Consider the following 72,089-nt stretch of genomic DNA (forward strand, 5'->3'; position numbering starts at 1 on the left):
CCTGTGGGTCAGGTGGCCTGCCTTAGTATAGAGGCTAAGGAGGCGGAGGAAGTGGAGGTATCACCTTGGGTTTGGGAACCAGTCAGGGGACGAAGGAGCAATCGGGTCTCCAAGCCCCCTCTAAGATGGTCCCCATCACACCTCCCAATAACCCGGTCCCGCAGTAAGGGGGCCCGAGGGGAAGGGAGCGATGAGGGATCACCGAACCCTGTTGGGAAAGGAGAGGCAAGGGGCAGCCCGAACCCCCGGGAGGGGACGGTCTGGCCCGAGCCGTTGGACCAAACAGGTGAACTGCCCCAGTTTAGCGGGGCACAGTTTTAATTTGGCCACCCGGAGACGGGTGGCATTGTATATAGCATTCCCCCCCTGTTAGTTCTAATTAGTGTGTAGTTGTGTGTGAAGTATTTAGGATCGTGGGAACACAGAAGCGCCTGGTGCAAGGGTAAAATGATGAAGCACCAGGCACTAGGACCCTGGTGCAGCCGGGCTGTAAACACAGAATCACAGACAGGCTGCGGCAACTTCAAAGCGGGAGCTGCTGCTGCCGCCGGATAGCGGCAGGCACTAGGACCCTGGGGAGCCGGGCTGTGGACACAGAATCACAGACAGGCTGCGGCAACTTCAAAGCGGGAGCTGCTGCTGCCACTGGATAGAACCCATGCACTTTAAGGTAGGTAGGGCTGTAGAGGCAAGAATGTGTTTTGTTTTTTACAGATGGGGCACCCGACGATGTGGAGTTTGAGGATCTTGGCGATGGTGGGACCGGGAGAACTCCGCAGAGGCGAGACAGAAGAGTCCTTCGACTGACCGGGTTAGGGTGACTGAGGGCAGGCGGGTGTGTTTAACCTGTGAGGGGGACGTTCCTTTGGGGAGATGGTGGTGGCCCAGGAAGCTGAGGCTGGACATGAGGGACATACAGCTGTGTTATTCTCCCTAACCAGTAGCGCAACTCCGCCACCCCTTTTACATCCCCCTCTATCCCGCCTGAAACATCTAAATCCTGGAACGTTTAGCTGCCAATCCTGCCCTTCCCTCAACCAGGTCTCTGTAATGGCAACAACATCATAGTTCCAAGAACTAATCCAAGCTCTAAGTTCATCTGCCTTACCCGTAATACTTCTTGCATTAAAACATATGCACTTCAGGCCACCAGACCCGCTGTGTTCAGCAACTTCTCCCTGTCTGCTCTGCCTCAGAGCCCCACTGTCCCCACATTTCCTAGTTCTCCCTCAATGCTCTCACCTTCTGACCTATTGCTCCAGTCCCCACCCCCCTGCCATACTAGTTTAAACCCTCCCGTGTGACACTAGCAAACCTCGCGGCCAGGATATTTATGCCTCTCCAGTTTAGATGCAACCCGTCCTTAAATAGGTCACACCTGCCCCGGAAGAGCTCCCAGTGGTCCAGATAATGGAAACCCTCCCTCCTACACCAGCTGTTTAGCCACGTGTTTAGCTGCTCTATCTTCCTATTTCTAGCCTCACTGGCACGTGGCACGGGGAGTAATCCCGAGATTACAACCCTAGAGGTCCTGTCTTTTAAATTTCTGCCTAGCTCCCTGAGCTCCTGCTGCAGGACCTCATGCCCCTTCCTGCCTATGTCGTTAGCACCAATATGTACAACGACCTCTGCCTGTTTGCCCTCCCCCTTCAGGATGCCCTCTACCCGTTCGGAGACATCCTGGACCCTGGCACCAGGGAGGCAACATACCATCCTGGAGTCTCTTTCACGTCCACAGAAGCGCCTATCTGTGGCCCTGACTATAGAGTCCCCTATTACTATTGCTCTTCTGCGCTTTGATCCTCCCTTCTGAACATCAGAGCCAGCCGTGGTGCCACTGCTCTGGCTGCTGCTGTTTTTCGCTGATAGGCTATCCCCCCCCGAGAGTATCCAAAGGGGTATACCTGTTCGAGAGGGGGACAACCACAGGGGATTCCTGCACTGACTGCCTGCCCTTTCTGGTGGTCACCCATTTCTCTGCCTGCACCTTGGGTGTGACCACATTTATATAACTGCGATCTATGATGCTTTCCGCCACCTGCATGCTCTTAAGTGCATCCGATTGCTGCTCCAACCGAACCATGCGGTCTGTGAGGAGCTCCAGTTGGGTGCACCTTCTGCAGATGAAGCATTCCGGGACGCTGGAAGCCTCCCAGACCTGCCACATCTCACAGTCAGAGCACTGCACCCCTCTAATGACATTGCGTCAATTAATTAGTAAATTAAAATTAAAAGTAAATACATTTTTTTAATAAAAAGTTACTGTTAACTATCTGTTTCCTAGCACTAGATTTCTACTATAAATGTGAAATCTAAATATAGTACTCTCTGATCTCTGGCTTAGATACCCCACTCAATTATAATGAAGTAACTATGTTTAATTAGTTACCAATGCTTAATTTTTTTAATTTAGTGTAGATTCCCAACCAGTCACTCAGGTCACAGCTTTTCTGTGATGTCACTTCAGTTTCCCCACCAACACACACACAATTTGAAAAGGTAATAAAAGTAAAAATGAGTAAAAATCACTTACTTACCTTCTGAGTGTCTTAGATGTTCTCAGGTTCTCTCCCTGACAGAGACTGCTCCTCCTCCTCCGAACGGCTCCCGAAACTAGGCCGCGATCTTTTTAAATCTCCGCTCCGAGTTGCAGCTCCCGCGCTTTTTAAATCTCCGCTCCGACTCGCTGCTCCCGCTCTTTTTAAATCTCCGCTCTGACTCTCAACTCCCGCGCTTTTTAAATCTCCGCTCCGACTCGTAGCTCCCGCGCTTTTTAAATCTCCGCTCCGACTCGCAGCTCCCGCGCTTTTTAAATCTCCGCTCCGACTCACAGCTCCCGCGCTTTTTAAATCTCCGCTCCGACTCGCAGCTCCCGCGCTTTTTAAATCTCCGCTCCGACTCGCAGCTCCCGCGCTTTTTAAATCTCCGCTCCGACTCGCAGCTCCCGCTCTTTTTAAATCTCCCGGCTGTCTCTCCTCCCGCGCTGTTTTCACTGTCCTGGTTGTCTCTCCTCTCGCGCTGCTCCGACTGATTCAGAACCCTGACACCTCAACAGAAACCTGGCCTGTACGTTTGTGTTGCACAAATGCTCTAAATTTTCTTTCATAAAATTTAATGTAAATGGAATACGAAATGTGTTCCTGTGCTAGATTCTCAAATAATAATATCTGGACTGCGAGTAGACCATTCAATCTCTCAGGCCTGTTCCATTGTTCAATTAGATCATGGCGGATCTGTACTTCAAAGCTACTTACATCCTTTGTTCTTTCTCCCTCGATTACCTTATCAAACAAAAATGTTACTCCGAAATGACCAAACCCTAATTTTTGCATCATGCCCTCTTTATTGTTCGGAACTCCTCCGCCATCGGAAATACTTTTTCTGTATGCATCCTACCAAATTCTATGATCATTGTATAGCCAAGTAAGAACGTTTTAAAAATGATCAGGTACTGAGGTTAGGCTCACTGCCGTCACACAACGGTGTAAGAATAAACAGAGAAACCGAGAGCCGAAACAGAGAGAACTACCTCGGGGCAGTAGTCGTTAGCAAACTCAATAAGCCACAGTTTAATCCTGAGGGATTGTTGCTGAGGGACAAGTTACCATGTGGTGAGGATACATCACTTTGGAGGTTTGCTGATAGACCAGGGTAGGTCTTGTCTATGCGCACAGTGGTGTAAAGTCATAAAGAAAAATCAGAAGAGATGGAAAATGAGTTCCAATTCACAATTTCCCATTTTACACGATTGCACAAAGTCAAGATCTACCCAGAAGGCTTATCTACTTTCAGTAGGGGTGTCAATCAAAAATCTTGCTGATGGACTTATCCAGTGAGAGTGATACTTAGGGCATTAATTGCTTGATTTCCCCAGTGAATATGCCACTGAATATGCTCAGTAATGAACTACATTATCCAGTCTGTGTGACCCCTGAGGGCCGACAATGGCTCAGTCCTAATATCTATGGTTAAGTAATTCCCGGGCGAATACTTTTCAGAATATGAGTTTAAACCCCAGCTTGGCAGCTGGTAGAATTTAAATTCAGTTAATAGATCAGAAATATAAATCTAATCTTGTTAATTGTGTCCATTGATTGTCATTTTAAAAAAGCATCAGGTTCACTAATGTCCTTTAGGAAAGGAAATCTGCCATCCTTAGAGGATATCCTCAATGTGAAGATGGGATGTTGTCTCCAGAAGGACTGTGAGGTGGTCACTTCTACTGATACTGTCATGGACAGAGATGCATCTGCAACATGGAGGTTGGTCAGTATGAGGTCAAGTATGTTTTCCCCTCTTGTTGGTTCCCTCGCCACTGCTGCAGTCCAAGACTAGTAACTATGTCCTTTAGGACCTGGCCACCTCGGTCTGTGCTGGTGTCACCAAGCCACTCTTGGTGATGAACATTCAAGTCCCCACCCAGAGTATATTCTGCTCCCTTGCTTCCTCCAAGTGGTGTTCAACATGGAGGAGTACTGATTCATCAGCTGATGGTCGATGGTACGTGGTAATCAGGAGGAGGTTTCTTTGCTCATGTTTAACCTGAAGCCATGAGACTCAATGTGGTCCCGAGTTGATGTTGCGGACTCCCAGGGTGACTTCCCCCCCCTACTGTATACCACTGTGCCGCCACCTCTGCTGGATCTGTCTTGTCGTCGAGATGGGACATACCCAGGAATGGTGACAGTGGTGTCTGGGTCATCGTCTAGCAGGTCCTCTCAGCATTCATCTTCAGGATCATCAATGTCAGTAAGATTATCTTTCATTCTTCTGAACTCCAATGAGTGGAGGCCCAACCCTTTCAACCTTTCCACAAAAGACAACTCTTCCATCTAAGGCATTAGCCTGGTGAACCTTCTCTGAAATGCTTCCAAAGCAAATATAGCCATCCTGAAATAAGGAGACCAAAACTGTGCACATTACTCAAAGTGCAGTCTCACTAATGTCCTGAACAACTATAGCAAGGCTTTTTTGTCTGCACTGGAGTGCTACTTTGGGCTGCAGTAAAATGCATAAGTTGGAGTTTGGTGAAAGAGGGAATTTAAGGGTTAATTTCTATCTAAAGACTAGTCTTTCTTTAATTTAGTAATTAACAAAAAGTTGCACATTGGGTTGGAAAAAGAAAGGATGATGATGCCTTTACAACGGGGACCAACAGGGCCACCAACAGTGACTTTGGCTTTTGGAGGTGACGTCGCAGTTCATAAAGTGAAACAGTCTAAACAAAACCAGCTAATTGGTAAGTAAGACCTGCAGAGTATTTTCTTATTGTTTTTAAAGTATAATATATTAGCTTAAATAAAGGTAGGGACTTTTGATTAAAATAGAAGTATTTTGAAATGATGGAAGGTCCCTTGTTTAACCTCGAGAGAAGTCAAGGCAGGAGACCACAGACCCGTGGTGGGCTCCTCTTGCTCAATGTGGGAAATAAAGGACGCGTCCAGTGTCACTGATGATGACGTATGCAGGAAGTGTGTCCTGCTGCGGCTACTGGCTAACCACATTTCGGAGCTGGAGTTGTGGGTGGATGCTGAGAATGCACATTTAGTGAGGTCATAGAATTTACAGTGCAGAAGGAGGCCATTTGGCCCATCTAGTCTACACCGGCCCTTGGAAAGAGCACCTACGTAAGCCCACACCTCCACCCTACCCCCATAACCCAGTAACCTCACCCAAATCTTTGGGCACTAAGGGGCAATTTAGCATGGCCAATCCACCTAACCTGCACATTTTTGGACTGTGGGAGGAAAGATCACCCAGAGGAAACCCAAGTAGACAGGGGGAGAAACTGCTAACTCCACACAGACAGTCGCCCGGGACCCTGGAACTGTGAGACAGCAGTGCTAACCACTGTGCCACTGTGCTGCCCCCATGAGATGGCCACACCACAGGTGAGGGATGCACAAGCAGAAATGGAATGGGTGGCCATCAGACAAAAGTAAAAGACTCAGGAGTCCCTTGTGTCATCCCCCCTCTCATACCGCTTTGGACGCTGTTGTGGGGGATGGCCTCTCAGGGGAAAGCAGCAATAGCTAAATTCATGGTGCCACAGGTGGCTCTGCTGCACAGAAGGAGATGAAAGTGAGCGGCAGGACTACAGTGATGGGGGACTCAATACTAAGGGGTACAGACAGGGGCTTCTGAGGCTGCAGATGTGAATCCAGGATGGTATGTTGCCTCCCTAGTGCCAGGGTCTGGGATGTCAGGGAGCGGCTGCAGGGCATTCTGGAGAAAGAAGGTGAACTATCAGTGGTTGTGGTACACATAGGGACCAACGATATAGGTAAACATGGGATGAGGATCCGCAAGCTGGACATAGGAAGTTAGGGGATAAATTAAAATGCAGGACCTCAAAAGTAGTAAGCTCAGGATTACGCCCAGTGCCACACGCTAGCGAGAGCAGGAGTAGGAGGATAGATCAAATGAATGCATGGCTGGAGAAATGGTGTACCAGGGAGGGATTTAGATTCTTGATTCATTGGGATCGGTTCTGGGGATGGTGGGACGTGGACAAGCCGGACGGGTTGCACCCGGGCACAACGAGGACCAATATCCTCGCAGGAGCTTTTGCTAATTCTGTTGGGGAAACTTCAAACTAGTACGGCAGAGGGATTGAAGCCCAAGTGGAAGCTCAGATGGGGCAAATTCAGTTCATGAAACAGGAGGTAGAACATTAGTTAGTGATTTAGGGGTAGCATGGTAGCAGAGTGGTTAGCACAGTTGCTTCACGGCTCCAGGGTCTGTGGCTTGGGTAACTGCCTGTGTGGAGTCTGCACGTTCTCCCTTTGTCTGCGTGGGTTTCCTCCGGTGCTCCGGTTTCCCCCCACAGGCCAAAGGTGTGCTGGTTAGGTGGATTGGCCATGCTAAATTGCCCTTAGTGTCCAAAAAAGGTTTGGTGGGGTTACTGTCTTACGGGGATAAGGTGAAGGTGTGAGCTTGGGTAGGGTGCTCTTTCCAAGGGTTGGTGCAGACTCGATGGTCCAAATGTCCTCCTTCTGCACTGTAGATTCTATGATGTAGTCAGTGACTCGGAAAGACAAAAGGAACAAGAATTAAAAAATGGGCAAAGGAAATTGATGGAGTTAAACTGTTTATACTTCAATGCAAGGCGTATTACAAACAAGGCAGATGAACTAAGGGCACAGATAGTCACAGCAGAAGAATGACGTTGCTATTACAGAAACCTTGCTAAAGGAGGTGCAGAATTGGCAGCTCAATATTCCTGGATATAGAGTTTTCAGGCAGGATAGAGTGGGTGATACAAAGGAGGGGTGATGCAGGATCAATTGCACAAAGACTTGAGTTGGGTACAACTGAGGCTTTATTGCTCTAAGATGTGGGCCTCCCACAGCAGCTGGCGAAATGGCTGCAGCCTGGAGGACACACTTATTTATACTCCGCCTACTGTGTGGAGCCAACAGGCGGGGACTACCAATGTACCTGCAGTATAGGTCCTACCATGAATCACCTAATAGAGGTGCAACAGTGGGTTTACCACATTCACCCTCTGTTAAAATTGAGTCCAGCGGGGGTGGTGGAGAACTATATACAACAAATGGTGTTCTTTTTACATTTATTTTGTAGTCCAGTGGACCAGTTAGAGGTTTAACCGGTCCGGGGCCTTGATGTGCTGCTGGGAGCAACATAGTGGTGGCGGCGATGTCGATGTTGGTCTGATGTTCGGAGCCTCCGGGAGTGTGCCGAAATCCTCTTCTTCCTCGAGCGTGGGCAGGGGGAGGACGGATGGTCCTTGTGGTGTTGCTGCTGGGAGCGCCGTGGGAGGGGAGGGTGGTGCCGGGCCGGGGGTATGTGTGTGTGTGTGACCTGCTGGTGCCAGGTCGCTGAGGGAGACAGTATCCTGGCGGCCGTCGGGGTACGCCACGTAGGCGTACTGGGGGTTTGCATGGAGCAATTGCACCCTTTCCACCACCAGGTCCGCCATGTGTAGTTGGATATGCCTACGGAGCAGGACGGGTCCTGGAGCTGCGAGCCAAGTCGACACCCCGGATGTGGACTTCCTGGGGAAGGCCAAGAGACGTTCATGGGGTGTGTTGTTAGTGGCGGTGCACAGTAGTGACCAAATGGAGTCTAGTGCATCAGGGAGGACCTCCTGCTAGTGGGAGGCCGGGAGGTTCCTGGACCGTAGGGCCAGTTGAACGGTCCTCCATACCGTCCCATTCTCCCTTTCTACCTGCCCGTTTCCCCGGGGGTTGTAGCTTCTCGTTCTGTTGGAGGCGATACCCCTGATGAGCAGGAACTGATGCAGCTCATCACTCATGAAGGAGGATCCCCAAACACTGTGGATGTAGGCGGGGAAACCAAACAGAGCAAAGATTGTGTTGAGGGCTTTGATGACGGTGGCAGACGTCATATCCGGGCATGGGATGGCGAAAGGGAACCTGGAGTACTCATCAACCACACTGAGAAAATACATGTTACGGTCGGTGGAGGAGAGGGGCCCTTTGAAATCCACACTGAGGCGCTCAAAGGGGCGGGAGGCCTTCACCAGGCGCGCACGGTCCGGCCGGTAGAAGTGCAGCTTGCACTCCGCACAGACCTGGCAGTCCCTGGTGATTGTCCGTACTTCCTCGACGGAGTAGGGCAGATTGCGGACCTTTATGAAATGGTACAACCGTGTGACCCCTGGGTGACAAAGACTGTCGTGCAGGGTCCGGAGTCAGTCTTCCTGTGTGCTGGCACATGTACCTTGGGGTAGGGCGTGTGGGGGCTCGTTGAGCTTACCGTGGCGATACAAAATCTCATCATTGTTGGTGGAGAGCTCGATCCTCCACCTCAAGATCTTATCATTCTTGATCTTGCCCCGCGTTGTGTTATTGAACATGAAGGCTACCGACCGTTGGTCAGTGAGGAGAGTGAATCTCCTGCCGGCCAGGTAATGCCTCCAATGCCGCACAGCTTCAACGATAGCTTGGGCCTCTTTTTCGACAGATGAGTGCCGAATTTCTGAGGAATGAAGGGTGCGGGAAAAGAATGCCACGGGTCTTCCTGCCTGATTGAGGGTGGCGGCTACGGCGGAGTCCGATGCGTCGCTCTCTACTTGAAAGGGCAGCGTCTCATCTACTGCGTGCATCACGGCCTTGGCGATATCGGCTCTGATACGGCCTCGGCCGACAGGGGAAAATGGGTTGACTGCATGAGTGGGCGGGCCATGTCTGCATAGTTTGGGACCCACTGAGCGTAGTACGAAAAGAACCCCAGGCAGCGTTTGAGGGCTTTTTGGCAGTGAGGGAGGGGGAGCTCCATGAGGGGATGCATGCGGTCGGGATCGGGCCACAGGATGGCTAAGCGGGTTGTGCTAAACACGCACCTCTCTTGTTGTTGACAAGGTTTAGGAGAGTAGCGGTGCGGAGAAATTTGGCAAGGTTGGCGTCGTGGTCCTGCTGATCATGGCCGCAGATGGTGACGTTGTTTAGGTACGGAAAGGTGGCCTGAAAACCGTACCGGTTGACCATTTGGTCCATCTCCCTTTGGAAGACCGAGACCCTGTTGGTGACGCCGAAGGGAACCCTGAGGAAGTGATAGAGGCGGCCGTCTGCCTCGAAGGCAGTGTATGGACGGTCCGATTTACGAATGGGGAGCTGGTGGTAGGTGGATTTGAGGTCTACCATTGAGAAGACCCGGTACTGTGCAATCTGATTGACCATTATCAGATATGCGTGGGAGGGGGTACGTGTCGAGCTGCGTGTACCGATTGATGGTCTGGCTGTAGTCCACGACCATTCTGTTTTTCTCCCCAGTTTTAACTACTACCACTTGGGCTCTCTAGAGGCTGTTGCTGGCCTTGATGATGCCTTCCCGAAGCAGCCGCTGGACCTCGGACCTGACGAAGGTCTTGTCCTGGGTGCTGTACCGTCTGCTCCTGGTGGCGATGGGTTTGCAAACCGAGGATCGACCTTTAGGGTCGCGAGGCCGCACACAGTGAGGGGTGGTAAAGGCCTGCCGAATTTCAGGGTGAGGCCCTGGAGGTTGCACTGGAAGTCCAGGCCGAGTAGTAGGACAGCGCAGAGGTTAGGGAGGATGTAGAGGTGGAAGCCGCTGAATTCTACGCCCTGGACCGTGAGTGTGACCATACAGGACCCCGGATCACCACGGAATGGGATCCTGAGGCCAGGGAGATTCTTTGGTGGTGGGGTGTACCGCGAGGGAGCAGCGCCTTACAGTATCCGGGTGGATGAAGCTTTCAGTGCTCCCGGAGTCCAGCAGGCAAGACGTCACGTGTCCGTTGATTTTAACGCAAGTCGATGTGGTGGCCAGGTTGTGCGGACGAGACTGGTCGATGGTCACTGAGGCGAGTCGCGATCGGTCGTCGCTGGTGTAGGATGACGGTGAGCCCGGGGTGCCCTGGTCCTGGAACGCTGGCGGTGCCCATGTGCAGTGGGGGAGACAAGATGGCGGCGCCTGAAGATCTCGAGGAGGACAAAATGGCGCATGAAATCTGGAGGAGTACAATATGGCGGCGCCCATGGGCCGCACGTGGCGGGGGTTGAAAAAGATGGCGGCAACCATGGGCCGCACGTGTTGCTCGTGGGGGGGAAGATGACGGCGCCCACTGGCCGTGCGTGGTCCGGGGAGGTGAAGATGGCGGTGCCCATTGTCCGTAAACGAGGGGGGTGGGGGCGATAGCGGCGGCTGCATGGGCCTAGCACACCGCTGCGAAGTGCCCCTTCTTGCCGCAAGCCTTACAAAGGGCTGCGCGGGTCAGGCAGCATTGGCGGGGGTGTTTCTGCTGGCCGCAGAAATAACATCGGGGACCCCCGGGGTTTGCTGGCTGGAGCGTGGTGCAGGCATATTGGCTAGGTAAGGCCGCCGCTGGGGCGGCCATCTGTGGGATCCATGATGCGTAGGAGGGGTGGGCAGCACGGCTGGGAGTGTAGACCTGAACGTTGCGCGAGGCGACCGTCATGGAGAGCGCTAGTTTCTTTGCCTCCGCTAGGTCGAGCGTGGCCATACAGGACCCCGGATCACCACGGAATGGGATCCGGAGGCCAGGGAGATTCTTTGGTTGGTGGGGTGTACCGCGAGGGAGCAGCGCCTTACAGCATCCGGGTGGATGAAGCTTTCAGTGCTCCCGGAGTCCAGCAGGCAAGACGTCACGTGTCCGTTGATTTTAACGCAAGTCGATGCGGTAGCCAGGTTGTGCGGACGAGACTGGTCGATGGTCACTGAGGCGAGTCGCGATCGGTCGTCGCTGGTGTAGGATGACGGTGAGCCCGGGGGGGCCCTGGTCCTGGAACACTGGCGGTGCCCATGTGCCGTGGGGGAGACAAGATGGCGGCGCCTGAAGATCTCGAGGAGGACAAAATGGCGCATGAAATCTGGAGGAGTACAAAATGGCGGCGCCCATGGGCCGCACGTGGTGGGGGTTGAAAAAGATGGCGGCACCCATGGGGGGGGGAAGATGGTGGCGCCCACTGGCCGCGCTTGGTCTGAGGGAGAGACCTTGGCCCCCTCTAACAGTCGCTGGCGTATGAGGTCTGACCCAATCCCTGTAACAAACGCATCCCGCATAAGGAGGTTTGAATGTTCAGTGGCCGTAACGGCCTGACAGTCACAGTCCCGGATGAGTGGGATTAGGGCCCGCCAGAAGTCTTCTATGGACTCACCAGGGAGTTGAGAGCGAGTGTCGAGTACGTGCCTGGCGAAGAGTGTGTTCGTCTTCTGAGCGTAATTCTCTTTGAGAAGCCTCATGGCTTCGGCATAGTTTGGCGCATCCTGGATTAGTGGAAAGATGCTGGAGCTCAACCTTGAGTACAGGATCTGTATCTTCTGAGCCTCCGAGACAGGGGTGGACGCCATGTTGATGTATGCCTCGAAGAAAACTAGCCAGTGTTGAAAGTACTTTTTGGCGTCGCTTAAATGCGGATCCAGCTGCAGGCAATCTGGTTTGATACGGAGGTCCACCTTTTGAAAATCTTAGAGCTATAAATTGATGCACGATCAATTGCACAAAATCTTGAGTTGGGTACAACTGAGGCTTTATTGCTCTAAGTTGTGTGGCCTCCCACAGCAGCTGGTGAAATGGCTGCAACCTGGAGGACACACATATTTATACTTCACCTACTGGGCAGAGCCAGCAAGCAGGGACTACCAACGTACCTGTAGTATAGGTCCTACCATTCATCACCTAATAGAGGTGCAACAGTGGTTTACCACAAGGGGTACCATTAATTTCAGTTGTGAGAGGAGATGATATACTAAACTGGTTAACAAATGAGGCTTTATGGGTTGAGTTTAGGAATGAAAAAAAGGGCAGTCCCACTACTAGCAGACCCCCAAATAATGAGAGGAAGGTAGAAGAAGGTATATGTAGACAGGTTTCTGCATGTAGGAATAAGAGGGCAATGGCAATGGTGGAGATGGTTAGCAGTTTCAAATTCCTAGGGGTGCACATCTCCAAAAATCTGTCCTGGTCCACCCACGTCGACGCTACCACCAAGAAAGCACAACAGCACCTATACTTCCTCAGGAAACTAAGGAAATTCGGCATGTCCACATTGACTCTTACCAACTTTTACAGATGCACCATAGAAAGCATCCTATCGGGCTGCATCACAGCCTGGTATGGCAACTGCTCAACCCAGGACCGCAAGAAACTTCAGAGAGTCGTGAACACCGCCCAGTCCATCACATGAACCTGCCTCCCATCCATTGACTCCATCTACACCTCCCGCTGCCTGGGGAAAGCGGGCAGTATAATCAAAGATCCCTCCCACCCGGCTTACTCACTCTTCTAACTTCTTCCATCGGGCAGGAGATACAGAAGTCTGAGAACACGCACGAACAGACTCAAAAACAGCTTCTTCCCCACTGTCACCAGACTCCTAAATGACCCTCTTATGGACTGACTTCATTAACACTACACCCTGTATGCTTCATCCAATGCCAGTGCTTATGTTGTTACATTGTTTCTGTTGTGTTGCCCTATTATGTATATTCTTTTATTCCCTTTTCTTCTCATGTACTTAATGATCTGTTGAGCTGCTCGCAGAAAAATACTTTCCCTCGGTACACATGACAATAAACAAATCCAATCCAATCCAATAATAGCGGGAGGCTTTAACTATTTTTTCTGAAGGCCATGAAGAATCCAGCACGAGTTTTATAGAGTCAAACAGAATGTAACTTTATTTACAACAATATGTACACTGCAGCAGTGGTTCACCACCGCTTCCTTATCTCGCCGGTACCACATTGGCCAGCTCTATTTATACAGCTGCAACTACGAGTGATTGTCGAACCCCAAACACCCCCCCCCTTACCTTCAATGGGGGAGCCCATATTCCCCAAGCGTCATGGGATAACCAATTGTCCCCAGCAATAGGATTCGGGCAGGTTACAACACTATCCCAATATCAACTGGGTTTCAATCAGTATATGGCACATTGCGGGTGAAAAGTTCATGTACTGTATCCAGGATTTAAAAGAAAAAAAGATATGTGACAAGCCCAATGGGAGGAGACGCAGTACTGCATTTAATCTTGGGAAATGAAGATGGGCAAGTGGGTGAAGTGACAGTAGGCGACCATATCGGGGTTAGTAACCACAATTCAGTTAAATGTAGTATTTTCTTTGGGAAAAGGACAGAAATAAATCAGGAGTCAAAGTTTTAAACTGGAGGAAGGCAAATTTACCCAAACTGAGAAGTGATTTGGCTGAGGAGGATTGGACAAGACTGCTAAAGGATAAATCAGTGGTAAACAAGCGGGAAGCATGAATAAGTGAGATTCTTAGGGTGCAAAGCAGACATAGCCCCTCCAGGGATCAAGTAAAAAAATAAATAAAGAAATCAAAGAAAAGATATTAGCAAGCAAGATTAAGGAAAACCCAAAGATATTTTACCAGAATAAAGAACAAATGGATAGTTAAGGAAAAAGTGCAACATATCAGAAATGAAGAAGGGATATGGGAAAAGTTTTAAACAAATATTTTGTTTCCCTCTGCGGATATAGTAATCCAAGAGAAGCACTTTGAATTATTGGTTAAACTAATCATAACGAGAGAGGAAGTGTTAGAGGAATTGGAATCCTTGAAAGTGGCTAGATTGCCAAGACTGGATGGATTGTTTCCAGGATGCTGAAGGAGGTCAGGGAGAAAATAGCAGATGCTCTGAAGATTATTTTGCAATCTTCACTCGACACAGGGGAGGTGCCGGAGGACTGCAGGAATGTAAATGTGGTTCCGCTGTTTAAAAAGGAAATGCCAAACAATTATGGGCCAGTTAGTCTTACTTCGGTGGTGGGCAAATTGTTCGAATCAACCCTGAGAAATGAGATAAACTGTCGCTTAGAAAGGCATGGGATAGTCAGTGTGTCTTTGTTAAGTGAAGGTCATGCCTTACAAATTTGATTAAATTATTGGAGGAAGTGACAAGGAGGATCGATGAGGGTAGTGCTGTAGATGATGTCGACATGAATTTTAGTAAGTCATTTGACAAGGTGCCACATGGCAGGCTGGTCAAAAAAGTAAAAGTCCCTAGGATACAGGGTAATATGATGAATTTGATCCAAAGTTGGCTTAGTAACAGGAAACAAAGGGTAATGGAAAGCCGTTTTTAGTGGCATCCCACAAGCTCGGTGTTGGGACTCCTGCTGTTTGTTTTATGTATTAATGATTTGAACTTGAACATGGGCGGCATGATTGGGAAATTTGTAGATGGCACAAAAATTGGCCATGTAATGGATAGTGTAGAGGATAGCTGTGAGCTCCAAAATGATATAGCTGGGTTGGTGGAGTGGGCAGGAAAGTAGCAGATGGAGTTCAACTCTGATAAGCAATGCATTTAAGGAGGTCAAACAGTAAAAGGAAATACACAATCACCGGGAATATTGAAAGAGGTAGATTGATTTAGAGATCTTGGCGTGCAGGTGCACAGGTCCCTAAAGGCAACAGTTCAAGTAGACAAGATTGTTAAGAAAGCATATGGAAAGGGTGGCATGTGGCGCAGTGGATAGCACTGGGACTGCGGCACGGAGGACCCGGGTTCGAATCCCGGTCCTGGGTCACTGTCCGTGTGGAGTTTGCACATTCTACCCATGTCTGCATGGGTTTCACCCCCACAATCCAAAGATGTGCAGGTTAGGTGGATTGGCCACGCTAAATTGCCCCTTAATTGGGAAAAAAATAATTGGGTACTTTAAATTTATATTAAAAAATAGAAAGCATATGGAATGGTCTTCTTCATTGGCAGAGGTATAGAATACAAAAATAAGGATATAATAATAATCTTTGTTGTCACAAGTAGGCTTACATTAACAATGCAATGAAGTTACTGTGAAAAGCCCCAAGTCACCACATTCCAACGCCTGTTCTCAGAGGGAGAGTTCAGAATGTCCAAATTACATAACAGCAGGACTTGTGGGAGGAAACCGGAGCACCCGGAGGAACCCCACGCAGACAGGGGGAGAACGTGCTGACTCCGCACAGACAGTGACCCAAGCCGGGAATCGACCCTGGCGCTGTGAAGCAACAGTGCTAACCACTGTGCTACCGTGCCACCCATATAATGATGGAACTGTGTAAGGCACTGGTGAGGCCACAACTGGAGTATTGTGTGCAGTTCTGGTCACCACATTACATGAACGATGTAATTGCTCTGGAGAGAGTGCAGAGAAGATTTACTAGAATATTGCCAGGGCTAGAGAATTGTAGCTACGAGGACAGATTGGAGAGATTGGGGTTGTTTTCCTTGGAACAGAGAAGGTTGAGCGGTGACATGATTGAGGTGTACAAAATCGTGGGGGGTAGAGATAGACAGGAGGAACCTGTGTCCCTTGGCAGGCAGATCAAAACCAGGGTTCATAGATTCAAGCTCAATGGCAGAGGATTAGAATGGACATGAGGAAAATAATTTTTACGCAGAGGGTAGTGAGTGTTTGTAATTCGCTGCCGGAGTTGGTGGTGGGGCAAAGATGCTAAACACTTCTAAAAATTACCTGGATCTGCACCTTGAGTGCTGTAAGATGCAGGACTATGGGCTGTGTGCAGGAAAATGGGATTAAAAAGGGTCAGCATGGACAAGATGGACTGAAATGCCCCTTCTGTGCTGTATCGTTTCTATGGTTCAATGGTTCAAATGTTCAGACTCCAATCCCCTTGTAATACAGGCCAACATCCTATTTGCCTTCCTAATTACTTACCGTAACTGTAATTATTTACTGTAACTGTATGCTGACGGTTTGTGGCTCATATACAAGGACACCCAAATCCCTCTGTACCTCAGCATTCTAATGTCACCCTCCATTTAAATAATATTCTGCTTCTCCATGGAAAAGTTTCCGTTTTGGGATGTTACCCATCTGTTACCCTGACTCATTTTCAGGAGTTTGGATTAATTTCACATTCAGAGCAGACCCCCTATCGGATTCCCACCACCGAGAGGGAGCCCCGTGTGAGAGGTCAGGGATTTGTTTTACTGTCCCCCCTGCATTTGGAGCTGCCTTTGGCTTTTGCCCTACGCCTCATTGTTTTTGACACAAGTGTGGCTCTTTTCGCAACTTTGGGTGTAACATTCTGTAGATATGAATCTATGCTCATCTTGGTAGAGGAACAGGAAGATGAGAACAGCAATTGGAAGGACCACAGATTCAGCAGTCTGCCCTTACACAACCAGCTAGATCCATCCACCAGCATTTAATTTAGATATATCTGAGAATATAAGACAGTAATAAATTTTTGTCATCTCCTCAGTCAATTCTCAGACAAAAATCAACAAGAAGGATGACTCTACCTTGAATACAATGACCTTGACGGTGACCACAGCATTCAACTTTCATGTAATCAATCATTCCAGAACACTTTTGGGAATATGCACCAATTCAATTCATCTGCACTGACGCACTGATGCAAATAGCTGGTGAAACATGCTTTATCTGCCAAAGTACATTCATCCCTTTCTCCATGGAAAGCCATGGCCAGAGGGAACTTTCTCCTTTGTGGCTAATTTTCCTAAAGCACAGGGGTCATTTCTGGTAAGTCCCATGACCATTTGAAAGGAATTTGATCCACTCATGTGCCACAATGTGAATGCTCTGCGTGCGATCTCAATGAGGCTGCGTCAGGTCAGCAATAATGTGCATCATATGGTCATATTTTGGGTCCTCTGGCCTTGGCCATGTGACTCAGGACACTGGAGACACTCATTCAACCGCCTTCAACCAGCCATTTCATACACGCTCCCTCGTGATATGGTATCTCTGAGTTCCATAAAATGTAATTATCCCTTACACGTCGAAATGGATAATCCTGTTCCTTTGCCTTTTATTGTCTGGTTTTCTGATAATTCCAATTCTCAGTCTTCTGACCCAAACTTTTGACTATGTCTTTACTTCACCCTGCAGCTTTTGAAGTGTTCAAGATGTTTAAAACAGTAAGTAATGTAGTTAGAAAGAAGCAATTTTCTCGACTTGGGGTGAATTTTCTCGACTTGCCCCAAATAAGGAAATCAAACCTTAAAATTAGAGATAGTCCATTCAAGAATGATGCCAGGAGGAAATTCACACTGAAGTTAGTGGAAGTCCGCCCCCAAAAGGTGGTTTGAATCTGGGAGTCAACTGAAAATGTAAAAACAAAAATTGTCAGGTTTGTTTCAGCTTGGTTATTAATTACTATGGAGAAATAAGATGGTTATCTAAGCTTTTCGGCTTGCACGCATTAGGTTAACTTGCAAGAAATTTCCAACAGTAACGGGGTAGCAATAATGCATACTGCATGAGAAGAGGGAGCTGATTGTTTGGCAAGTGAACTCTGGTTGGCGGAGGCATTATCAGGGAGAATGTAGCATGGAACAGTTAACTGCCCAGCTTTGTTCAAATAGAAACCGGGCAGGTCGATTCTGGATGGTCAAGGCATTGTCCTGGAGAATGAACCAGAGAATGATGTTCAATGAGATTTTGTTTAATTGAAAAAGGTGCAATGTGTGGACATGTTCTTTCTGTCTGCAAAGAACAGGGGCCCGGTGTCTGAATATATATGACTTCTAACATGCGTAAGTGAGGCACACTGCAAACTCAACTGACTATCTTAAATTGGTTTTCGGTGCAACTCTTAGCACAATTTAAATAAAGCTGAGCAGTTAACTGGTCCATGCTGCATTCTCCATGGTAGTGCCTCCCCCTCCCCCAATCAGTCCACTTGCCAACCAATCCACACTCTCTTCCCATGCAGTGTGAATTGTTGTTCCCCTGTTACTGTTGACAATTTCTAGTGAGCTAGCCTCATGAGAGCTTGTGAAGAAATCGGCATGGGCTCAAAATCTGGACGGAAATGAAAGACTCAATTCTCTCCAGTATGATTGTGATTTTAAACCCCAAGTATACAACCCCCATGCCCCTGCCTCCGGAGGAAAATTGTGAATCGTGCCACGGGAGCCAATGTAACCTCATTTTCAGACATTAGCATACCATCAGAGAGCATGTCATCAGCGAGCACTGTTTCCAGGCCTTCCCTCCTCTCGGAATATTCACCAGGCGAAGGAGTGGCATCACATCGGCATCAGTTGCAAGGTTTACAAAAGCGTAAACCTACCAGCCTCAATCCGAGGGGGGGTCTCCAGAGTTTTTACTGTTGAGGGTGCAGTAAAAATTACATGGGGAGACAGGTAATTTCCAATCAGGGTTGGGTCTGGGGTTCAATCTCGAGGGGAGGGGTTGCTAGCAGGCTTTACCTTCCATTCACTTCAGGGTGCCTCTTGCTTTTAAGGAGGCAGAGAGGTTGGCATGCAGGCAATCACTGCTGACGTAGTGCCCATCCTTACTGGAAGTTGGAAAGTGGGTGGGCGGAGGTGAATACAGAGGTTCAGCCCTGGGGGCGACTGTGATGTTCCTGGATGTGGTTCCATGAGAGGCCTGACTGCAAGGGTGGAATAGGGTTCTCAGGAATAGGTTGCTTTCCTGTCCCATGAGGAATGCAACCTTTTCCTGAGAATAGGCTAGCACTATGGCTTCACAGCACCAGGGTCCCAGGTTCGATTCCCCGCTGGGTCACTGTCTGTGCGGAGTCTGCACGTCCTCCCCGTGTCTGCGTGGGTTTCCTCCGGGTGCTCCCATTTCCTCCCAGTCCAAAGACGTGCAGGTTAGGTGGATTGGCCATGCTAAATTGCCCTTAGTGTCTAAAAAAGGTTAGATGAGGTTATTGGGTTATGGGGTAGGGTGGAAGTGAGGGCTTAAGTGGGTCGGTGGAGACTCGATGGGCCAAATGGCCTGCTTCTGCACTGTATGCTCTATGAATGAAGACCGTCTCACTGGGGAAGCAGAACTGAACTGAGTAGAATCCTACACTCAGGCAGCGCTCTGAGGGCCAAGGGGTCGAGTAAGCTCTATTGAATTTCTATTCCATAATTCATGCGATGTTTGTCTGTTAGGAATTAGTCTGTAGGGCTGTGAAATGGGAGAATGAGTGTACCCTCTAGGTTTGTACTTGTTGTGCTAATTGCAGGGTACACTCTAATAAACTGAACCTTGTTTTCTACAAGAGGCAAGTAATCTGCCTGATATGCTCTTCATTGACAAGTCAATTGTGCCAATGAAATCTTCATAGCTAAAGCTCACTGCTACTGATTGAAGTCCCAATCGATTCCCGGCTTGGGTCACTGTCTGTGCGGAGTCTGCACGTTCTCCCCATGTCTGCGTGGGTTTCCATCGGGCTCTCCGGTTTCCTCTCACAAGTCGCGAAAAATGTGCTGTTAGATGAATTGGGCATTCTAAATTCTCCCTCGCTGACTCCGAGCTGGCGCCATAGTGTGGCGAGTAGGGGATTTTCACAGTAACGCCATTGCAGTGTTAATGTAAGTCTACTTGTTACGCTAATAAAGATGAATATTATTACTATAAAAAAGTGGCGGACCCCAGCTCGGGCAGAATTTCACATTGAATTTCCCCCACCCCCACCGGCCTCGGGAAGCGGACACGTACAACCCTAGCCATCTGGCGGAATTGATGCCCATGCCTTTTCGCACCGCACAGAGGCGTTATCTGTATGGGCTGCTGCTGCACCCTTCACCTCCTTGCCATCGCCCGTCACCATGACACGCCTTCACGTGCCTTCTTGCCATTTGGTGGTGGAGGTGCTGTCTCCACCGGATGTCCCTCAACGGACGAACCCTCCCCCATAATATCGGGGAACTGGGGTGCAGGGTGTTACCTGCAGCAGTCCGATACAACCATCGGCAACATCCATTCACAAACTCCCAAGGTGCCTGCCTTTTTTGTGGCCTTGTTGAGTCCGTGGACTAGGTGTATGTGAGTTGTTTCAGGCTGCACTCCCTTTCCAGTTTTTTGAAAAGCTTTTTCAGTACAGTTTGGTTTGCACTTCATCCCGACGCTCCTGATCTACGGGCACCTGGTGCAGAGAGGGGTAGGGAAGGAGGACCTCCTCGTGAACCTGTTCTTGGACCTGGCAAAACCTGCCATGAACAACTCCAACAGTGGGCGACCGAGGGAGTCGTCTAACCCGACTGTGTGACTCTCTTCTGCGGCTTCATTCGCAGCCGGGTGACCCTGGGGAGGGAGCATGTGTGTTCGCGGGCACCATTGAGGCCTTCCGTGTTTGGTGGGCGTTGCAGGGTCTGTGTGCTTTATTGACCTTTTTAATCATATTTCAGTTCAATGTTTTAAGTCTCATTTGTGCTTTTGTTTTGGTTTTCGGCAGTATCCCTTTAAGGGGCTGCCCCTTTTAATTTAGAACATAGAACTGTACAGCACAGTACAGGCTGTTGCTAATTTGTGTTTCTCTTTATTTGGCTCTGAAGATGGCGCCCAATATGGTCGCCTTCCTTAATTCTTAATTACGTTTCGCTCTAGAGTCGCCAGGTATCTCTCGATACTGCCACAAGGTTCAAACCCGAATACTGATCAAAGACTCAATACACCAGTTAGTAAGTTCAAACTCAATTCTCATTTATTTACACACACAGTTAAATATACTCATGCATAAAACTCCACAAACTAAACTATCACTACTGCTAAAAGCCTATACTTAGCTTCGGGTGCCCACTCAGTCAGAGGAACAATGGGCGTCGGTTCTGAGGCTGCTGGGGTTGAACTGGTACGGAATAACAGCTAAGAGCGTCTGTCTGGTAGCGTGCATTGACCTTGGACTTACTTGTTCTGATGCAGCTTTGGCAGGTCTCTCCTTGGTGAGACCCGGAGCCAAGAGAGCGATTCTCTCTTGGGGGATCCTTCTTATACCCAAAGGGGCTTCGCGTGCTTTTGGGCGGGCCTTGAACTTGGCCCCAATTAATTGGGCCGTTTCCCAATCGTTCCTATCGATTTCCTCCAATAGAGGGGTGGGTGCCCTGATGGCTGGGCGTGTCCTAGGTGGCCGTTGGCCTGCTTTGTTCTGGTCTCCTCTGGCGCTGGGGTGTCTGCCTTGGTATTGTTTACTTAAATGTTACTCTTTTGTCCCCGGGGATGGCTCATTAGTATGCTAATGGTTTTGCAGTTTCGGTCTTGTCTGTGAGCTGCGGCCCCAATCAACAGACAAACCCTGCACCTGCTTGCTTTCTCAGTATTGTCCATTTTCCCTGCAATCTTTGCAAAGTGTCCATTTTGTAATCGGGAAGTGGCCATCCCAGATGGCTACAAGGCCCTTCGGCCCACGATGTTGTGCCGAACTAGTCTGAAACTAAGATCAAATCAACCTACTCCCAATCATTCTAGTGTACTCCGTATACATATCCAATAACTGCTTGAAAGTTCTTAAAGTGTCCGACTCCACAACCATATCTGGAAGTGCGTTCCACGCCCCAACCACTCTCTGAGTAAAGAACCTACCTCTGACATCCCTCCTAAATCTTCCACCATGAACTTTATAGTTATGCCCCCTTGTAACAGCTACATCCACCCGAGGAAAAAGTCGCTGAATGTCCACTCTGTCTATTCCTCTCATCATCTTACACACCTCAATTAAGTTGCCTCTCATCCTCCTTCGCTCCAGTGAGAAAAGCCCTAGCCCCCTCAACCTTTCCTCATAAGACCTACCCTCCAATCCAGGCAGCATCCTGGTAAATCTCCTTTGCACCCTTTCCAATGCTTCCACATCTTTCCTATAATGAGGTGACCAGAACTGCACACACTATTCCAAATGTGGTTTAACCAAGGTCTTGTACAGTTGCAGCATAACCTCACGACTCTTAAACTCAATCCCCCAGTTAACAAATGCTAACACACTATAGGCTTTCTTCACGGCTCTATCCACTTGGGTGGCAACTTTCAGAGATCTATGGACATGAACTCCAAGGTCTCTCTGCTCCTCCACATTCTTCAGAACCCTGCCGTTAACCCTGTAATCCGCATTCAAATTTGACCTACCAAAATGAATCACCTCACACTTATCAGGGTTAAACTCCATCTGCCACGTTTCAGCCCAGCTCTGCATCCTATCAATGTCTCTTTGCAGCCTACAACAGCCCTCCACATTATCCACTACTCCACCAATCTTGGTGTCATCAGCAAATTTACTGACCCACCCTTCAGCCCCCTCCTCCAAGTCATTGATAATAATCACAAATAACAGAGGACCCAGCACTGATACCTGTGGTACACTGCTGGTGACTGGGCTCCAGGATGAAAATTTACCATCTACCACCACCCTCTGTCTTCTATGTGATGGCCAGTTACTGATCCAATCGGCCAAATTACCCTCTATGCCATGCCTCCTTACTTTCTGCATGAGCCGACATTTGTCCCTCAGTTTGTTTAATTTAGTTAAGTTGCTTCAAATAAAATAGTTGAAGTCCCAAGCGGTGAATGCCAATGCTCATACAAGAGTTAACATCACACAGGGCACACCAATGTGAACCCCAATGCAAGGCTTCATGGTGAAGTCTATCATCACTCACCCCGTTATAGGTTGGGAGGTCCATTGAAGATGCAGAGAGTGGCTCCGAGCATTCACTCACAAGCCCCATCACCTAACACAAGGGGGGGGGCTTGATGGTCAGCATGGACGTGATGGGCTGAAGGGTCTCTTTCCCTGCTGTAAAACTCTCTGACTCCTTTACTCTAAGGTCATTCACGTTTTTATGGCACACTGCCCCGTCCTCTTCTGTAGGGAGCTGGCACTAACTAATGCCGGAATACCCTGCCAGGCAGGGGTGGTCGTCTTGATGGTGCGAGTACAGGACGTCCCGCCCCTGCTGGACTCTCATCAGAAGTCTGGTCAGTGCTCCCTCAGAAAATCTTGGAGCAGGCTTCCTGGCTGCTACCTCAACTGCTATGAGTCTGGAACAAATGGTGGTGAGTGCTGGGGAGGTGTTTATATGGAGCTCCCCAGTGATCCGTGATTAGGTTTCCCTGGGGCAAGCAATATAGCGGGAGGGCACCAAGAGCTCGGCGTGATTCACGTGATGAAAAAAATCTTTCTTTAAGAGGCTCAAAGTTGTGTGAGAAATAAATTCACTCCATTTTTCTCACCGGAACCAACACATTGCCATTTCCTGGTAAGATTCCACCATTGTGTTTAGGTGACATGTCTCTCTTTCCAGCAATGCTCAAGTTCCCCATGATCAACTGACTATCTAATTATAGTGGAACGGGCTGAATGGTCCACTTCTGTTCCAAATTCCTTGGTTTCTGCTGCTGGCTGAGCGGTGGGGGAACATTTTGCCCCATTACAGCTCTTGTTTAAATAAACACTCTTGCAACTAAGTGGCATTAATATGCTGACACTCTTTTTCGGCCTCCTTTCCTTAACTTTGCCAGACCCGCCCAGAACTGGAGCAATCTATCAGCCGTCCATTTGGGTAAACTGTTGGCAGCTGTAATTTCCCACAGAGCTGTTAAAACTTGAATTGGTAGCATAGAGGACTCCCTTGATGCATGTTAACTATATGTGAGTTGAATATTTACATTTTCAGGAAATAAACCTGCTCAAACCATTCAGCACAAACACTTAATTAGTTTGGCCTTTCACAGATTTTAATCTTGTACAGCTGTTTCAACATTGACTGCCTGTGTTCGTGGTTGCTAAGGAACAAAAGGCACTTTCACACGAGAGTAGAAGTTCAGCTTCGAAGGAAGGACTTGCATTTCTATACTGCCTGTCACAACTTCAGGATGTCCCAGAGCAGTTTATAGATGCTGAAGTATATTTTTGAGGTGTTGCCATTGTCCCTGTAGGAGACGCAGCAGGAGATTTGTACACATTTGGGTAGATGGAACTGAGGTACTGATCCACTATGATTTAATTGACTGGTGAACAGGCTTAAGGAGTGAGTGAATGCCTCCTGTTCCTATGATGTGGGAGACATTATTCACAAGCCTATCTTTTATTCCTTATAACCAGTGGTTGGGGTTTATTCCTTGCGTGGCACAGTGGTTCGCACTGATGTCTCCCTGCGTCAGGGGCCTAGGTTCAATTTCGGCCTTGGTGACTGTGTGGAGTTAGCACGTTCTCCACGTGTTTGCTTGAGTTTCCTCGCACAGTCGGAATATGTGCAGGTTAGGAAGATTGGCCATGCCAAATTGCCCCTTCGTGTCCAGGGATATTCAGGTTAGGTTATGGGTGTAGGGTGGAGTGGGCAGGTGAGTGCCTTGGCCAAGTGTTTTGAGGATCACTGCAAACTTGATGGGCTGAATGGCCTTCTCCTGCACTGTAGGGCAGAGCACACATAGAAAAGAATAATTGTTTCACATGTTTCCAGAATCAAACGTTCAATGGTATAATTCCCTTTTCAAGTAGAGATGACTTCCACAATGTGATAGGCACTCAGATCTGAACCAGTCTTGTCGGTGGTGGTACAAAAGCTCAGAAGTTCCAGTGGAAACCGTGGAGATGGGGGTCAGGCGTTCAAACCTGGGCAGAGTTCCCTTTCTGTTCTGTTGCTTGGTAGATGGAGAGACGGCAGATTGAGTTGTGCATCTTCACTAAGCAGTATTACATGTTTACCAGCTCGGGGGTTCACATCACATAGTTCCCACCACTCCACTTTGGCTTTGACAAAGGGTGTATATCACTTCCTCTGGGTTCCTGGAATGCTTCAGCCATTAAGAATTTGAAAGGAAAGTTGCAAGACTCCTTGTACTCGCAGTCTTGCAGACTGGCCTGGCCTGGGTTTTGAAATGCAGATGGCTTTAATATGGTTCCCCTTGAATTTGGTCGCTTTCGACCACAAAAGCAGTCAGTGTCTTCAGCAATAACGGCGTGTGTGTTTCTTTGATGTTGCCAGATTAGCTCCAACTGTTCGAAGGTCAAGACAGACATAGCCATTTTGAAAGGTCATTGTCCAGTTCAAAAAATGTATAAGTTAGCCATGATGATACATATAAAAAATAGTGTAAAGTCTTAGCCCTGTTTCAATGGCAAAAGTAAAATTGCTTCCAGTGAGAATCTCTTGTGCATTTGCTGCTCCCATGTATTTTAGCAGTAATGGTTACTAAACGGTGTGTGCTGTTATCACTTGGCCTCCACAAGCTGAGAGTGCAGTCATTCAATGTATCAACAGAATACCTGTTCATGAAGTGAAGCCAAATCATTACTTTGTACAACATCCATTTGCATGGATTTCGAGCAATGATCAGTTAATTTCTAACGGGAGCTCTGCCCAATTTTGTCCTTCCCAACGCAGGATGGGAAATTCATTTCACCCGCTACTGCCCAAACTAAGATCATTAACTTAGCATGGACCAGGAAATCAAACTTGACACCTTCTTGGTCTGCACGAGCTGTGTCATGTTATCTGAGCTCTGTTGGTCGTGCCGTTCCCTCTCAGTCAGAAAGGCTTTGGGTTCAAGTTCTCCTCCAGGATTTGAGCTTCCAATCTGTGTTGGTGGTTCATTGCAAGTGCTGTGTTTTCAGAGGTGCTGCTCCTCTGATGAGGTAGATGCCAAGGATCCCACCGTGCTATTTGAAGAAGAGTTAACCAAGTGCATTGGTAAACATTAAACCTTCAAGCAACATCTCTGGAAGAGATTAACTGGTCACCCTGCTCTTTGCAATGCTTTGCTGTGTGTAAAGTGACTGCTCTGTTTGCATTACACAGCTGACTGTTTTGTGGATGATTGCTATGCGTGGACTTTTACTCACGTAGCCACACGTACTTCAGAGAAAATAAATAAAATGTTCTTGCACATAAGTCAAGACATTGGTCAATAAAATCTTTGCAATGGAGAACATGAGGAATCTTTAAGGGAGTAACGCCGGGCGGCATTCTCCGTTTCTGAGACTAAGGGCTGGATTCTCCAATTGCCGACGCCAAAATTGTATTTGGTGGCGGTGCAGACCGGTAGAACGGCCTCAGGACGTCACCTGACGGCCCATCCCGATGCTCCGCCCCCGATGGGCCGACTTCCCGGTGTCATGTGACGCGAGTGCTCTCAGTCCGCAGCCGCCATGCCAATCCCCCGAAAGCTGTGTCCAACGCCGCCACAGTCGGGGAGAGGGCGGTTCCGTTGGCCAGGGGGGCTTCGGCAGGGCTGGGAGGACTAGTGTGGAGTGGTCCGGGGGGTGGGGAGGGGGGTTGCAGGCAGGCCGGGTCCGCACGCGGCCGACGCCATGTTGTACGACGCGACTGCCGCAGGTAGCTGCCGTGCACATGTGCGGCCACGGACCCGGCAATTCTCCGTCCGTATCTGCAGGTAAAGCCGCTTTACGTGGCGCGGCTGCTAGCCCCCCACCGGGCAGAGCAGCGGTGTAGGGGCAGCGCCAGCTTTTTGGTCGTAAGACTAGACACATGCTCTGACATAGCATCAAAGTCAGAGAATCCAACTCTTGTTGACGTCAAGAGAGAATCTGTGAACTTTTAGGGCAGAAAGAACAGCGCAGCACCTGGACTGATTCCGCTACCGTTGAGGGGCTAGCACCAGTGCTGCATGGAACACCCTCGATTCCACTGAAAAATTGTGCGGCATAGGCCGGCTCCATGATCGACACTCGGGAGGCTGACAACCTGCAGCTGCACATCCACATTACACTCCCCACAATCACACACCCCAGCCCAAAATATGGTACTGGTTGTGCTGGAGCACGCCCATACAGTTGATGGGTCGGCTGGGGCCAGAGGACACCCAGGGTGATTCCCTGGGGGGACACCTATACGACTCGTTGCACCAGGTTCAAAGTGGGCTGCTGGCGGTGGGCGCTCCTGCATGGCTGCCTTTCTGGCTGCTTCAAAGTTGCTCCGTGCCCGTCCACCCCGACCCCACAGCCCACCTCCTGGCCATCTCCCACTTTTACCCCCAGCCCTGGCAGAAGCCCCCTGGCCAGCGGCATGACTCTCAGCACACTATGGTCACGTTGGTCACTTTCTGTACCCCCTCTTTCTTTATCTCAGCAGCCGCCATGCCGATTTCACGATTTTTAGAAGCACAATTGAACCTTGCCGGCGGGAATTCGACCCATTGGAGGTGGAGAATCGCGGAGTCCCTGGAGAGTACCGGGTCGGGCCCGCTAATGATATGCAAACGGTGTCTGCTGTACATGTGGAGTGAAACACATTGACGCCATTTTCGAGGTGATGAATCATAGAATTCCTACAGTACAGAAAGAGGCCATTCGGTCCATCGAGTCTTCACCGACTCTTTGAAAGACTACCCTGTCTAGACCCAATCCCCACCCTGTAACCTCACCCTAAGGGGCAATTTAGCATGTCCAATCCACCTAACCTACACATCTTTGGACTGTGGGAGGGAACCGGAGTACCCGGAGGAAACCCACGCAGACACGGGGAGAACGTGCAGACTCTGCACAGACAGTCACCCGAGGTGGGAATCGAACCAAGGCAGGTCAAAGGCTAGGAATCCTACGAAGAGTAACTCACCTCCTGACCCTCACAGCCTGTCCACCATCTACCAGGCACGGTGGCACAGTTGTTAGCACTGCTGCCTTACACCAGGGACCTGGGTTCGATTCCCACCTTGGGCACTTTCAAAGGGTCGGTGAAGACTCGATGGGCCAAATGTCCTCTTTCTGTTCTGTGGGGATTCTATGATTCTATGAAGTCAGGAGTGTAATGGAATAAAGAGAGAGAAAATGCTGGATAATCTCAGCAGGTCCCTTGAGACGCTGCCAGACCTGCTGAGATTTTCCAGCATTTTCTCTTTCGTTTCAGATTCCAGCATCCGCAGTAATTTGCTTTTATCCAGTGTAATGGAATACTCTACACTTGCCTGGATGAGTGCATTCAAGTAGCTCAACACTGTCCAGGACACAGCTGCCCGCTTGACTGCTCCCCCTTCCATAAATATTCAAACCCTCCACCACCGACAAAGAGTGACAGCCGTGTGTACCATCTACAAGATTCACTGCAGGAACTCACCAAGGTTCCTTCGACAGCACCTTCCAAACGCACAACCCCTACCATCTAGAAGGGCAAGAACAGAAGATACCTGGGAACCCCACCACCTGGAGGTTCCCCTCCAAGTCACTCATCACCCTGACTTGGAAATATTTTGCCGTTCCTTCACTTGTCCCTGGAGCAAAATCCTGGTTCACCCTCCCTAAGTGGGTGCACCTACACCTCAAGGACTGCAGAGGTTCATGAAGGCAACTCACCATCATCTTCTGAAGGGCAACTAGGGATGGGCAATAAACGCTGGCCTAACCAGCGACGCCCACATCCCATAAATGAATTTTTTAAAACTTGGTTATCGGTCCTAAAATTGGAAGATTGAGGTGAAAATGCTATTTTACTGTCAAAGATCACCCAATTGAGTCTGGCTGGCTTTCCAATTGGTATGTGAAGATGTCAAAAGGTACAGGAGCCTTCTAGCTCTCGGATTTGGGTTTTGAATCATGACTGACCAGTTCTCACTTGCTACAAGGGTTCTTTTACTTTGTGGGTGGAGGTGCGAACCAATTTAATTTTGCCACAAGACCAAATCCAAGTGGCTCTATGACTCTCAGCACACTGTTCTCTAATTCGCGCTGAGAAATAACAAGAGGAAAGTGGAAACAATATCACAGAATTATGGAAGTATATTGCCCAGATGGAGGCCATTGGTCTCATTATATCTGCGCCACCCTTTTGAAAGAGTGATCCAAATTCATCCCACTCCACTGTCTTCTACTCCTATGATGTGGAGATGCCAGCGTTGGACTGGGGTGAGCACAGTAAGGAGTTTTCCAACACCAGGTTAAAGTCCAACAGGTTTGTTTCGATATCACTAGCTTTCGGAGCGCTGCTCCGCTCCTAGTCCTGCTAACTGCACATTATGTGAGGTTTCCCAAGCTATTAGGGAGTTATTAATAAGCTGTAAGTGAGTCACTCAAGCTGGGCCTGAGGCACATTGTTGAGGGTTAAAGGAATCGGCTAACAATCGCCGCATTCTGAACCCGGGAGCGCTTGACGCTTTTGTGCCTGAAATGGAACAAATCCTGTTTCTCCTCATCGGCATTCCTCACTCTGATGAGCACAAAATCCACAATTTTACACTTTACCTGTCAACACTCCTCTGCGAACCTGTTCACATTTCGAATGACAAAGAAACAGTGGCAACGAAACAATGATAATGAGTCACATAAAGGAAAAGGATCATTCACGTCACGCACTTCTTATGTTGTGCCAATGTGGCCCAGTCTCTGGAAAAATAAATCAGCTGCAGTTGACAGGATGATATGAAAGCTCGCTGTTATCGTTCAACCAATGCCTCTTCAAAACTTATTTCAATTTGTCTTTGTGACCAGAATGAGCTAACCATTCATTCTCTTAAGTTATCTCAGACCCGTGCTTTCCAATTAACCTTCTCTTATTTGGGAGATAATGCATCATGAAAACAATTTTCTTTTTTTTTGCCTGATATATAGAACACTACAGCTAACTAATTTTTCTCTTTATTACTTGACTCTTAGCACACTATAACTCGTTACTCTACTGCTAATTATTCAAGCTATCATGTTAGCCAAGGCTCTACTTGTTTTTTTACTGCTGGTTTGTGAAGGGAATTATAAATATGGATAAAGTGAGGTGTTGTTTGGTGAATAACTTTTCCGTCTTGATGTCTGTGACCCTCACTACTTCAGGTACACATTGTAGTGATCTGTTTATCTGTTGGTATGTAAAGGGTTAACAACGGTATTATAGTGCAAGGTAACCACTAGATGGCAGCACCGGATCCATGTTTATAAACTGTACTCAGAGGAGATTCCGCCTCTTCGTATCAGGAGTGTCTAGCGAGCAGTGTTAGAGATATAGTTTAGCTGGCACGTGTAATTAAACATTATTTATACATCTTCTTATTTACTTAATCATCAGTTATAGTTGCAGTAGAGTGAACAAACTCATAGATATTTATATTTGTTATTCAATAAATGTTATTTGTCTAATTTCAAGACATAGTTTTATAGAACTACAACCATCAGACCATTCTGGAAGTAAGCGAAAGAGTAATGAGATATTACTATCACGTAATATAACACACATCATCCAAGGCTGCAATACAGCAAGTGCGAGTAAAGTATATCTTTTTCAGATTCTTACCTTCAGTGGCCTGTAGCCCCAACCTCTGAACTTCCCTCCCTGCCTCTCTATCTCTCTGGACGCTATTAAAGCCTCACCTCTTCCACTGAGCTCTTGGCCACCCGTCCCTTAGTGCTGATCTTATCAAAGTCACAAATGACATCCTGTGACTAAGAAAGATGTTCAGCTGAGCGAGTATGAGCAGCTATGTGCTAAATTCAAAAGCAAAACCACCATGGCCAGAATCTCTGGGTAATTACTTGAACAATGAGAAATTGGGGGAGGATAAATAAAACCAGAGAGTCCAATGCATGACACAAAGATTGGTATGGGAGAAATGGGTTTAGGTTCATGGGGTCCTGACACCAGTATTGGGGAAAGGGGAAGCTGTACTATTGGGACAGCAATTACCTTAATTAACCATGCTAGAACTAGTGTTCTGACAAATCATGCACCTAGGTCCATGGAGAGGGCTTTAAACTTATAATGGGAGGAAGTATTCATGTGAGGAGAGATTTGTGAAGTTAAAGACAAAGGACAAGGCAATAGTGGAATGTACCGGTGCAGGTAATGGTAAGCAGAGTGTGACAGAAAGAGACAGAACATACAAAAAGTGGACCAGCAAATATGGGCAGAGTTGGGAGAATGGCTTTACACTAACTGGGGGGATGGTGGGAGTGGGACGGGGGGAATGAAAGGTAGGGATTGGGTAAAAGGAGATTCAGAATTCCAAAGATAAAAGTTGAGGCAATATGAAAACCGACCGTTTAATAATAATAAAAATAATAATAATCACTTATTGTCACAAGTAGGCTTGAATTAATCATAGAATCATAGAATTTACAGTGCTGAAGGAGGCCATTCGGCCCATCGAGTCTGTGCTGGCCTTTGGAAAGAGCACCCTACCCAAGCCCACACCTCCACCCTATCCCCGCAGCCCAGTAACCCCACTTAACCTTTTTGGACGCTAAGGGCAATTTAGCATGGCCAATCCATCTAACCCGCACATCTTTGGACTGTGGGAGGAAACTGGAGCACCCGGAGGAAACGCACGCACACATGGGGAGAACGTGCAAACTCCGCACAGACACTGACCCAAACCGGGAATCGAACCTGGGACCCTGGAGCTGTGAGGAAACTGTGCTAACCACTATGCTACCCACAAAGTTACTGTGAAAAGCCCCTAGTCGCCACATTCCGGTGCCTGTTTCAAGGAGGCCGGTATGGGAATTGAATCCGCGCAGCTGGCCTTGCTCTGCAATACAAGCCAGCTGTTTAGCCCACTGTGCTAAACCAGCCCCTAATTTAGCCTATGAGGAGAAATTTCTTCATTCAAGGGTTGTGAATCTTTGGAATTCTCTACCCAAGAGGGATGTGGATGTGCCACCATTGAATATATTTAAGGCTGAGAGAGACAGATATTTGGAGGCAGGATTAGACCTAAAAATCCAGCCAACGGGAATGGCTGGAGAATTTTGGCCGTGATCTTTCAGGGCATCAAGAGATATGGGGAGTGGGCCGTAGAGTGGAGTTAAAGCCCTGGATTAGCCATGGTATATAGGATGACAGAGCAGGTTCAACAGGCCCTTTTGGTCTTGTCATAAAACCATAGGAGGCCTGCAGTGCAAAAGGAGGCCATTTGGCCCATCAAGCTTGCACCAACCCTCTGTAGGAGCATCCTACCTAGGCTCACTTCCCCCCCCCCCCTCCACCCCCCCACTAACCTACACATCTTTGGACATGAAAGGGCAATTCAGCACGGCCAATCCACCCAACATACATTTCTTTGGACTGTCGGTGGAAGCCGGAGCATCCGGATGAAACCCACCCAGACACAGCAAGAAAGTGCAAACTCCACTAGTCACTCAAGGCTGGAATGGAACCCGGGTCACTGGCACTGCGAGGCAGTAGTGCTAGCCACTGTGCCACCAATGACATCTCTTATTCCCCTTTTTTATGTTCCTATCTAAACTATTCCTCCTCATCCTTCTTGACTCATCTTCAGCTTTTGACATTGTTTCATATTATCCCTCTAATGCCTCCCCACTGGTCTCTAGCTAGATGGGACTGCTCTTACTTTCATCCTTATCCGTTTAATTGCAGCAGGAGAATTCTTTTTATTCTTTCACAGGATGTGGACATCAGCATTTGGTGCCGATCCACAATTGGTCTTGAACTGAGTAGCTTACTAGGTCATTTCAGAGAGTAGCTTAGAGCTAATCATAAAGCTCTGGAGTCACATGTAGGCCAAACATCCTTCCCTGAAGGGAATTATTCCAGATTTATTAATTATCATACCTTTGTGGGGTTTGAAACCATGTCCCTGTAATGACCTCCTGATGCACGATCAATTGCACAAAGACGAGAGTTGAATACAACTGACGCTTTATTGCTCTAAGATGTGTGGCCTCCCACAGCAGCTGGCGAAATGGCTGCTGCACGGAGGACACACATATTTATACTCCGCCTACTGGGCGGAGCCAGCAGGCAGGGACTACCGTCGTACCTGTAGTACAGGTCCTACCATACATCACCTAATATAGGTGCAACAGTGGTTTACCACACCTCCGACCAGCAAGTGGCAGTGTAAATCTACCGCATGGCTCTGTACCTTGAGGAGTTGGGAGTTAGTCGTATTTGTAGATAGTCATACTGCAGTAGCTCAAGGATAATTTATAAGTATTAGTAGTTTATAATATGTTTGTTATAGTTAACTTTACGATGCATTTATTCTATAATAAAACACTTCAACTGGTCAAGAACTAGACATTCTTCTGTGCATCATTCCTACTCCCGCGGTAGATGATTCACATGGTTCACACCTCAGCTCGTTTTTCACGCATGGAAAAAAAAATACTCTTAAATGCCTGAAAATTGCGGTCCGAATCGCAATGCTTGGGCCAACGGGAATGATGCCAACGTTCCCGCCAAAATGACATTTGGTCATTTTTTTCAGAAAATTCTGTCCCTTTACTTAAAACTTCAGAGGGTCAGTGTAGACTCGATAGTCTAAATGGCCTCTTTCTGCACTGTAGGGATTCTGTGGTTAGTTGTGGCCTGGATTGATAACTGGAATTGCCCCGATTTTCTTGTTGAAAATGACGCTTTGTCAGGTCTCCGGAGGTTTCCGCCCCTGTCTTTTACAAGACTTGAAACTCATGTTCAGTTATGGACAGATGAGAAGGGTCAAATCCAAGCCACTCCACCACATCAGCATTTTAACAATAAGATTGTGATCCAAACTTGTGCTGAATTGAGCACAAGTATATGTCGCTGTATTATCACAGAAAATTATTACATTCAACCAGTGCCGTGGTCTTGAAGTACAATTTCAAGAAGTACTTGAATCAGAAGTATGAAGAAAAGAGGCTTTGCCTAAAAATGTCTAATTGGATTAATTTTAAGAAGAGGCCAATGAGTCCAACTGGTAATGATGTATCGTTTAAATCAAATCGAATCTCACCCTCGTGGAATCACCTGGTTTAGTGAAAGAAACACTTGTGTTTATGCAGCACCGTTCACAATCTCCGCATTCAAAGTGCTTTGCAGCCAATGGGCTACATCTTTTTCAGTTCTATTGTTGGACAATTGTAATGTCGGACTCACAGCAGTCAAATTGTGCTCAGTGGGCGGAGTATTGTGCCACCCCCAGTGGTGACTTTGCTGGAGTGAGGGCATTTAACCAAACGGGAGGATGGTGGTGTGGACATTCAATAGCATTACCATCGCTGAATCCCCCACAATCAACATCCTGGGAGTTATCATTGATCAGAAACAGAACTGGACTAGCCACATTAATACTGTGACTACCAGGGCAGTTCAAAAGCTAGGAATCCTACGGCGAATAATTCACCTCCCGACCGCCCCAAAGCCTGTCCACCTTCTATGAGGCACAAGTCAGGATTGTAATGGAATACTTACCACTTGCCTGGATGAGTGCAGCTCCAACAACATTCAAGAAGCTCGACATCTTCCAGGACAAAACAACCCGCCTGATTATTACCCCTTCCACAAACATTCAAATCCTCCACCACTGTCGAACAGTGGCAGCCGTGTGTACCATCTACAAGATGCACTGCAGTACCTCACCAATGTTCCTCAGACAACACCTTCCAAACCCACGACCACTACCATCTAGAAGAACAAGAGCAGCAGATACCTGGGAACCCCACCACCTGGAGGTTCCCTTCCAAGTCACTCACCACCCTTACTTGGAAATATATCACTGTTTCTTCACAGTAACGGATGACACAAAGGTTGGTGGAATTGCGGATAGTGATGAGGACTGTCAGAGGATACAGCAGGATTTGGATTGTTTGGAGAATTGGGTGACGAGATGGCAGATGGAATTTAATCCGGACAAATGTGAGGTAATGCATTTTGGAAGTCAAATACAGGTAGGGAATGTACAGTGAATGGTAGAACCCTCAAGAGTATTGACAGTCAGAGAGACCTTGGTGTACAGGTCCACAGGTCACTGAAAGGGGCAACACAGGTGGAGAAGGTCGTCAAGAAGGCATACATCATGCTTGCCTTCTTTGGCCGGGGCATTGAGTATAAAAATTGGCAAGTCAGGTTGCAGCTGTATAGAAGCTTAGTTAGGCCACACTTGGAGTATAGTGTTCAATTCTGGTCGCCACATTACCAGAAGGATGTGGAGGCTTTAGCGAGGGTGCAGAAGAGATTTACCAGAATGTTGCCTGGTATGGAGGGCATTAGCTATGAGGAGAGGTTGAATAAACTCGGTTTGTTCTCACTGGAACGAAGGAGGTTTAGGGGTGACCTGCTAGAGGTCTACAAAATTATGGGGGGCATAGACAGAGTGGATGTCAGAGACTTTTCCCCAGGGTAGAAGGGTCAATTACTAGGGGGCATAGGTTTAAGGTGCGAGGGGCAAGGTTTAGAGGAGATGCATGAAGCAAATTTTTTACACAAAGGATAGTGGGTGCCTGGAACACACTGCCGGAGGAGGTGGTGGAAGCAGGGACGATAGTGACATTTAAGGGGCATCTTGACAAATACATGAATAGGATGGGAATAGAGGGATACGGACCCCGGAAGTGTAGAGGATTTTAGTTTAGATGGGCAGCATGGTCGGCGCAGGCTTGGAGGGCCGAAGGGCCTGTTCCTGTGCTGTACTTTTCTTTGTTCTTTGTAACTGGGTCAACAACCTGGAACTCCCTCCCTAACAGCACAGTGGGTGTACCTACACCTCAAGGACTGCAGCGGTTCAAGAAGGCAACTCATTACCTTCTTCTGAAGGGCAACTAGGGATGGGCAATAAATGCTGGCCTAACCAGCGACGTCCACGTCATGTAAATGAATAAAAATTGCTAAACTGCCCTTAGTGTCCAAATAATGTTAGGTGTAGGTGTGGGCTTAAGTGGTGTGCTCTTTCCAAGAGCCGGTGCAGACTCGATGGGCCAAATGGCCTCCTTCTGCACTGTAAATTCCATGATTCTATGAAGCCCTACACACACAACAATGGGGAAAATGCCTTGCTTCCTCTTTGAAATCGAATTGTGGGGTCTTTCACGTTCAAAAAAGGGGGCAAAGGCTCATCGAAAGTGGAAGCATTTCCTTGGCCCTGCGCTGGAAGATCAGTTTAGATTTTTGAGCTTGAAGGTGGAAGGCGGACTCTCAACTTTCTGAATCAAGAGGTGTGAATGTTACCCAAGAAAGACTTACTGTGTAATCAGTGCAAAGACAGCGTGAGAAATCATGGGTCCTGGTATCTCTCCTGTTTCCAGGCCCCTTAATGGCCACACCTCCACCCCTCCTCAATGACGCATGATGTTTTTCCCCTTTCGAAATTCACCAATCAATTCGCCAAACAATCACGGAAAGATCCCAGTAAAATTATTGGCAGCTACTTACAAATGCTGCCTGGTTTCTATGCAACATGGGTCATTAATATTAAGAGCAGCAGTGATATAATGGAGTGTTGGTTTGTGTACACTCCACAGGTGATCCCACTACGACTATTAAATAAACGAGAGAGTACAAATGTTACGTTAACAGCATCATGAAATATTGTTAATTTGACAGGAAAGTATCCCATTAGTTATTTATAACACCATGCTGATGATAACACTGATTTCAGTGACTGCCTCAGGCCTCATTAACATGTTTTGCACATTGCACCATATGAACAGGGTGACAGTAAATTCATATTTGTGGGAAAAAATTCAATACTTGCAATCCACTGCACAAGATTGTAAACATAGAAGAAGACTTTATTCTGCCGGTGTGCATGACCCACCAACCCTCAACTCTCTCACCCAACACACAACCCCACCCCCCCAACCCAGCCCTCTACCCTATTGGGTTATGGGGATAGGGTGGAAGTGAGGGCTTAAGTGGGTCGGTGCAGACTCGATGGGCCGAATGGCCTCCTTCTGCACTGGATGTTCTATGTCTATGTCTAACCCCCACCCCAGGCACCCACTCACCAGACGCCAATCTCGTCCTCCACCCGTCTCCAACTTCCCTCCAACCCACCTTCAACCTCCCCTCCGACCATACCCGCCCCATCCGAGCACCCTCAATTTGTCCCCCCAATACCTCCATTCCCCTTCAACCTCCCCAACCCCCACTCCAACCTCCCCCAAATCCCCCTCCAACATCCCCCAACCCCCGCTCCAACATCCCCAACACCCCCTCCAACATCCCCCAAACACCTCCAACATCCCCCCACCAAACCTTTCCACCCTCCAAGCGCCCTCAACCACCGTCGCACCCTCCAGAATTCCCCCCACCCACTCTAACCTCCCCATTACTCAATCTCCCCTCCCAAGCTCTCCACCCCGCAACTCCATGGGGTGGCACAGTGGTTAGCACTGCTGCCTCACAGCGCCAGGGTCCCAGCTTCAATTCCGGCATTGGGTGACTGTGTGGAATTTTCACTTTCTCCCCGTGTCGGCGTGGGTTTCTTCCGGGTGCTCCGGTTTCCTCCCACCGCCCAAATATGTGCAGCTTCGGTGGATTGGCCACGCTAAATTGTGACTTAGTGTCCTCAGTGGGTTTAATGGGTTTCGGGGGTAGTTTGTGGGCCTAGGCCTAGGACTCGTTCGGGTTCTTTTTCCAAGAGTCAGTGCAGAGTCGATGGGCTGCAGTGTAGGGATTCTATGGTTCTAGCTCCTGCCCAATACACACACACAAACACAAATTGGTTCTAAATATCAGGGATTTCGCTTGCTATTTCTCAACCGAGAGCTCTCGGGACAGCTGCTGTTCCTGCTGTTGACCTTCAGGCAGCTTCGTGGTTGTCTGGTGGGATTGAAAAATAAGCCAGGACCATGAAGCTGCCCGGAGTTCGTAAGCAGCAACGCAGCAACTAATGAAACTGACAAAACAGACAGGCTTGCAAAAATAAGAACTCTCATCCTGACGGCACTGATTGTTTCAAGCCTGCCTTTCAGGACTGGCTGCTCAGTGTGGATGACTGGAACACTCCATTTTAAAATACCGAGCCCAGGCCTACCCTCTCTCCTGGGGCCCTAGTGTTTGGCACCCCGACTGCACTCCCCTCTCCTGTGCCCTGAGTCAGTGGATCTCCCTATCATAATTCACAGGTTAATAAAAATGTTTATTTCCCATAACATGATCTTTTCTTTGTTTTAGGGTAACACAAAATAATTTACTTCTAAGTTTATCATTTAAATTCTCAACATGGTTGAGACCACGGATGGGAAGCAGTAGTTTTGAAGAGAGGTTTGATATACTGAGGCTATTTTCATTAAAACAAAGGAACTTTAAGAGTTTCTTCAAAATTCAGTCATATGTATTCTCTTCCATAGAATTCCTACCATGCAGGAGGAGGCCATTCAGCCCATCGAGTCTGCACCGACCCTCCAAAAGAGCATCCTACCGAGGCCCACTCCCCCAGTTATCCTAGTAACCCTACCTAACCTGCACATCTTTGAGCACTAAGGGTCAATTTATCATGGCACATATTTGAACTGTGGGCGGAAATTCCCAAGGCGGGAACCGGACCCGGGTCTCTGGCGCTGTGAGGCAGCAGTGTTAACCAATGTACCACCGTGACTTGTTAATTTCCCCACATAGATTACCTCACACTTCTCTGGGTTGAACTCTGTTTGCCCCTCTGACTCATCCCTTGAGAACTTCCAACAGTCTACAGCTTCCTTCTGGGGACGCTCGGCCACAGGGGCACAGCTCAGAGATGGGATCAATCATTCAGGATTGAAATGAGAAGACATTTCTTGTGAATCTTTGGAATTTGGTGCCTCAGAGGGTTGTAAATGCTCCATTTATGATAAATGCTCCAGCTTTGAATACATTTAAGACGGAGATAGATAGATTTTAGGTGTCTAAATCCAGCGGGGAGCAGGTGGGAAAGTGGAGTTTGGGCAGATAGCCATTCACTGAATGCCGGAGCAGAAACGAGGTATGGTTGACTCCTTCTCCTAGTTCTTGTCTTCTGAGTTCAAATCAGATATCAGGTATCACTGACTGTTTGCAACTGACAGTCCTGTGACAGAACAGCAGTGTTAATTATCTTTGTGTGGAAAGTGATAGGTTCATTGCAGCTGAAGGCCCAGGAAGCCACTGTGGAGTAAATGTGAACAAAACTGCACTTCAGAATATGAATGATAATGCACCACTGCTTAACTGTGACTCATCTTTAATTAATGTCATAAATAGCATTTATTTAATATGCTAAACGGTGGTTGCCATATGATTTAATTCTTCCTGGCAGAAATTATTCCCCAACGCAGAGCTCCAGAGAAAAATATGCAGAACTTTTTCATCGCTGCCTGACAACCCCAAACATAACCATTCATTAATTAATAATCAATTTAACTGCTAATCCAACTGACACTCCAGCGCAGTGCTGCAGGAGTGCTGCAGTGTCAATGGCAGTTGAGGTGTTAAACTCATGACCCAGTCCTCGGGATCCAGTGGTCCAGATGGGAGTTAAAGATCCCACGGCACTACGTGAAGCAGGAATATACAGTGCCTTTCGCAGCCTCAGCATTTCCCAGAGTTCTTTAAAGCTGATGAAGTAGTTTCACAGCGTCCTCACTGTTGCAATGCAAGAAACACAGCAGGCAATTTGTGCACAGAGAATTCCCACAGACAGCAATGTGCTGACGACAAGGCAATCTGTCTGTGGTAGCATGCCCCTTTAAGGCGCGGGCTCTTGGGGGGGTCTTGCGACCTATTCGGCGTTGGGCCAATCAGACCGGGACCCACAAATCATGGGGCTGAGCGCGGGTTTCCCAAGCCAGTCCAGAAAAACAGAGTCGAAGTCCTCGGTAGTATTATTACGTAGTTATATTGTTAATAAATAGTTTTATAGCTACTCTTGCTGGTTGCCTCCCCTTCCAAGTTATTACACTATCTCCCTTTGTGATGTTGATTGAAGGATAAATATCAGTTAGGATCTGGAAGTTGTGGGGATGTCCCTTGTCCTTGTTTAAAACAATGCCCTGGAAAGGTTTAACATTCACCCGAGAAGTCAAACAGGGCTTTTGTTTAAAGTTTTTTTTCCAAAGACCACACTGCCAACAGTGCGGCATGCCCTCAGTACTGCACTGGTGTGAGCCCATATTTCGGAGCTCAAGTCCTTCTCCCGTGCTAATCAAGATTCATTTCCCACCTTGACCATTCATTCCCAGAAGCAACTTGATGTGGAGCTGTAGCCATGTAAAATGGCTGCGTTCCGATTAATCTGGCCAAAACCCAGTATAAAATGGCTAACCCGAAAGACTGCTGGGAAAAGCAGCCAAGAAGACACAAGCAGGCAGCTGCAGACAGGTTTGCATATTTCAGCTCTGGGAAGGTAGCCCAGATCGATACTCAGGACTGTTTACACCTAATCAACTCAGACATCCACAGTTAAATCGGCTATCCCTGGGAACAATTGCAACATATTAGCAATTGAATACCGGGCCAGACCAGTCGGCGCCTGCAGTGGCCGAAACAAAGACAGGTGAACGACCAGCCCCCGATCGAGGAATCGCCTCACCATTGGACACATCGACCCCAGAGACTGGGGACAGAATCCAATCACTTGGGACTCAGGGTCAAGGGCCGCCCCGGGAGGCGGGAAGCCCCTGGGCCCTATAAAAGTAAAGGTCCAAGTTCAGATCTCTCTCTCTCTCATCTTCGCCTGCTCGAGAACTTCGGAAGACCAGCCACCGATAGCAGTAAGTGTGAATCCAACGATCGCTATCCGGTAGAGACACCTAGCCACCGACCTGTAGCAGCCTTTTGAATCCCGCGGGCCAGATTTGATTGGACAAGCCATTCATTTCCCTGGCCTGGTGGGCTCTTCCTAAGTTAAGTATTGGCCAGCAGTGATAGGTTTGTCATATAGAAAGTAGTATTAGGGTATTAATATTGCTTGTTGTATATAATAAATGACCGTTGTTTTAATCCTTACTAAGCGGTGTGCTGTGTTATTAATCATAACCTAAACTTGAACCACGTGGCGGTATCATAAAGATACCTGGTGACTCATGAGCAAAGTTGACCTAAACAGAGCAAATAGACTAAAGCTAGAAAGAGCAACAGAGCTCCTTGCATATTTCGTTGATCCACTAGCTTTGAAACCTACATTCCACCCCAGAGACTGGAGTACATATCCAAGGTGGACACATCAGTTGAAGTTGCCATGTTTCCGAAGAAGCTTTAAACCAAGGTCTGCAGTAAAAGATGCCATGGCAATATTCAAAGGAGAAGGATTGCGAGTTTAGTGTCCAGCATCGCATTTGACCTCCGTCAACACTACTGAGAAAAGGTTACTGCTTATTTATCTCATAGCTTTGGGGTCTTGCTGTGTACAGTAGAGATGCCACATTTGTCAGCATTGTAACCGTGAGTGTGTTTAAAAAGACAATTTCCCATGGTTCACTGTGGGGATGCGAACAGCAATAAAAATACAATTTCTTTCTTTCAATCTTTCTTTCTCCCTTTCTCAATCGATACAAAGACAAGTGTTCCCCCTTGTTTCCGTGCTACCTTTCTGAATTAAATATAATCTTTATCTTTGTGTCACAAGTAGGCTTACATTAACACTGCAATGAAGTTAATGAGAAAGTCCCCGAGTCGCCACATTCCGGCGCCTATTCAGGTACACAGAGGGAGAATTCAGAATGTCCAATCCATCTAACAAGCAGGTCTTTTGGGACTGTGGGAGGAAACCGGAGCACCCGGAGGAAACCCACGCAGACACGGGGGGATTGTGCAGACTCCGCATAAACAGTGACCCAAACCGGGAAACAAACCTGGGACCCTGGCGCTGTGAAGTAACAGTGCTAGGCGCTGTGCTAAATAGAACTTAAAAAGGCCCTTACTTCGAATTGGGAGATATTGGTCCACAGGCTCTATTAGAAATTAGCATTATGGGAATCCTGAAAATTGGTTACTGGTGCTGATTCAGTCTTATTATCAGATTCCTTTGAGGCCTCAAACCTGTGGGGAAGGTGTGAGAGTCAGGTGTTCTGTTCGGTGTCCAGGTTAGGAATGTTAGCTCAGCGCCTGACAAAGTAAGGAGAATTCCTCATTAGTGCACCAACACGCTGGTGAAGGTTTACCCTCAGCTCAGTCTGCTTGGCTTCGAGCCAGGAGCACTGTTTCGGCAATTTCCTACGGCGACCCTGCAACATTCATCAATCGTGCTTGCATGCTGGTTGAACCTCACCTCAGTCAGCAATCCAATCGAATGCTAGGCAGACACTCAATCTTTCCTGAGAATTTTCTGCTCATTAGATTATCATAGAATTTACAGTGCAGAAGGAGGCCATTCAGCCCATCGAGTCCGCACCGGCTCTTGGAAAGAGCACCCTACCCAAGGTCAACACCTCCACCCTATCCCCATAACCCAGTAACCTCACCCAACACTATGGGCAATTTTGGACACGAAGGGCAATTTATCATGGCCAATCCACCTAACCTGCACATCTTTGGACTGTGGGAGGAAACCGGAGCACCCGGAGGAAACCCACGCACACACGGGGAGGATGTGCAGACTCCGCACAGACAGTGACCCAAGACGGAATCGAACCTGGGACCCTGGAGCTGTGAAGCAATTGTGCTATCCACAATGCTACCGTGCTGCCCTATTAGGGAAGTTAGCGTCTGTCCGCACGGATTCCCCATTTGAGCACTTGTGGGAGGTCATTACTCAGCCCTGACTGTACTCCATGGTGACTCGTTACACTCTTCCTATTTTATTCCATTGTGACCATTTTAGTGCCATGAGACCCTTACAACTAGCTGAATGAGAATTGGATCAATATGGATTAAATTTGCCTCTGAGCTGCAAAGGTAACTGTCCAATCCATTTTGAAGGCCTCGCCTTCTCAATCTTGTCCCTTGGCAGAGATATGGTGATATCAGCTCTCCCCCTTGTGGTGATATGCCTGCAGATATATCCCATATATGCAGCAATGTGACCTCCCACCAGCGGGTGGCATCAGATATAACTCCGGGCAGAACCGGTGATCCGACGTACTTGAGGCCAGTCGTGCATAAGGGTAGCTCCAGGGGGCTAAAGAAACTCCATGATAACTTGCTCTGTATCTGATCACTAACTTTTCACGTCTGCATTAATAAAAATCCTGACAAGTCACAAGAAGTTCTGTAGATTCCTTGCTAGATAACGAACACCGAACACAACACCGCTCAAATGGGAAAGTAGCCTATGGTCAGCTGGGACTATGGCGACTTTACCTTTTACATCATCCACTAAAATGACTATCCTTTTTTTCTCCACAGAGATTACCAGACCTGTTGAACATCTCGTGTTTTTATGCTTTCATTTCAGAAAACCAGCATCCCTAGTATTTAGTTTCTGTTCTATTGTACCAATGTTATTTGCTGTGTGCTAAGTTTGGAACTCGTATACAACAAGTTTGTTTAATTAATATTCTGCAACCCACTGCTAAATATTCACATCAAATCACCAAACTCAGCAAAAACAATGTCTTAATTCAACATCTTGCTAATAGCTTCCAATGTGCAACTGTTAATGTGCTTGCAGTTATCTCGCACCCACTCAAAATGGGCTGAGCAGTGTGGAGCTGAATTTTAATGACAATAAACACAGAGTTGTGCACAGTACTTCAGTGATGTGGAGAAACTGGGTTTGTACTCCACAGGGGTTCAGAGGGGCAAACAGACTAGGAGACACCCAGATTTAAATGTTGGCCTATACCTCATTAGCTGACCTCACCTGTGATACGTGCCGCCCCACTCAAACCACTTCAATTGTCTGTGGTTTGAGGAAGGCACATCCTCTCGACTAATCAGTGGGCAATGGTGGAAGGTAGGCATGTGTCTGGACAGTCTCAGCCTTCGCATTGACGACCTCTGCAGTGAAGCATTTCCAAAGTCTGTCCCTTGAGTGGCCGTACCATAACATACCTGAAGAACTGTGCTTGGGAGGGAAGGGAAGAATGTTGAGTTCCCCCCAAATATGCAAGAGTTGATTGTGAGGTCATGTAAAATAGAAAATGATATTTGGCCTTCCTTTGACTTACAGCTCTCTATTTATTAGCACTTTACCATCATGCGAAGCTTGTTGCAGAAGTGACACTGTTGAGTGAAGAATCACTCATTGCCAATACCTTATGGACGGCCTGAGCTAAAAGCCAATTGCTGTCCTGAGTGTTACCCCAGGTTGGTGAGGACGTCACCAGTAATATGGTTCAGGCAGTAACAGAGAGCAGGAGAAGCAGTTTGAGGACTGCCCGGAATGGGAATGGCATCCGGCTGGCTTGGGAATTAGGCTTAGTTTAGTGAGATAAGAATCCAACACCGACTCCGCTTTGACAGTGGTTTTCAAAATCATGAGTTTCAAAACAGTCAACAGACCGATTAGCAGCTGTGTTTTGGGGCAGTTGAACCCAGATCAGCGCATGTGGCTGCCTTGGCAGGTTGTTCCCCAATTAACTGGCTGTTGCCTTTGGTTGGATGAAACCCGGATGATCCCAACTGGCGGGCACTCGTCCTCCACCGAGCTGAAATGCTGTAGGCATTCAACACATTAACCGAGAAAGCTGAATGCAGTACAGGCGAACACTCAAATGTGCATCTGACTGTTAATCTGACCAACGCATCACACAAGCTTGCCACCCCCACATTGATTCTGTATACACCTCCCACTGCCTCAGGAAGGCAGACAGCATTATCAGAGACTCCTCCCACCCAGGTAGTGCCTTCTTGCCGACCCTTCCATCAGGCAGAAGGTACAGAAGTCTGAAGACCCGCACATCCAGACATAGGAACAGCTTCTTCCCCACAGCTACAAGACTCCTCAACGACTCCCCCTCGGACTGATCTGTCCCCTGTAAGAACACTATTCACGACGCCCTATGCTGCTCTTGCTCATGTATTTGCTTTGTTTGGCCCCTTGTTCCGCACTGTAACCAATCACTGTTTGTCGATGTACCATTTGTCAATATTCTCTGTTGATTATTCTTTTGTCTACTATGTACGTACTGTGTACGTTCCCTCAGCCGCAGAAAAATACTTTTCACTGTACTTCGGTACATGTGACAATAAATCAAATCAAAAATCAAAAAAAAATTATTATTATTGTCACCTTTGCTCCGTGTCTTTGGGTTACTCTTTCTCTCACTTGCCTAAATGGCCTATGTGCTTCATAAATGGCCAATAAAGGCTTCCCTTGGATGTAACCCGTGGTCGGAATTTTTCCAGCCCTTCCCACCGCTGGAATCTTCCGGTCCTGACAAAGTTGGCCCCAGTGGCTGGGCAGGTACGACATGCAAATTATCATTGATTTTGGTGGGGCCAGAATTCCCCCCCCCCCCACTCCCCAGCAGTCAATAATTTGCTGCCTCTGCTCTGGGGAAAACTCAGCAGGATGGGAGGAATGCTAGAATATTCCAGCCTTTGTCTTCTCTGCAGACCAGTGTGTTTGATACCCCACTTTCACGCAGGGTCCAAGTGTGGAGGATATAGCGAAGGAAATTAGGAAATTATTGACCGCACATCGGGGGGGGGAAAAATCTGAATATGAAAAATTCCACTCCATGGACATTATGCAAAGTGTTTACTTTGGTCAAAATCTTGGAATTCCCACCCTAACAGCACTATGGATGTACCTACACCTCAGGGACTGCAGTGATTCAAGAAGGCAGCTCACGACCACCTTCTCAAAGGCAATTCGAGATGGTCAATAAATGTTGGGCAGCCAGTGACACCCACCGCCCGAAAATGAATTAAAAATGTTTTTAAAAATTTTAGAGTACCCAATTCATTTTTTCCAATTAAGGGGCAATTTAGCGTGGCCAATCCACCTACCTTGCACATCTTTGGGTTGTGGGGGTGAAACCCATGCAAACACAGGGAGAATGTACAAACTCCACACGGACAGTGACCCAGAGCCGGGATCGAACCTGGGACCTTGGCGCCATGAGGCAGCAGTGCTAACCACTGCACCACTGTGCTGCCACCCAAAAATAAATTTTAAGAAGTCATTTCATTCTCTAAAGGTTCTTTCAGTTGAGCTTTGCACCATTTCATTTATTTCCTCCACAATAAATGTTTGAAGTCAGCTACCGTCTCTTTCAGTTTCTTGATCAACAGTGCAGTTGAAATTCTGCCAACAGCCTTTCAACTCGCTGGAGGACGAGTGCCCGCCAGTTGGGATCATCCGGGTTTCATCCAGCCAAAGGCAACTGCCGTGCCCTGACCTGCGTTCGACCGCGGGGTCACCCGTCCCAAGACACAGCTGCTAACCGGTCTGTCGACTGTTTTCAAACCTGTCATGATTTTTGAAAACCCCATGCTCCCGATATGCAGGCACACTGCTGCAGACCACTCTCTCCCAGAGCGTTTCAGTGCCCCAGCTTCCACCAGCCAGGGGTTTACAATTCAGTCTGCCACTCCAGGATCCCGGACCCCCACGCCGCGTTTAAACCTGGACGTCAAAGAAGGGCAGAGAATTATTACACACCTTCAAAAAAAGTTTTTAAAATCACACATTCCATTCAGGTTCGCATTGTAGTCAGAGCTGGCGTGTAATTAATGGAGTTAAGTCCCAGATGATGAGAATCACAAGATTAATTAGCTTGCCATAATTTGGGATGTAGAGGTCTGCGGCTGTGACTCCAGATTACTGAAGCGTTTTGGGGGTGCCTTGACCTTGCAGTTGCTGCGCCTTTGGGTGCTGCCTTTCGAACTGCAATACTGGAACATCACAGAACCAGCGAATCACTACAGTGTAGAAAGAGGCCAGTCGGCCCACCTAACCTGTACATCTTTGAATTATTAGTGCCTATAGTGCCTGGGGGGAAATGACAGGCCTCCCAACAGCCAGCGGGAGATAGAGGAGCAGAGAGGTAGGCAGATTTTGGAAAAGAGTAAAAACAACAGGGTTGTGGTGATGGGAGACTTCAACTTCCCCAATATTGACTGGGACTCACTTCGTGCCAGGGGCTTAGACGGGGCAGAGTTTGTAAGGAGCATCCAGGAGGGCTTCTTAAAACAATATGTGGACAGTCCAACTAGGGAAGGGGCGGTACTGGACCTGGTATTGGGGAATGAGCCCGGCCAGGTGGTAGATGTTTCAGTAGGGGAGCATTTCGGCAACAGTGACCACAATTCAGTAAGTTTAAAGTGCTCGTGGACAAGGATAAGAGTGGTCCGAGGATGAATGTGCTAAATTGGGGGAAGGCTAATTATAACAATATTAGGAGGGAACTGAAGAACATAGATTGGGGCGGATGGTTGAGGGCAAATCAATATCTGACATGTGGGAGGCTTTCAAGTGTCAGTTGAAAGGAATTCAGGACCGGCATGTTCCTGTCAGGAAGAAGGATAAATATGGCAATTTTCGGGAACCTTGGATAACGAGAGATATTGTAGGCCTCGTCAAAAAGAAAAAGGAGGCATTTGTCAGGGCTAAAAGGCTGGGAACAGACAAAGCCTGTGTGGAATATAAGGAAAGTAGGAAGGAACTTAAGCAAGGAGTCAGGAGGGCTAGAAGGGGTCACGAAAAGTCATTTGCAAATAGGGTTAAGGAAAATCCCAAGGCTTTTTACACGTACATAAAAAGCAAAAGGGTAGCCAGGGAAAGGGTTGGCCACTGAAGGGTAGGCAAGGGAATCTATGTGTGGAGAGGAAATGGGCGAGGTACTAAATGAATACTTTGCATCAGTATTCACCAAAGAGAAGAAATTGGTAGATGTTGAGTCTGGAGAAGGGTGTGTAGATAGCCTGGGTCACATTGAGATCCAAAAAGACGAGGTGTTGGGTGTCTTAAAAAATATTAAGGTAGATAAATCCCCAGGGCCTGATGGGATCTACCCCAGAATACTGAAGGAGGCTGGAGAGGAAATTGCTGAGGCCTTGACAGAAATCTTTGGATCCTCACTGTCTTCAGGTGATGTCCCGGAGGACTGGAGAATAGCCAATGTTGTTCCTATGTTTAAGAAGGGTAGCACGGATAATCCAGGGAACTACAGGCCGGTGAGCCTTACTTCAGTGGTAGGGAAATTACTGGAGAGAATTCTTCGAGACAGGATCTACTCCCATTTGGAAGCAAATGGACGTATTAGTGAGAGGCAGCATGGCTTTGTGAAGGGGAGGTCGTGTCTCACTAACTTGATAGAGTTTTTCGAGGAGGTCACTAAGATGATTGTTGCAGGTAGGGCAGTGGATGTTGTCTGTATGGACTTCAGTAAGGCCTTTGACAAGGTCCCTCATGGTACACGAGTACAAAAGGTGAAGTCACACGGGATCAGGGGTGAGCTGGCAAGGTGGATACAGAACTGGCTAGGTCATAGAAGGCAGAGAGTAGCAATGGAAGGATGCTTTTCAAATTGGAGGGCTGTGACCAGTGGTGTTCCACAGGGATCAGTGCTGGGACCTTTGCTGTTTGTAGTATATATAAATGATTTGGAGGAAAATGTAACTGGTCTGATTAGTAAGTTTGCAGACGACACAAAGGTTGGTGGAATTGCGGGTAGCGATGAGGACTGTCAGAGGATACAGCAAGATTTAGATTGTTTGGAGACTTGGGCGGAGAGATGGCAGATGGAGTTTAATCTGGACAAATGCGAGGGAATGCATTTTGGAAGGTCTAATGCAGGTAGGGGATATACAGTGAATGGTAGAACCCTCAAGAGTATTGAAAGTCAAAGAGACCTAAGAGTACAGGTCCACAGGTCACTGAAAGGGGCAACACAGGTGGAGAAGGTAGTCAAGAAGGCATACGGCATGCTTGTCTTCATTGGCCGGGGCATTGAGTATAAGAATTGGCAAGTCATGTTGCAGCTGTATAGAACCTTAGTTAGGCCACACTTGGAGTATAGTGTTCAATTCTGGTCGCCACACTACCAGAAGGATGTGGAGGCTTTCGAGAGGGTGCAGAAGAGATTTACCAGAATGTTGCCTGGTATGGAGGGCATTAGCTATGAGGAGCGGTTGAATAAACTCGGTTTGTTCTCACTGGAACAAAGGAGGTTGAGGGGCGACCTGATAGAGGTCTACAAAATTATGAGGGGCATAGACAGAGTGGATAGTCAGAGGCTTTTCCCCGGGGTAGAGGGGTCAATTACTAGGGGGCATAGGTTTAAGGTGAGAGGGGCAAGGTTTAGAGTAGATGTATGAGGCAAGTTTTTTACACAGAGGGTAGTGGGTTCCTGGAACTCGCTACCGGAGGAGGTGGTGGAAGCAGGGACGATAGTGACATTTAAGGGGCATCTTGACAAATACATGAATAGGATGGGAATAGAGGGATACGGACCCAGGAAGTGTAGAAGATTGTAGTTTAGTCGGGCAGCATGGTTGGCACGGGCTTGGAGGTCCGAAGGGCCTGTTCCTGTGCTGTACATTTCTTTGTTCTTTGTTGTTATAGAACAATAGAACATTACAGCGCAGTCCAGGCCATTTGGCCCTTGTTGTTGCGCCAACCTGTGAAACCAATCTAAAGCCAATATCTCTCACCAATGCTGTTTTGGGAGATTGGGAAGCTGAACAAGTGGCTTGGCTCTGTCAGCACATTTCCAGCGTTGTGTTATGTGCGTTGAGTGCTTCCACCATATCGTGTGGGGCTGTCCCCCCTCCTCTGCTACCAGCTGCTGCAGAGCTGCCCTCCCCTTTCTCAGCCATACCACTTTCTGCCAGGACATTTACAATCTTCCTTTGTGTGTTTTCACAATACGAGGGTGTCAAGAGTAACAGGGTCCACTCTCTTCATCCAGTCCCCCACTCTTCCCATCCTGTCCCCCACTCTCCCCATTCTGTCCCCCACTCTCCACATCCTGTCTCCCACTCCCCTCATCCTGTCCCCAACTCTCCCCATCCTGCCCCCAACTCTCCCCATCCTGTCCCCAACTCTCCCCATCCTGTCCCCCACTCGCCCCATCCTGTCTGACACACTCCCCATACTCTCCCCTACTCTCCCCATCCTGCCCCCTCCCTCCCCATCCAGTTCCCCACTCTCCTGAACCTGTCCCCCGCTCTCCCTATCCTGTCCCCCACTCTCCACATCCTGCCACGACTCTCACCATCCTGTCCCACACTCTCCTCAACCAGTCCCACACTCTCCTCATCCTGTCCCACTCTCCCCAGCCTGTCCTCCACTCACTGCATCCTGTCCCCCACTCTCCCTATCCTGTCCCCCACTCTTGCCATCCTGTCCCCCACTCTCCCCATCCTGTCCCCCACTCTCCCCATCCATTCCCCCACTCACCCCAGCCTGTCCCCCACTCACCTCATCCTGTCCCCTACTCTCCCCATCCTGTCCCCCACTCTCCCCATGTGTCCCCCACTCTCCCCATCCAATCTACTACTCTCCCCATCCTGTCCCCCACTCTCCCCATCCTGTCCCCCACTCTCCCCATCCTGTCCCCCACTCACCCCAGCCAGTCCCCCACTCTTCTCATCCTGTCCCCCACTCTCCCCATCCTGTCCGCACTCGCCACATCCTGGCCCCCACTCTCCACATCCTGTCCCCCTCTTTCCCATCCTGTCCCCACTCTCCACATTGTGTGGCACACTCTCCTCATCCTGTACCCCACTCTGCCCATCCTGTCCCACTCTCCCAATCGTGTCCCCCACTCTCCCCATCCTGTCCCCCACTCTCCCAATCCTGCCCCGCAGACTCCCAATCCTGTCCCCCACTCTCCCCACCCTGTCCCCCAGTCGCCCCATCCTGTCCGACACTCTTCTCATCTTGTCCCCCCCTCCTCATCCTGTCCCCCTCTCTCCACATCCTGTCCCTCACTCTCCCCATCCTATCTCCCACTCTCCCCATCCTGTCCCCCACTCTCCCCATCCAATCCCCCAGTCTCCTCAGCCTGTCCCCCACTCTCCCCATCCTGTCCCACACTCTCCCCATCCTGTCCCCCATTCTCTTCAACTTGTCCCCCACTCTCCTCATCCTGTCCCTCACTCTCCCCATCCTGTCTCCCACTCTCCCCATCCTGTCCCCCACTCTCCCCATCCAGTCCCCCAGTCTCCACATCCTGTCCCCGACTTTCCCCATCCTGTCCCCGACTATCCCCATCCTGTCCCCCACTCTCAGCATCCTGTCCCCCAGTCTCCCCATCCAGTCCCTCTCTCATCCCACCCTGTCTCCCAATCTCCCAATCCTGACCCCCTCTCCCCCCCTCCTGTCCCCCTCTCTCCCCTTCCTGTCCCCCAGTCTCCCCATTCAGTCCCTCACTCTCCCCATCCTGTCCCTCACTCACCCTATCCAGTCCCCCAGTCTCGTCATCCTGTCCCCCACTCTCCCCATCCTGTCCCGCACTCTCCCCATCCTGTCCCCCACTCTAATCATCCTTTCCCCCACTCTCCCCATCCTGTCCCCCACTCTCCTCATCCTGTCCCTCACTCTCCCCATCCTGTCTCCCACTCACCCCATCCTGTCCCCCACTCTCCCCATCCTGTCCCCCACTCTTCCTTCATGTCATACTCTGACCATCCTGCCCCCACTTTCCCCATCCTGTCCTACACTCTCCTCATCCTGTCCCACTCTCTCCTCATCCTGTCCGCCACTCTCCCCATACTGTCCCCCACTCTCCCCATCCTGTCCCCCACTCTCCCCATCCTGTCCCCACTCTCCCTATTCTGTCCCACACTCTCCTCATCCTGTCCCACTCTCTCCATCCTGTACCCCACTCTCCCCATCCGTTCCCCCACAATCCCGGTCCTGTCCCACACTCTCCCCATCCTGTCCCCCACTCTCCCAATCCTGCCCCGCACTCTCCCTATCCAGTCCCCCACTCTCCTCACTCTGTCCCCCACTCTCCCCATCGTGTCCGACACTCTTCTCATCTTGTCCCCCCCTCCTCATCCTGTCCCCCTCTCTCCACATCCTGGCCCCCACTCTCCACATCCTGTCCCCCCCTTTCCCAACCTGTACCCCACTCTCACCATCCAGCCCGCATTCTCCACATCCAGTCATCCACTCTCCCAACCCTGTCCCATTCTCCCCAACCTATCCCACACTCTCCCCATCCTGTCCCCCACTCTCCCCATCCTGTCCCCCACTCTCCCCATCCTGTCCCCCACTCTCCCCATCCTGTCCCCCACTCGCCCCATCCTGTCCCAGTCTCCCCAACCTGTCCCCCACTCTCCTCATCCTGCCCCCCACTCTCCACATCCTGTCCCCTACTCGCCCCATCCGTTCCCCCACTCTCCCCACCCTGTCCCACTCTCCCCATCCTGTCCCTCACTCACCCTATCCAGTCCCCCAGTCTCGTCATCCTATCCCCCACTCTCCCCATCCTGTCCCGCACTCTCCCCATCCTGTCCCCAACTCTAATCATCCTTTCCCCCACTCTCCCCATCCTGTCCCCCACTCTCCTCATCCTGTCCCTCACTCTCCCCATCCTGTCTCCCACTCACCCCATCCTGTCCCCCACTCTCCCCATCCTGTCCCCCACTCTTCCTATCATGTCATACTCTGACCATCCTGCCCCCACTTTCCCCATCCTGTCCTACACTCTCCTCATCCTGTCCCACTCTCTCCTCATCCTGTCCGCCACTCTCCCCATACTGTCCCCCACTCTCCCCATCCTGTCCCCCACTCTCCCCATCCTGTCCCCACTCTCCCTATTCTGTCCCACACTCTCCTCATCCTGTCCCACTCTCTCCATCCTGTACCCCACTCTCCCCATCCGTTCCCCCACAATCCCGGTCCTGTCCCACACTCTCCCCATCCTGTCCCCCACTCTCCCAATCCTGCCCCGCACTCTCCCTATCCAGTCCCCCACTCTCCCCACCCTGTCCCCCACTCTCCCCATCGTGTCCGACACTCTTCTCATCTTGTCCCCCCCTCCTCATCCTGTCCCCCTCTCTCCACATCCTGGCCCCCACTCTCCACATCCTGTCCCCCTCTTTCCCAACCTGTACCCCACTCTCACCATCCAGCCCGCATTCTCCACATCCAGTCATCCACTCTCCCAACCCTGTCCCATTCTCCCCAACCTGTCCCACACTCTCCCCATCCTGTCCCCCACTCTCCCCATCCTGTCCCCAACTCTCCCCATCCTGTCCCCCACTCTCCCCATCCTGTCCCCCACTCTCCCCATCCTGTCCCCCACTCGCCCCATCCGTTCCCCCACTCTCCCCACCCTGTCCCAGTCTCCCCAACCTGTCCCCCACTCTCCTCATCCTGCCCCCCACTCTCCACATCCTGTCCCCTACTCGCCCCATCCGTTCCCCCACTCTCCCCACCCTGTCCCAGTCTCCCCAACCTGTCCCCCTCTCTCCTCATCCTGTCCCCGACTCTCCTCATCCTGTCCCCCACTTACCCCATCCTGTCCCCCACTCTCCCCATTCGGTCCCCCACTCTCCCCATCCAGTCACCCACTCTCCCCATCCTGTCCCCCACTCTCCACATCCTGTCCCCGACTCACCTAATCCTGTCCCCACTCTCCCCATCCGTTCCCCCACTCTCCCCATCCTGTCCCCTACTCTCTTTGTCCTGTCCCCCACACTCCCCATCCAGTCCCCCTCTTTCCTCATCCAGTCCCCCACTCACCCCATCCTGTCCCCCACTCACGTCATCCTGACCCCACTCTCCCCATCCATTTCCCCCACTCTCCCCATCCTGTCCCACACTCTCCTCATCCTGTCCCCCACTCTCCCCGTCCTGTCCCCCACTCTTCCAATCCTGTCCCCACTCTCGCCATCCTGTCCGACACTCTCCTCATCCTGTCTCCCACTCTCTCTATCCTATCTCCCACTCTCCCCATCCTGTCCCCACTCTCCTCATCTTGTCCCGCCCCTCTCCTCATCCTGTGCCCCTCTCTCCTCATCCTGTCCCCCACTCTCCACATCCTGTCCCCGACTTTCCCCATCCTGTCACCGACTATCCGCATCCTGTCCCCCACTGTCTGCATCCTGTCCCCCAGTCTCCCCATCCAGTCCCTCTCTCACCCCACCCTGTCTCCCTATCTCCCAATCCTGACCCCCTCTCCCCCCCATCCTGTCCCCCACTCTCCCCATCCTGTCCCCCACTCTCCTCATCCTGTCCCTCACTCTCCCCATCCTGTCTCCCACTCACCCCATCCTGTCCCCCACTCTCCCCATCCTGTCCCCCACTCTTCCTATCATGTCATACTCTGACCATCCTGCCCCCACTTTCCCCATCCTGTCCTACACTCTCCTCATCCTGTCCCACTCTCTCCTCATCCTGTCCGCCACTCTCCCCATACTGTCCCCCACTCTCCCCATCCTGTCCCCCACTCTCCCCATCCTGTCCCCACTCTCCCTATTCTGTCCCACACTCTCCTCATCCTGTCCCACTCTCTCCATCCTGTACCCCACTCTCCCCATCCGTTCCCCCACAATCCCGGTCCTGTCCCACACTCTCCCCATCCTGTCCCCCACTCTCCCAATCCTGCCCCGCACTCTCCCTATCCAGTCCCCCACTCTCCCCACCCTGTCCCCCACTCTCTCCATCGTGTCCGACACTCTTCTCATCTTGTCCCCCCCTCCTCATCCTGTCCCCCTCTCTCCACATCCTGGCCCCCACTCTCCACATCCTGTCCCCCTCTTTCCCAACCTGTACCCCACTCTCACCATCCAGCCCGCATTCTCCACATCCAGTCATCCACTCTCCCAACCCTGTCCCATTCTCCCCAACCTGTCCCACACTCTCCCCATCCTGTCCCCCACTCTCCCCATCCTGTCCCCAACTCTCCCCATCCTGTCCCCCACTCTCCCCATCCTGTCCCCCACTCTCCCCATCCTGTCCCCCACTCGCCCCATCCGTTCCCCCACTCTCCCCACCCTGTCCCAGTCTCCCCAACCTGTCCCCCACTCTCCTCATCCTGCCCCCCACTCTCCACATCCTGTCCCCTACTCGCCCCATCCGTTCCCCCACTCTCCCCACCCTGTCCCAGTCTCCCCAACCTGTCCCCCTCTCTCCTCATCCTGTCCCCGACTCTCCTCATCCTGTCCCCCACTTACCCCATCCTGTCCCCCACTCTCCCCATCCAGTCCCCCACTCTCCCCATCCAGTCACCCACTCTCCCCATCCTGTCCCCCACTCTCCACATCCTGTCCCCGACTCACCTAATCCTGTCCCCACTCTCCCCATCCGTTCCCCCACTCTCCCCATCCTGTCCCCTACTCTCTTTGTCCTGTCCCCCACACTCCCCATCCAGTCCCCCTCTTTCCTCATCCAGTCCCCCACTCACCCCATCCTGTCCCCCACTCACGTCATCCTGACCCCACTCTCCCCATCCATTTCCCCCACTCTCCCCATCCTGTCCCACACTCTCCTCATCCTGTCCCCCACTCTCCCCGTCCTTTCCCCCACTCTTCCAATCCTGTCCCCACTCTCGCCATCCTGTCCGACACTCTCCTCATCCTGTCTCCCACTCTCTCTATCCTATCTCCCACTCTCCCCATCCTGTCCCCACTCTCCTCATCTTGTCCCGCCCCTCTCCTCATCCTGTGCCCCTCTCTCCTCATCCTGTCCCCCACTCTCCACATCCTGTCCCCGACTTTCCCCATCCTGTCACCGACTATCCGCATCCTGTCCCCCACTGTCTGCATCCTGTCCCCCAGTCTCCCCATCCAGTCCCTCTCTCACCCCACCCTGTCTCCCTATCTCCCAATCCTGACCCCCTCTCCCCCCCATCCTGTCCCCCTCTCTCCCCTTCCTGTCCCCCAGTCTCCCCATTCAGTCCCCCACTCACCCCATCATGCCCCCACTCACCCCATCCAGTCCCCCACTCTTCCCATCATGTCATACTCTCTCCATCGTGTCCCCCACTCTCCCCATCCTGTCCCCCACTCTCCCCATCCAGTCCCCCAGTCTCCTCATCCTGTCCCCCACTCTCCCCATCCTGTCCCACACTCTCCCCATCCTGTCCCCCACTCTCTTCATCTTGTCCCCCACTCTCCTCATCCTGTCCCTCACTCTCCCCATCCTGTCTCCCACTCTCCCCATCCTGTCCCCCACTCTCCCCATCCAGTCCCCCAGTCTCCACATCCTGTCCCCGACTTTCCCCATCCTGTCCCCGACTATCCCCATCCTGTCCCCCACTCTCAGCATCCTGTCCCCCAGTCTCCCCATCCAGTCCCTCTCTCACCCCACCCTGTCTCCCAATCTCCCAATCCTGACCCCCTCTCCCCCCCTCCTGTCCCCCTCTCTCCCCCCTCCTGTCCCCCTCTCTCCCCTTCCTGTCCCCCAGTCTCCCCATTCGGTCCCTCACTCACCCCATCCTGTCCCCCACTCACCCCATCCGTTCTCCCACTCTCCCCACCCTGTCCCAGTCTCCCCAACCTGTCCCCCACTCTCCTCATCCTGTCCCCCACTCTCCCATTCCTGTCCCCTACTCTCCTCATCTGTTCCCCCGCTCTCCCCATCCTGTCCCCCACTCTCCCCATCCTGTCCCCCACTCTCCTCATCCTGTCCCTCACTCTCCCCATCCTGTCCCCCACTCTCCTCATCCTGTCATCCATTCTCCCCATCCTGTCCACCACTCTCCCCATCCTGTCCCCCACTCACCTCATCCTGTCCCTCACTCTCCCCATCCTGTCTCCCACTCTCCCCATCCTGTCCCCCACTCTCCCTATCCAGTCCCCCAGTCTCCTCATCCTGTCCCCCACTCTCCCCATCCTGTCCCACACTCTCCCCATCCTGTGCCCCACTCTAATCATCCTTTCCCCCACTCTCACCATCTTGTCCCCCACTCTCCTCATCCTGTCATCCATTCTCCCCATCCTGTCCACCACTCTCCCCATCCTGTCCCCCACTCACCTCATCCTGTCCCTCACTCTCCCCATCCTGTCTCCCACTCTCCCCATCCTGTCCCCCACTCTCCCTATCCAGTCCCCCAGTCTCCTCATCCTGTCCCCCACTCTCCCCATCCTGTCCCACACTCTCCCCATCCTGTGCCCCACTCTAATCATCCTTTCCCCCACTCTCCCCATCCTGTCCCCCACTCTCCCCATCCTGTCCCACACTCTCCCCATCCAGTCCCCCAGTCTCCTCATCCTGTCCCCCACTCTCCCCATCCTGTCCCGCACTCTCCCCATCCTATCCCCCACTCTCTTGATCCTGTCCCCCTGACAAATCCCAAATTTCTTTACCCGTCAGTCTGGCCTCAATAAAAGTCGAGATGGATTTGAAGGTACAGCATTAGTTATTTTATTTGGCTTGCAAGCTTGTTTCATTTCACAGAAGCATAGGACACATCTAGTCTCCTACATCCCGGAAAGCGAATGAACAAAGAGACAAAGGGATCTCTGCAAATCAATTCAAATGGTATCAAGTTTCACATACACGATTCCCATAGGTCAGCCTACACCCCTCCTGACCTAGTCAGACATTCTGATTGGCTCACTTCCAATCACTTCCTCTGGCCCCTATTACCCAGCATCCTTTTCTCCTCCTATGGTGGACACACCTCTTCCTGCTTTGCCATGCGGTCTGAAATCCTTTGTCTGTGAACTCACCAGAATGAGACTGGCCTATCTCTACATTACAGTAACTAATATCTCTAAAGTAACTATTTTATATCACATTCGTCACCCCACTCTCCTGATCCTGTCCCCCACTCTCCACATCCTGTCCCCGACTTTCCCCATCCTGTCCCCGACTCTCCCCATCCAGTCCCACTCTCACCCCATTCTGTCTCCCAATCTCCCAATCCTGACCCCCTCTCCCCCATCCTGTCCCCCTCACTCCCCTTCCTGTCCCCCAGTCTCCCCATCCAGTCCCCCACTCACCCCATCCTGTCCCCCACTCACCCCATCCTGTCCCCGACTGTTCCTATCATGTCATACTCTCCCCATCTTGCCCCCACTTTCCCCATCCTGTCCTAAACTCTCCCGATCCTGTCCCACACTCTCCTCATCCTGTCCGCCACTCTCCCCATCCTGTCCCCCATTCTCCCTATCCTGTCCCCCACTCTCCCCATCCTGTCCCCACTCTCCTCATCCTGTCCCACTCTCTCCATCCTGTCCCCCACTCACCCCATCCGTTCCCCCACTATCCTGGTCCTGTCCCACATTCTCCCCACCCTGTCCCACACTCTCCTCATCCTGTCCCACTCTCTCCATCCTGTCCCCCACTCTCCACATCATGTCCCCTCTCTCCACATTGTGTCTCACACTCTCCTCATCCTATACCCCACTCTCCCCACCCTGTCCCCCTGTCTCCCCATCCTGTCCGACACTCTTCTCATCTTGTACCCCCTCCTCATCCTGTCCCCCTCTCTCCACATGCTGGCCCCCACTCTCCACATCCTGTCCCCCTCTTCCCCATCCTGTCCCCCTCTTTCCCCATCCTGTCACCCACTCTCCCCACCCTGTCCCATTCTCCCCAACCTGTCCCACACTCTCCCAATCCTGTCCCCCACTCTCCCCATCCTGTCCCCCACTCTCCCCATCCTGTCCCCCACTCTCCCCATCCTGTCCCCCACTCTCCCCATCCTGTCGCCCACTCTCCCCATCCATTCCCCTACTCTCCCCACCGTTCCCCCACTCTCCCCATCCTGTCCCACACTCTCCCCATCCTGTCCGACACTCTTCTCATCTTGTCCCCCATTCCCCTCTTCCTGTCCCCCACTTTCCCCATCCTGTCCCCCACTCTCCCCATCCAGTCCCCCACTTTCCCCATCCAGTCCCCCACTCTCCCCATCCGTTCCCCCACTCTCCCCATCCTGTCCCCTACTCTCTTCGTCCTGTCCCCCACTCTCCCAATCCAGCCCCCCTCTTTCCTCATCCAGTCCCCCACTCACCTCATCCTGTCCCCCACTCACCTCATCCTGACCCCACTCTCCCCATCCGTTCCCCCACTCTCCCCATCCTGTCCCACACTCTCCTCATCCTGTCCCCCACTCTCCCCATCCTGTCCCCCACTCTTCTAATCCTGTCCGCACTCTCCCCATCCTGTCCCCCACTCGCCCCATTTCTTCCCCCACTCTCCCCACCCTGTCCCACTCTCCCCAACTTGTCCCCCACTCTCCCCATCCTGTCCCCCACTCTCCCCATCCTGTCCCTCACTCTCCTCATCCTGTCCCCCACTCTCCCCATCCTGTCCCCCTCTCTCCACATCCTGGCCCCCACTCTCCACATCCTGTCCCCCTCTTTCCCAACCTGTACCCCACTCTCACCATCCAGCCCGCATTCTCCACATCCAGTCATCCACTCTCCCAACCCTGTCCCATTCTCCCCAACCTGTCCCACACTCTCCCCATCCTGTCCCCCACTCTCCCCATCCTGTCCCCAACTCTCCCCATCCTGTCCCCCACTCTCCCCATCCTGTCCCCCACTCTCCCCATCCTGTCCCCCACTCGCCCCATCCGTTCCCCCACTCTCCCCACCCTGTCCCAGTCTCCCCAACCTATCCCCCACTCTCCTCATCCTGCCCCCCACTCTCCACATCCTGTCCCCTACTCGCCCCATCCGTTCCCCCACTCTCCCCACCCTGTCCCAGTCTCCCCAACCTGTCCCCCTCTCTCCACATCCTGTCCCCGACTCTCCTCATCCTGTCCCCCACTTACCCCATCCTGTCCCCCACTCTCCCCATCCAGTCCCCCACTCTCCCCATCCAGTCACCCACTCTCCCCATCCAGTCACCCACTCTCCCCATCCTGTCCCCCACTCTCCACATCCTGTCCCCGACTCACCTAATCCTGTCCCCACTCTCCCCATCCGTTCCCCCACTCTCCCCATCCTGTCCCCTACTCTCTTTGTCCTGTCCCCCACACTCCCCATCCAGTCCCCCTCTTTCCTCATCCAGTCCCCCACTCACCCCATCCTGTCCCCCACTCACGTCATCCTGACCCCACTCTCCCCATCCATTTCCCCCACTCTCCCCATCCTGTCCCACACTCTCCTCATCCTGTCCCCCACTCTCCCCGTCCTGTCCCCCACTCTTCCAATCCTGTCCCCACTCTCGCCATCCTGTCCGACACTCTCCTCATCCTGTCTCCCACTCTCTCTATCCTATCTCCCACTCTCCCCATCCTGTCCCCACTCTCCTCATCTTGTCCCGCCCCTCTCCTCATCCTGTGCCCCTCTCTCCTCATCCTGTCCCCCACTCTCCACATCCTGTCCCCGACTTTCCCCATCCTGTCACCGACTATCCGCATCCTGTCCCCCACTGTCTGCATCCTGTCCCCCAGTCTCCCCATCCAGTCCCTCTCTCACCCCACCCTGTCTCCCTATCTCCCAATCCTGACCCCCTCTCCCCCCCATCCTGTCCCCCACTCTCCCCATCCTGTCCCCCACTCTCCTCATCCTGTCCCTCACTCTCCCCATCCTGTCTCCCACTCACCCCATCCTGTCCCCCACTCTCCCCATCCTGTCCCCCACTCTTCCTATCATGTCATACTCTGACCATCCTGCCCCCACTTTCCCCATCCTGTCCTACACTCTCCTCATCCTGTCCCACTCTCTCCTCATCCTGTCCGCCACTCTCCCCATACTGTCCCCCACTCTCCCCATCCTGTCCCCCACTCTCCCCATCCTGTCCCCACTCTCCCTATTCTGTCCCACACTCTCCTCATCCTGTCCCACTCTCTCCATCCTGTACCCCACTCTCCCCATCCGTTCCCCCACAATCCCGGTCCTGTCCCACACTCTCCCCATCCTGTCCCCCACTCTCCCCATCCTGTCCCCAACTCTCCCCATCCTGTCCCCCACTCTCCCCATCCTGTCCCCCACTCTCCCCATCCTGTCCCCCACTCGCCCCATCCGTTCCCCCACTCTCCCCACCCTGTCCCAGTCTCCCCAACCTGTCCCCCACTCTCCTCATCCTGCCCCCCACTCTCCACATCCTGTCCCCTACTCGCCCCATCCGTTCCCCCACTCTCCCCACCCTGTCCCAGTCTCCCCAACCTGTCCCCCTCTCTCCACATCCTGTCGCCGACTCACCTAATCCTGTCCCCACTCTCCCCATCCGTTCCCCCACTCTCCCCATCCTGTCCCCTACTCTCTTTGTCCTGTCCCCCACACTCCCCATCCAGTCCCCCTCTTTCCTCATCCAGTCCCCCACTCACCCCATCCTGTCCCCCACTCACGTCATCCTGACCCCACTCTCCCCATCCATTTCCCCCACTCTCCCCATCCTGTCCCACACTCTCCTCATCCTGTCCCCCACTCTCCCCATCCTGTCCCCCACTCTTCCAATCCTGTCCCCACTCTCGCCATCCTGTCCGACACTCTCCTCATCCTGTCTCCCACTCTCTCTATCCTATCTCCCACTCTCCCCATCCTGTCCCCACTCTCCTCATCTTGTCCCGCCCCTCTCCTCATCCTGTGCCCCTCTCTCCTCATCCTGTCCCCCACTCTCCACATCCTGTCCCCGACTTTCCCCATCCTGTCACCGACTATCCGCATCCTGTCCCCCACTGTCTGCATCCTGTCCCCCAGTCTCCCCATCCAGTCCCTCTCTCACCCCACCCTGTCTCCCTATCTCCCAATCCTGACCCCCTCTCCCCCCCATCCTGTCCCCCACTCTCCCCATCCTGTCCCCCACTCTCCTCATCCTGTCCCTCACTCTCCCCATCCTGTCTCCCACTCACCCCATCCTGTCCCCCACTCTCCCCATCCTGTCCCCCACTCTTCCTATCATGTCATACTCTCCCCATCCTGTCCCCACTCTCCCTATTCTGTCCCACACTCTCCTCATCCTGTCCCACTCTCTCCATCCTGTACCCCACTCTCCCCATCCGTTCCCCCACAATCCCGGTCCTGTCCCACACTCTCCCCATCCTGTCCCCCACTCTCCCAATCCTGCCCCGCACTCTCCCTATCCAGTCCCCCACTCTCCCCACCCTGTCCCCCACTCTCTCCATCGTGTCCGACACTCTTCTCATCTTGTCCCCCCCTCCTCATCCTGTCCCCCTCTCTCCACATCCTGGCCCCCACTCTCCACATCCTGTCCCCCTCTTTCCCAACCTGTACCCCACTCTCACCATCCAGCCCGCATTCTCCACATCCAGTCATCCACTCTCCCAACCCTGTCCCATTCTCCCCAACCTGTCCCACACTCTCCCCATCCTGTCCCCCACTCTCCCCATCCTGTCCCCAACTCTCCCCATCCTGTCCCCCACTCTCCCCATCCTGTCCCCCACTCTCCCCATCCTGTCCCCCACTCGCCCCATCCGTTCCCCCACTCTCCCCACCCTGTCCCAGTCTCCCCAACCTGTCCCCCACTCTCCTCATCCTGCCCCCCACTCTCCACATCCTGTCCCCTACTCGCCCCATCCGTTCCCCCACTCTCCCCACCCTGTCCCAGTCTCCCCAACCTGTCCCCCTCTCTCCTCATCCTGTCCCCGACTCTCCTCATCCTGTCCCCCACTTACCCCATCCTGTCCCCCACTCTCCCCATCCAGTCCCCCACTCTCCCCATCCAGTCACCCACTCTCCCCATCCTGTCCCCCACTCTCCACATCCTGTCCCCGACTCACCTAATCCTGTCCCCACTCTCCCCATCCGTTCCCCCACTCTCCCCATCCTGTCCCCTACTCTCTTTGTCCTGTCCCCCACACTCCCCATCCAGTCCCCCTCTTTCCTCATCCAGTCCCCCACTCACCCCATCCTGTCCCCCACTCACGTCATCCTGACCCCACTCTCCCCATCCATTTCCCCCACTCTCCCCATCCTGTCCCACACTCTCCTCATCCTGTCCCCCACTCTCCCCGTCCTTTCCCCCACTCTTCCAATCCTGTCCCCACTCTCGCCATCCTGTCCGACACTCTCCTCATCCTGTCTCCCACTCTCTCTATCCTATCTCCCACTCTCCCCATCCTGTCCCCACTCTCCTCATCTTGTCCCGCCCCTCTCCTCATCCTGTGCCCCTCTCTCCACATCCTGTCCCCCACTCTCCACATCCTGTCCCCGACTTTCCCCATCCTGTCACCGACTATCCGCATCCTGTCCCCCACTGTCTGCATCCTGTCCCCCAGTCTCCCCATCCAGTCCCTCTCTCACCCCACCCTGTCTCCCTATCTCCCAATCCTGACCCCCTCTCCCCCCCATCCTGTCCCCCTCTCTCCCCTTCCTGTCCCCCAGTCTCCCCATTCAGTCCCCCACTCACCCCATCATGCCCCCACTCACCCCATCCAGTCCCCCACTCTTCCCATCATGTCATACTCTCTCCATCGTGTCCCCCACTCTCCCCATCCTGTCCCCCACTCTCCCCATCCAGTCCCCCAGTCTCCTCATCCTGTCCCCCACTCTCCCCATCCTGTCCCACACTCTCCCCATCCTGTCCCCCACTCTCTTCATCTTGTCCCCCACTCTCCTCATCCTGTCCCTCACTCTCCCCATCCTGTCTCCCACTCTCCCCATCCTGTCCCCCACTCTCCCCATCCAGTCCCCCAGTCTCCACATCCTGTCCCCGACTTTCCCCATCCTGTCCCCGACTATCCCCATCCTGTCCCCCACTCTCAGCATCCTGTCCCCCAGTCTCCCCATCCAGTCCCTCTCTCACCCCACCCTGTCTCCCAATCTCCCAATCCTGACCCCCTCTCCCCCCCTCCTGTCCCCCTCTCTCCCCCCTCCTGTCCCCCTCTCTCCCCTTCCTGTCCCCCAGTCTCCCCATTCGGTCCCTCACTCACCCCATCCTGTCCCCCACTCACCCCATCCGTTCTCCCACTCTCCCCACCCTGTCCCAGTCTCCCCAACCTGTCCCCCACTCTCCTCATCCTGTCCCCCACTCTCCCATTCCTGTCCCCTACTCTCCTCATCTGTTCCCCCGCCCTCCCCATCCTGTCCCCCACTCTCCCCATCCTGTCCCCCACTCTCCTCATCCTGTCCCTCACTCTCCTCATCCTGTCCCTCACTCTCCCCATCCTGTCCCCCACTCTCCTCATCCTGTCATCCATTCTCCCCATCCTGTCCACCACTCTCCCCATCCTGTCCCCCACTCACCTCATCCTGTCCCTCACTCTCCCCATCCTGTCTCCCACTCTCCCCATCCTGTCCCCCACTCTCCCTATCCAGTCCCCCAGTCTCCTCATCCTGTCCCCCACTCTCCCCATCCTGTCCCACACTCTCCCCATCCTGTGCCCCACTCTAATCATCCTTTCCCCCACTCTCACCATCTTGTCCCCCACTCTCCTCATCCTGTCATCCATTCTCCCCATCCTGTCCACCACTCTCCCCATCCTGTCCCCCACTCACCTCATCCTGTCCCTCACTCTCCCCATCCTGTCTCCCACTCTCCCCATCCTGTCCCCCACTCTCCCTATCCAGTCCCCCAGTCTCCTCATCCTGTCCCCCACTCTCCCCATCCTGTCCCACACTCTCCCCATCCTGTGCCCCACTCTAATCATCCTTTCCCCCACTCTCCCCATCCTGTCCCCCACTCTCCCCATCCTGTCCCACACTCTCCCCATCCAGTCCCCCAGTCTCCTCATCCTGTCCCCCACTCTCCCCATCCTGTCCCGCACTCTCCCCATCCTATCCCCCACTCTCTTGATCCTGTCCCCCTGACAAATCCCAAATTTCTTTACCCGTCAGTCTGGCCTCAATAAAAGTCGAGATGGATTTGAAGGTACAGCATTAGTTATTTTATTTGGCTTGCAAGCTTGTTTCATTTCACAGAAGCATAGGACACATCTAGTCTCCTACATCCCGGAAAGCGAATGAACAAAGAGACAAAGGGATCTCTGCAAATCAATTCAAATGGTATCAAGTTTCACATACACGATTCCCATAGGTCAGCCTACACCCCTCCTGACCTAGTCAGACATTCTGATTGGCTCACTTCCAATCACTTCCTCTGGCCCCTATTACCCAGCATCCTTTTCTCCTCCTATGGTGGACACACCTCTTCCTGCTTTGCCATGCGGTCTGAAATCCTTTGTCTGTGAACTCACCAGAATGAGACTGGCCTATCTCTACATTACAGTAACTAATATCTCTAAAGTAACTATTTTATATCACATTCGTCACCCCACTCTCCTGATCCTGTCCCCCACTCTCCACATCCTGTCCCCGACTTTCCCCATCCTGTCCCCGACTCTCCCCATCCAGTCCCACTCTCACCCCATTCTGTCTCCCAATCTCCCAATCCTGACCCCCTCTCCCCCATCCTGTCCCCCTCACTCCCCTTCCTGTCCCCCAGTCTCCCCATCCAGTCCCCCACTCACCCCATCCTGTCCCCCACTCACCCCATCCTGTCCCCGACTGTTCCTATCATGTCATACTCTCCCCATCTTGCCCCCACTTTCCCCATCCTGTCCTAAACTCTCCCGATCCTGTCCCACACTCTCCTCATCCTGTCCGCCACTCTCCCCATCCTGTCCCCCATTCTCCCTATCCTGTCCCCCACTCTCCCCATCCTGTCCCCACTCTCCTCATCCTGTCCCACTCTCTCCATCCTGTCCCCCACTCACCCCATCCGTTCCCCCACTATCCTGGTCCTGTCCCACATTCTCCCCACCCTGTCCCACACTCTCCTCATCCTGTCCCACTCTCTCCATCCTGTCCCCCACTCTCCACATCATGTCCCCTCTCTCCACATTGTGTCTCACACTCTCCTCATCCTATACCCCACTCTCCCCACCCTGTCCCCCTGTCTCCCCATCCTGTCCGACACTCTTCTCATCTTGTACCCCCTCCTCATCCTGTCCCCCTCTCTCCACATGCTGGCCCCCACTCTCCACATCCTGTCCCCCTCTTCCCCATCCTGTCCCCCTCTTTCCCCATCCTGTCACCCACTCTCCCCACCCTGTCCCATTCTCCCCAACCTGTCCCACACTCTCCCAATCCTGTCCCCCACTCTCCCCATCCTGTCCCCCACTCTCCCCATCCTGTCCCCCACTCTCCCCATCCTGTCCCCCACTCTCCCCATCCTGTCGCCCACTCTCCCCATCCATTCCCCTACTCTCCCCACCGTTCCCCCACTCTCCCCATCCTGTCCCACACTCTCCCCATCCTGTCCGACACTCTTCTCATCTTGTCCCCCATTCCCCTCTTCCTGTCCCCCACTTTCCCCATCCTGTCCCCCACTCTCCCCATCCAGTCCCCCACTTTCCCCATCCAGTCCCCCACTCTCCCCATCCGTTCCCCCACTCTCCCCATCCTGTCCCCTACTCTCTTCGTCCTGTCCCCCACTCTCCCAATCCAGCCCCCCTCTTTCCTCATCCAGTCCCCCACTCACCTCATCCTGTCCCCCACTCACCTCATCCTGACCCCACTCTCCCCATCCGTTCCCCCACTCTCCCCATCCTGTCCCACACTCTCCTCATCCTGTCCCCCACTCTCCCCATCCTGTCCCCCACTCTTCTAATCCTGTCCGCACTCTCCCCATCCTGTCCCCCACTCGCCCCATTTCTTCCCCCACTCTCCCCACCCTGTCCCACTCTCCCCAACTTGTCCCCCACTCTCCCCATCCTGTCCCCCACCCTCCCCATCCTGTCCCTCACTCTCCTCATCCTGTCCCCCAGACTCCCCATCCTGTCCCCCACTCTCCCCATCCTGTCCCCCTCTCTCCCCATCCTGTCCCGCACTCTCCTCATCATGTCCCCCACTCTAATCATCCTTTCCCCCACGCTCCCCATCCTGTCCCCCACTCTCCTCATCCTGTCACTCACTCTCCCCATCCTGTCTCCCACTCTCCCCATCCTGTCCCACACTCTCCCCATCCAGTCCCCCAGTCTCCTCATCCTGTCCCCCACTCTCCCCATCCTGTCCCGCACTCTCCCCATCCTGTCCCCCACTCGCTTCATCCTGTCCCCCATTCTCCTCATCCTGTCGCCCACTCTCCCCATCCTGTCCCCTACTCTTCCCACCGTTCCCCCACTCTCCCCATCCTGTCCCACACTCTCCCCATCCTGTCCGACACTCTTCTCATCTTGTCCCCCATTCCCCTCTTCCTGTCCCCCACTTTCCCCATCCTGTCCCCCACTCTCCCCATCCAGTCCCCCACTTTCCCCATCCAGTCCCCCACTCTCCCCATCCGTTCCCCCACTCTCCCCATCCTGTCCCCTACTCTCTTCGTCCTGTCCCCCACTCTCCCAATCCAGCCCCCCTCTTTCCTCATCCAGTCCCCCACTCACCCCATCCTGTCCCCCACTCACCTCATCCTGACCCCACTCTCCCCATCCGTTCCCCCACTCTCCCCATCCTGTCCCACACTCTCCTCATCCTGTCCCCCACTCTCCCCGTCCTGTCCCCCACTCTTCTAATCCTGTCCGCACTCTCCCCATCCTGTCCCCCACTCGCCCCATTTGTTCCCCCACTCTCCCAACCCTGTCCCACTCTCCCCATCTTGTCCCCCACTCTCCCCATCCTGTCCCCCACTCTCCCCATCCTGTCCCTCACTCTCCCTATTCTGTCCCCCAGTCTCCTCATCCTGTCCCCCACTCTCCCCATCCTGTCCCCCACTCTCCCCATCCTGTCCCCCTCTCTCCCCATCCTGTCCCGCACTCTCCCCATCCTGTCCCCCACTCTCCCCATCCTGTCCCCCACTCTCCTCATCCTGTCCCTCACCATCCCCATCCTGTCCCACACTCTCCCCATCCAGTCCCCCAGTCTCCTCATCCTGTCCCCCACTCTCCCCGTCCTGTCCCCCACTCTTCTAATCCTGTCCGCACTCTCCCCATCCTGTCCCCCACTCGCCCCATTTGTTCCCCCACTCTCCCAACCCTGTCCCACTCTCCCCATCTTGTCCCCCACTCTCCCCATCCTGTCCCTCACTCTCCCTATTCTGTCCCCCAGTCTCCTCATCCTGTCCCCCACTCTCCCCATCCTGTCCCCCTCTCTCCCCATCCTGTCCCGCACTCTCCCCATCCTGTCCCCCACTCTAATCATCCTTTCCCCCACTCTCCCCATCCTGTCCCCCACTCTCCTCATCCTGTCCCTCACCATCCCCATCCTGTCTCCCACTCTCCCCATCCTGTCCCACACTCTCCCCATCCAGTCCCCCAGTCTCCTCATCCTGTCCCCCACTCTCCCCATCCTGTCCCGCACTCTCCCCATCCTGTCCCCCACTCGCTTCATCCTGTCCCCCACTCTCCTCATCCTGTCCCCCACTCTCCCCATCCTGTCCCCCACTCTCCCCATCCTGTCTCCCACTCTCCCCATCCTGTCCCCGACTCTCCCCATCCTGTCCCCCTCTCCCTGCATCCTGTCCCCCAGATTCCCCATCCAGTCCCTCTCTCACCCCATCCTGTCTCCCAATCTCCCAATCCTGACCCCCACTCTCCCCATCCAGTCCCCCACTCACCCCATCCTGTCCCCCACTCACCCCATTCAGTCCCTCACTCTTCCCATCATGTCATACTCTCCCCATCCTGTCCCCCACTTTCCCCATCCTGTCCTGCACTCTCCTCATCCTGTCCCACTCTCTCCTCATCCTGTCCGCCACTCTCCCCATCCTGTCCCCCACACTCCCCATCCTGTCCTTCACTCTCCCTATCCTGTCCCCACTCTCCATATCCTGGCCCACACTCTCCTCATCCTGTCCCACTCTCTCCATCCTGTCCCCCACTCTCCCCATCCGTTCCCCCACTATCCCGATCCTGTCCCACACTCTCCCCATCCTGTCCCACACTCCCCTTATCCTGTCCCACTCTCTCCATCCTGTCCCCCACTCTCCCCATCATGTCCCCACTCTCCTCATTGTGTGGCACACTCTTCTCATCCTGTACCCCACTCTCCCCATCCGTTCCCCCAGTGTCCTCAACCTGTCCCCCACTCTCCTCACACTGTCCCCCAGTGTCCCCGTCCTGTCCGACACTCTTCTCATCTTGTCCCCCACTCTCCTCATCCTGTCCCCCACTCTACCCATCCTGTCCCCCACTCTCCCCATCCAGTCCCCCACTCTCCCCATCCAGTCCCCCGCACTCCACATCCTATCCCGCACTTACCTCATCCTGTCCCCACTCGTCCCATCCGATCCCCCACTCTCCCCATCCTGTCCCCCTCTATCCTCATCCAGTCCCTCACTCACCGCATCCTGTCCCCCACTCACTTCATCCTGACCCCACCCTCCGCATCCGTTCCCCCACTCTCCCCATCCTGTCCCACATTCTCCTCATCCTGTCCCCCACTCTCCCCATCCTGTCTCACACTCTCCCCATCGTGACCCCCACTCTCGCCATCCAGTCCCCCACTCTCCCCATCCTGTCCCCCACTCTCCCCAACCTGTCCCACTCGCCCCATCCTGACCCCCACTCTCCCCATCTTGTCCACACTCTCCCCATCTCTTCCACACTCTCCCCATCCTGTCCCCCACTCTCCCCATCCTGTCCCGCACTCTCCCCATCCTGTCTCCCACTCTCCCAACCCTGTCCCCCACTCTGCCTATCCTGTCGCCCACTCTCCCCATCCTAACACACACTCTCCCTATCCTGTCCCCCTCTCTTCACATCCAGTACCCCACTCTCCCCATCCTGTCCACCACTCTCCCCATCCTGTGTTCCACTCTCGCTATCCTGTCCCCACTCCCCATCCTGTCCCCCACACTCCTCTTCCTGTCCCCAACTCTCCCCATCCTCTCGACTCCGCGACATTCTGCCTTGCTCCACATCTCCCATCACTCTTCCTGACTCCTGCCCCTCTCTGCGAGCTCCCACCTCTCTCTGACTTCCCACCTGCTCTCCTTGACATCCCACCACTCTCGCCGACCTGTCGCTACAGTCCCCGACCTGCCCCACTCCCCGGTACCCAACCACTCTCCCTGACCTGTCGCTACAATCCCCGACCTGCCCCACTCCCCGGTACCCCACCACTCTCCCCGACCTGTCGCTACAATCCCCGACCTGCCCCACTCCCCAATACCCCACCACTCTCGCCGACCTGTCGCTACAATCCCCGACCTGGTGCACTCCCTGATATCCCACCACTCTCCCGACCTGTCGCTACAATCCCCAACCTGCCCCACGCCCCGATATCCCACCACGCTCCCGAACTGTCGCTACAATCCCCGAACTGCCCCACTCCCCGATATCCCACCACTCTCCTGACCTGTCGCTACAGCCCCCGACCTGCCCCACTCCCCGATACCCCACCACTCTCCCGACCTGTCGCTACAATCCCCGACCTGCCCCACTCCCCGATACCCCACCACTCTCCCCGACCTGTCGCTACAATCCCCGGCCTGCCCCACTTGCCGATATCCCACCACTCTCCCGACCTGTCGCTACAATCCCCGGCCTGCCCCACTCACCGATATCCCACCACTCTCCCGACCTGTCGCTACAATTCCCGACCTGCCCCACTCACCGATATCCCACAACTCTCCTGACCTGTCGCTACAGCCCCCGACCTGCCCCACTCCCCGATACCCCACCACTCTCCCGACCTGTCGCTACAATCCCCGGCCTGCCCCACTTGCCGATACCTCACAACTCTCCCGACCTGTCGCTACAATTCCCGACCTACCCCACTCCCCGATATCCCACAAATTCTCCTGACCTGTCGCTACAATCCCCGACCTGCCCCACTCCCCGATATCCCACCACTCTCGCGACCTGTCGCTACAATCCCCGACCTGCCCCACTCCCCGATACCCCACCACTCTCTCGACCTGTCGCTACATTCCCCGACCTGCCCCACTCCCCGATATCCCACCACTCTCCCGACCTCTCGCTACAATCCCCGACCTGCCCCACTCCCCGATACCCCACCACTCTCCCGACCTGTCGCTACAATCCCTGACCTGCCCCACTCCCCGATACCCCACCACTCTCCCGACCTGTCGCTACAATCCCCGACCTGCCCCACTCCCCGATATCCCACCACTCTCCCGACCTGTCGCTACAATCCCCGACCTGCCCCACTCCCCGATATCCCACCACTCTCCCGACCTGCCGCTACAATCCCCGACCTGCCCCACTCCCCGATACCCCACCACTCTCCCGACATGTCGCTACAATCCCCGACCTGCGCAACTCCCCGATACCCCACCACTCTCCCGACCTGTCACTACAATCCCCGACCTGCCCCACCCCGATACCCCACCACTCTCCCGACCTGTCGCGACAATCCCTGACCTGCCCCACTCCCTGATACCCCACCACTCTCCCGACCTGTCGCTACAATCCCCGACTTGCCCCACTCCCCGATACCCCACCACTCTCTCGACCTGTCGCTACAATCCCTGACCTGCCCCACTCCCCTATACCCCACCACTCTCCCGACCTGTCGCTACAATCCCCGACTTGCCCCAGTCCCCGATACCCCACCACTCTCCCGACCTGTCGCGACAATCCCCGACCTGCCCCACTCCCCGATATCCCACCACTCTCCCGACCTGTCGCTACAATCCCGACCTGCCCCACTCCCCGATATCCCACCACTCTCCCGACCTGTCGCTACAATCCCCGACCTGCCCCACTCCCCGATACTCCACCACTCTCCCGACCTGTCGCTACTATCCCCGACCTGCCCCACTCCCCGATATCCCACCACTCTCCCCGACCAGTCGCGACAGTCCCCGACCTGTCCCATTCCCCGAAACCCCACCACTCTCTCGACATGTCACTACATTCCTCGACCTGCCCCACTCCCCGATACCCCATCACTCTTCCGACCTGTCGCTACAATCCTCGACCTGCCCCACTCCCCGATATCCCATCACTCTCCTGACCTGTCGCTACAATCCCCGACCTGTCCCACTCCCCGATACCCCACCACTCTCCCGACCTGTCACTACAATCCCCGACCTGCCCCACTCCCCGATACCCCACCACTCTCCCGACATGTCGCTACAATCCCCGACCTGCCCCACTCACCGATACCCCACCAATATCCGGAACTGTCGCTACAATCCATGACCTGCCACATTAATCGATACCCCACCAATATCCGGAACTGTCGCTACAATCCCCGACCTACCCCACTCCCCGATATCCCACCACTCTCCCGACCTGTCGCTACAATTCCCGACCTGCCCCACTCCCCGATACCCCACCACTCTCCCGACCTGTCGCTATAATCCCCGACCTGCCCCACTCCCCAATACCCCACCACTTTCCCGGCCTGTCGCTACAATCCCCGACTTGCCCCACTCCCCGATACCCCACCACTCTCCCGACCTGTCGCTACAATCCACGACCTGCCATACTCCCCGTTATCCCACCACTCTCCCGACCTGTCGCTACAATTCCCGACCTGCCCCACTCCCCGATATCCCACAACTCTCCCGACCTGTCGCTACAATCCCCGACTTTACCCACTCCCCGATATCCCACCACTCTCCCGAACTGTCGCTACAATCCCCGACCAGCCCCACTCCCCGATACCCCAC

The sequence above is a fragment of the Scyliorhinus torazame genome, chromosome 3, assembly GCF_047496885.1.
Source record: "Scyliorhinus torazame isolate Kashiwa2021f chromosome 3, sScyTor2.1, whole genome shotgun sequence".
Taxonomy (NCBI): Eukaryota; Metazoa; Chordata; class Chondrichthyes; order Carcharhiniformes; family Scyliorhinidae; genus Scyliorhinus; species Scyliorhinus torazame.